Source organism: Patagioenas fasciata, chromosome 16 (assembly GCF_037038585.1).
Source record: "Patagioenas fasciata isolate bPatFas1 chromosome 16, bPatFas1.hap1, whole genome shotgun sequence".
NCBI lineage: Eukaryota > Metazoa > Chordata > Aves > Columbiformes > Columbidae > Patagioenas > Patagioenas fasciata.
In genome coordinates this window covers 7,875,086-7,947,174 of record NC_092535.1, presented here as the reverse complement: position 1 = coordinate 7,947,174, position 72,089 = coordinate 7,875,086, and the positions used below count along the sequence as shown (strand labels likewise).

Below are 72,089 nucleotides of genomic sequence, written 5' to 3'. Positions count from 1 at the left end.
TCAACAACCAGACCCCAGCTTATGTTATTTACATAAGTAGCACAGATAAAGCTATTAGAAACAAGACATCCAGAGAGAATGGGGAGCCATATGCTGCACATCATTTACATCAGAGCGTGCAGCAGCACAACCAATGCAATTAAACACAGATAAATAGGTAAGGCACATCCCTCTGTGGACCAAGGTAAGAGAGGATGTTATTTTAGAAGAAGTCCTTGTGATATTTCTGGTTGTCCAACTTTTCAAAAACCAAGGACCAAATCCCATGTGGGTGGAATTTTTACCCAAGAGGCCACATCCTTAACTAAATCACAGGCGACGAAGTGCACTGAGTGGCTCATAATGGGGTGGACTCCTTAGACACAAATGATAATGCCGCAATTCTGAAGCACACACTGGTTTCCACCTGCGGGTGTTGACAGAGTACATGGATGGGCAACCCCATAGACAGTGGCACTGCTCTGACAACCTCACTTCAACACACCCTTCTCGAAGGGGATGGCCCAAAGCTGTTGTCACAAGATGAGGCGGCCTCCAAAATGACCAGAACACCGCAGAAAGATTCCTTGAGAATATTACCCCAGCCCTTAAAAAGAAACATGTTTTCCATTAAACCCACAAAATATTCCCTGAGCCTCCATTACAAGCTGTTTAATCCCTTATTGGCCAACAGCATTTTAATGGGGATTAGTGTGAAGGAATGGACTGGGTGATCTCCCCTGTGCCTGAGGGTTTGTGCTTGCCATGCCACCCAAATTGCTGAAAGAGGAGCAGAAAGTTTCTACGCCTGAAGATGCACAACCCTGATTCTATCCTGAGTCAGGAGAGAGAAGCAGCTATGGTGTTCAAGATGGGTATCCATAGGAGGCAAGTTGGGTATGACTCAAACTTCCATCCAGGAGCTGTTTGGCCCTTGTTGTCTTCCACATTAGGTGTGATTCCGAGATCTCTGACGGCTGACAGCAAATCTCGCGGCACGTTTAATGGCACCCTGAAATGCCACTTCCCAGCTACTCCCTCCTGCCGCTACACAACAAGACCCCTGTTTTCCTAAGGTGTCCACGGCAGGGGTAATGTGCACTCTGCCCACCATCATCCCATGTTCACATGCAAAAAACAGACATCTGTCCCTGTCAGGGAACACTTACAGCCACTTTCCTGGGATCTGCAATGTTTAACAGGCTTAACCAGTGCTACATCTCCTAGGCACCTTCTCTCCCATGGGCTGACCCATATAAGCATCTAAGAGCATCGTACGGCTGCCAGGCGATGGTTTGCTCTGCTGACAGATGTCCCTTTGCCATATTTAAACTCTAATCCCGCAATTACCCATTAGGGAGGCTATTATACATGTACTGACACAACAAACCTGGGTGTAGATTGACGGTTTTCGTTAGTCCCTTCCTCTTTTTCCAAACCCAGGATATATTTCCAAGTTTCTCTAGACATAAGGTGCTGGAGTGGATTCAGCTCTGCGGTGATGACAGGATGTTATCTGCTCCTCTTTCATTGAACAGTTGGGCTGAGTGTTGCCTTCCTTATTACCGAGGGTAAAAAAAATGAGTCATTATTAATGGTTGCTGGCACGTGGGCAAAGTTCAAAGGTGTTGGGTGAGGGCCAAGTTCCACACATGCCCATGGCTGCATTGGCACAGACATGCTCTCGTGTGGGTTTCCCTGTAGCCATGGGAAATAGGAATGTAAATGCAAATTCTGCTATAGGAAACATGAATGTAGATGCAAATACTGCTATGGGAACAAAGCACTCCGGTGTGTAACACGGCTGATACAGCAGGACGTTTTAGTGAATCCCATTCTGTAAAAGTCCTCATCTGAAGGTGACGGCAGCCACCAAATGGAGGTGTTAAAGAGAACTGATGCATCAGATAAACTCCAGCTGTCGCCTCCAGTCAGTGCCTCTTCTCTTCCCCCTGTCTGGCCCTCTTCTCTTGGCTAATATCCCTAATGATTAAGATTGAAACCATTATTTTTTTATTTCATCTTTTGCTTTCAGCCTCAAAGGTTGATCTTGGTTTTCTTCCTTTTATTCTTTAAACAGTCTTATTTCTCAAAGAAGAGTCAACTGAAACCCAGGAAGTCAGCGGTTTGCTGCTTGACCTGTTTTTCTCTAGAAAGACTGTAAGACACCTTTTGGTTGTTATTCTGTATCCTCCAGGTAAACACTGCTCCAGACCTTATGCTCAGTACTTTCCTTTTTTTCTTCCAACCCCTGTTTAAAAGATCAATTTTGAAGCTTTTTTCCTTGCTGCAAGAAGTTGGATAACACAGGTCAGAGGACCCCAACCCAAAGTCTCTAAGGTCACACTTGGGTCACATCATTGTGTCTGAAACAGATTTAAAGGTGGTGATCTTTGCTATATTTTGTGGCCCCTTGTTCAAAAAATAATTGAACTTAATAGACTCTCTTTTTTGAATCATTCCATAGGGTGATTTTCTCAAAGCTCAGCCTTAGCCAGGGAAAAGTTGAGTCTGTTTGCAAAGAGAATCGTCGAAGAATTAAAGGGTGCTGCAGAAGCAGATGCTGATGGTTCAGGTTGCAAATACATTACCCACTAGGTCAGAGCTAAAACTAGTGTTCCTTGGTGGGTAATAAAGATTGCGCTGTGGCTTTTCTGAGCTGAGATGAAAATGTTTGTTTGAGATCCCTCCCAGGTACCAATTTTTTGCATGGCAGATACTAAAAGCATCCCTGGCTCAAGGAGCGTAAGGCACTCAGCCCTGCCTGTACACAACCCTGTTGTGATTGACTCAAACTGCTAAAATCGGTTCCCCTCTATGTAGAGGCAAAGTATTTAGGACCTTTTTGGGACACTTAATTTCACTTCAATAAAGCCAGATGCATAAAATGAAGTGTACGTGTGTATACAAGATCACAGGCTTTAAATGGACAAACATTCATTGCCGTGCTGATGAACTGGCCAAACAGGTGTAAATGTATTTCCATCCGTAGATACATCGAGAGATATATATCCATCACTATACCTTAGGATGTTAATTTGTACAGAGAAATAAGAATCTTTCAAATTAATTTCCACTCATGTCTCAGGAGCGCTGTAGAAAATTACCCAATGGTGAAGAGCGTCACTTACTAAAGTCTTATTCTGTCCAAGTAAGATGGTTGCTAAATTAACGTAAATATTCTACAGTATTTTGTTTTAAACAGTCCGCCATCAGTTTGAAATCTCATAAAGAGAAAGAAGCAATCAGAAAATATTGTAGAACTGATCCCTTGATTTTGTTGTTGTTGTCGTTTTTTCCAATAGTGACTATTTTGAAAATACACTCTGCTTACTTACATGAACAACACACAGAGTTAAAAGTGGCACATTATCTTTCCAATGACATATTTAGCCAGTTATTCAGGGTATAATGAAGCTGTGTAATGAAGTCAATGTCCTTGAAAGTTCTTCATCAATTTTTTTCTCATCTGTCAGCATATCCACTTGCCGACACAATATTAATTAAACACAACATTTCCTGGAGTGTTGAAGTGAAGTCCCATCACTGATAATGAACAGGTTTAGGAGAGTCACATCCCAACAAAATTACTTTTTAAACCAGCCTTATTAAGCAGAAAATTAGACCTAAATCACCCTACAACATCCTCATTAAAAGCCACTGATCCTTGGCTGCTTCTGTGTTCTAACATCTTTAATTAGCAAACTGCTAGTCTATCTGCCATGATAAATGCTATTAATCTTACCTTTCATTTGCTTTCTCTTAACCTATCGTTTGCCCACTTCAGGGAGACACACACATCCACCACAATTCATTTTATTGCGTCTAATGTCCTTGTAAGGATGAAAAATGCAGCAGTCACGGGTTAAACACGATGACTCTGCCCACCCTCACTCCATCACGGAATTTCAGGTTTTGTCGGTATCTTGGATGGCAGACTTACTGTCTTTGAGGGGAAATTAAGAGTATTTTCCAGTGTATCCACGTGGAATACTGTTGTCAAGCCTTGATAGTAAACCACAGTGCAACTGTGGATCGGTGTCCTCTCTGCTGCCCTGCTCACACCTGGAAAGAGTTACGGACATCAACTAAAAAATCTCCTGGGTGTCTGAAAACTCCACCTGGGGAAAAGAAATGCTTTAAAAACACAACTGCATTTCAGAATAGTGGTTACTAAATCTACAGCCTTTGAGTGGCCTTTACAAAGTGTGACAGCTTCACAGCTTCCTTAATATTTGTTCGCAGAAGCTCCAGAATATTTCAGGACAAATAACAGACTGCATTAAGCCACTTTCACATTACATTCATCAGATGTAAGCATATAATGTAGTGCCATAGTATGCATTTCAGAAATATATTGGTTTTTGCAGTGTTCCCAGGTGCAAAATGCCATCTTGAGTGTGCAGTGCGTTTTCCAGTTTGTAACTACGGAACTGGGACTTTTCACTAGGTTCGTGCTGGCTGGTTTTTTGCAGCGTCTGTGCATCATCTTCTTGCAGCAAATAACGTCAACACTTTCAGCTTCTTGGGTGTATGAATTTGACCTCACCCACTCAAGTATTTTGTGTGATAAATTCAGCTTGCATTACTCAGTAGGTCTTTTCAATTGGCCTCTGAAAGAGGCTCTGACCTGCATCAACGTGTCCCGATTGCAGACACTCTCCGCAACCTTCAGTTTTAAGAGCTGAACTCTGAGGTTTGTCAGCACAATTTACTCCATCTACCCCTATTCATTTATCTCTTTCATTGTTACTATCCCATATTATTTAGTGACCACACTCGCTTCCCACAGATAGAAACACTTTCCCTCGGCAGCTTTAATGAAAGCTGCTTTTAATTTAACATCGCCTGGGGTTATTCTTACTGCTGATGGGCTGCTCCTTATTTGGACCAGGTTATTCTAACTGCGAGGAAACTGCAACCTTTCAAGCTCTCGTTGGAAGTTCTGGTGCTAGGCTGTAATCCAGGGTTTCTCTCACTGTGTTTATGTGTCTGAAAGCTGGGATCTATTCTAAGCTACCTGTGTAGCTTCTGCAGACCATGGCAAGAGATGAGCATCCCCAGAAGGCAACGTGTCCACCTATTCTGCAGTGACAAGAATCAGCCTTGGGAAACCGTTATCTATTATTCCTCAGCATGGAGACAGCCCAGGCTTAATTAGTTGTCTGACTTTTAGATGTTAAGTACAATAATCTGACTCCCAGTGATTTTTTTTTTCACTCTGGAGCAGATGAGTCACGATTCGTATGCAAGAATCGTATTTGTGAAGCTGTGCTTTTCTAATGAAACCCTGCTCTCACCCCCAATATGTTTCCATTATCTTGCCATCAGGAAATCATTTTTTCTCCAGCACGCAAAGACACATGACATGCTCATTTACTCGCACACATGCAAAACCAGATTAACTACTCCATAAATTAGTTAAAAGATTTTCCCAGAGAAAATGAAGAGGAAAGACGTAATTTCTACTTCTTAACTCCTGAAAGAATGAAGATACTCTGCTCTGTTTGGGACTATCCAGACAGAGAATGGAAATCAAGATCACTGAACTGTGATGTCTGAGTTTATGTGAACAGAGGTTCCCCAGTCTATTCCAAGCTAGATTCTATTAAAGTGCGAAAGACGAGCGTTACTACTACAGTAGGACCTGGTGGGAGATACTCTCCTGCGGAGCATACCTGCCACATTCAGCAATGAGCAAAGACACCTTTTTGTCTGGGTTAAATTAAATATCTTCTGTGTCTTATCTGCTCACCTGGGTTGTCTCCTTCTGACCAGAGCACTCCTCGTGTCATTTCCTAGCATAGTCTTCAATGCTGTTGGGTGAAAATAATTATTTCCTTTCAGACAACTAAAATCATCCATTAAAAGTGTTTCCATCAGAAGTGTGTGTGATCAGCAATGCTGACATTACACAGAAAATCTTGGGAAGGGCCACAGAATAAAAATGAAGTGCTAGAAGTTGACTGTTCAAATACTGTTAATCACGAAAAGTGAATTTTATAAGACTGACACTTGTATCATTTTCAAATGAAAAGGCTCTCTGAGGTTAGGAGAGTGGTGCTGGTGCAAAATTAGTGTCACAAATGGACTAAGTCCATTGAATGAAAATCAAAGGTTGGGTATCAAACATGGAAGGGAATTACAGGTGTGTAAGTATTAATACAATCACATCAGGATGAGTGAGAGCAAACCAGGGCTGGTTCAAAACCAAAGGTGAGGCTAAAGGAGGGATGTGACTATATTAATAATAATAATAAAAAATCCCTGCTAGAGGTGCTTGTTTTTCTTGTAGAAAGAAAAACAAAGAGTTGTTCAGCCCGTGATAGCAGCTCCTACTTCCATCGTGTATCAGTCTTGGGTGTTTCCTGGGATTACCAGCTTCATGCAAGACCCTCTGAGGCAGGAGCCTGTGGCTCGAATAGAGACAGAGACACAGAGCAAGCAGCAAGGGACATCCCTGCAGTGACACTTGGCGTTACAGCCTTGTGCTCCCAGACAGCACTGGCATCTTGGCTGGAGCCTTTGCCATCTCCCCCATTTCAGGGCAAGAAGCGACGGGTGTTGGGACAGGAGCTCAGAGCAGCACAAAGCTGTGTTTTGCAACCAGGGAATGTTTTCTACAGCAAAACATTTTGTAAACTCTGGCCCAGATTCTCCCCTGTGACTCGACTGCACTCAGCACAAGACAAGGTTTGGAGAACAAAGGTGGCTTGAAGCCACCTCTCTGCTTCTCCACCTTGGAAGCAGCTGAGGACCGACTGGTCCCTGGGGAAGGTTCAAGTCGCCTTGGGCTATCTTAGCAGCAGGAGATGGCTAAAAAATACCCAAGATGTAGCTAAATCTCCTTTTCCATTGGCTGTTACTGCACCAGAAGGAACCAGGAGGTGACCTGGGTGACACGACGGCCACCATAGAGGTTCAGTCTTCTCAGGGACCCTGAGAGGGCAGAGTGAGCAAATGTCCGTGTGGATGCTGCTGAGGAGGCAGCGTCATGTGGGGTTTATTTCGGCAAGTAGCAAGCTGAGATCATCTGAATTCAGCTACGGGGAGCCACTCACTGGAGTCAGTGTGTGTCCATGGGCAAACCCCTTGATCTTTTCTGTGCCTCAGGGCAAGGCAACTGGAGGAGGGAGTCAAAAGCAACAGAATTGCACTAAAATGATTAGATGCCGCTTCCAAATTTGGTTTAACTCTAAAAACGAAACCAAGGAAATATCTACAGGCACACACAGACATGCAACACTCAGTGTTGCTGAGAACTCATTTTTCTCTGTTTGCAGGCTGAATCACAATCCCACTGAGGGCAAAAGCGGATAATTTGCAAGAAGGGAATTTCAACAAGCTGTCTGGTCCTAACAAGTGCACATAAGAGCTCAAAAAGGAAAGGAAAGTCTCCTGCCTGACAAGGGATTTTGGTTTTGCTTTTGATGCAATGTAAGATGGTCCCCAATCATCCGCGAAGGAAAGAAACAGTTAAGAAATAATGTTCTTTGCAGCACTTTATAACTCCCCTCAAAACAGTATTTGTGAACAAGCAAACACCTGAAAGGAGTCAGGTCCACAGGAATAAGCTGAAAATGTTGTACAATCTCCCAGTACCAAGATTATTCTATACAGTGCCACATTCAATTGCAAAAAGGCCCGTTAGGAGTAATAGAGCTCCTGTAACTAAAGTGTTTCCTGTCCTCAGATCTTCCAGCAAACTGATTGAGGCAAGAGAGGGAAAAAGCCAAGGGGAGAAAACTTGCTAGAAGTAAAATTGTATTTTCTTGGACATTGGGAAGGATGTAAAACTAACCCAGAGGCCTCCAAGTCAGCAGCCATTTTAACATTTTGCGAGAGATTTTCATCTTTTTCCCCTACAGCCTCAGTTGTGCTGTAAACACCGAGCGCACCCACTCTGGCTGTCAGCTGCGGAGTTTGCTTTACACTGAAGCTGCCAGGAGAGGAAAAATACTTGAGGTAATGTAATTCTCAAATTGGAGGCATAAGGATTTCTCCATGACATCTCTGTGAAGCACCCAATGCCTGACTTCCACTTTCAGCAAAACAATGAAAAGAGGGTGCATGCTTTTGGAAACCCGTAAAAGCAGAAATATGCTGGATTCTCTGTCGTTCTTCCTGCAAAGCTGCCAAAGGCAGAACATGAAACAAACACCCCGTTCCACCCCAAGACAACATTTTCTTTTTTTTTTTTTTTAAGGGTAAAATAAAATGCTGAAAAATATTATTCATGGGTTTCTCAGGTTGAAGAGGTCAAAGCAATTTTTTCAGTTGTTTTTATGCGATGACACTTTCTGTGCTATCATTAAATGGTGGTGTACAAAGTTTCACAAAAATATAATAAAAGCATTCCAGGAAAGCTACCAACAATTGATGGGAAAAAGACACATTGGGTAAATATGTTATAGAAATATTTGTTCATGCGGGCGCACGAAGCCATTGTGAATATGCATTAATATATCGTGCATGTGGATGTGCATTTTACACAGATAAACGTACCCACACGTACAACCACATTTATCAGCGTAACTTGATTATGAAAGTATTTTTGTCAATAATCAATTGACCATCATCTGCTTCAAGGCAAATACAAGCACAATAAATTCCTTACCGGTATCGCGGCAGAGGAAACGTTACTGCAGATTGGGGAAAAGTTCAGCACTAGTAAATTCTGATGAACACCATTACTGTGATTATGGTCTGTGCAAAGATCTGCCCGCCCCATTGTCATTTCTTGTACTACATCAAGCAAAGGCTGGTGGGGACCAAGTGCTGCTGTCGCCCAACTGTATGTGACCTTTTTTGGGTGACCGTGTTGCGGGGGGATTTTTCTGCTCCTCTGGGAAAATGTGAATAATAAAAAAAAGAAGTGTAGACTCTAGGATGTAACGTATGGTTTTAATAAGGGCAGAAATTAAATAGATGAGCTTTTTGTTTTTAAATGTCAGGGTTGCAACTTCCCTGTCATTTGCTGGAAAAAAGGGATGGGACTAAATACCTTGGGATGTGGCAAGTTTTAAGCCACATAATGATGGCGATAAAAATCTATAATGTCAGTTGCCTTGTGGCAATCAACAACCGTTTCACATTATGCTTGCATCTTAAGGTTTGCGGCCAAAAACCAGATTTGCCTCCGTCTCATTAAAATAACGAATGCAGTCCGAGTGGATCTGCAATGATTCACTGTACGTCACACTAAATCACGCCGCTTTTTGGAGCCAACTGACTATGGCCTCATTACTTTAGACAAAAGTGGGCTTGGAGGAAAAACTGGGGTGATGGTTTTTTGCTCGGCCATGTTTTTGCCTTTGAAATACTTAAGGCAAAAGAGCAGACAGTTTTTCCCATTGGTAGCTGTGGGAGGTTGGGTTATATTCATAGTACAATTTCGTACCGATAGCGTGAACACAGAAAACATGAGTGTTAGCAAAGGGAAATAGAAATTAAGCAAATGCAAATGGCATTAATGAAACAGATTTTAATGAACATGAATTACTGATGAAATTAAAGATTTAAAAATGAAAATTAGCATTAATTAATAATAAAAAGCACGTATTTTGACTGTTTAGCTAGGACAAGGAGTTTGACAACCAGCATGTTCTCCTCTGTTGTGTAAGATGTTACGTACTTGTGGTCTGTCTTCTGCAAGTTTTTGTTCTGCAAATCCCAATACCTCAAGTGTAGCTAAAGAATTAAAACCATTATTATTATTATTATTATTATTATTATTATTATTATTATTATTATTATTATTATTATCTGAAACGGCTTGGTTAAATATCTCTACAAAATAATTAATTTCAACTCTAATACTTCAGATTAACCTATTTGGCCTGAAGAAGATTTTGAGAATTATGCTTCAAACTGTTTAACATTTTGGGAATAAACACTGACACAGATTTTACTATTGTTAAATGCAGCTAAGAATATTCTAAAAATTTAACAAGGTGGTTTTAAAACTATATATTTATTAATACAAATAGAAATAAGAATTTGAGGTAACAGGTAAAAGAGTTAATGTAAATTTTGACTACAAAAAGATTACTAGAAGTTCATAGTGAAAATAATACTTTGAAACGTCTAAATGAATGGCAAAGATCTCAAATTTATTCTTTGTTTTGATAATTGTTTCTGTGTTCTCTTATACGCAAGTTTTATTGTAAAGAAAAAATACTTGATATTAAGCTATTTCTCTACAAAAAAATATGTAAATATTTCTAGATTGATAGCCAAATATTTTTTAATATACCCATTAGGTATTTTTTATTTCAAGTAGGAGAACAACTGTCTGAGAAGCACTCAGAGAATGACCGCTTTAAATGTTAGAAATGCCCAAATTTTTCATCTTCCTTTGAATAGAATGCCAAAGGAGATTAAAGACTAAAGACATATCACAAACAAATTTACATTATTAAAATTACTGTAATCAAGAGTCTTTTCCATCCTTAATCAGGATTAGTGAAAACAGAAAACCTCAACTTTTCTATTGTGCAATACTAGTCAAAATCCTATCAAATGACAGATAACAGAGTAAAAGCAGTTTGGAAAATTAAAAATATCGGTTGGTGTATTCTGGTATTCTTTCAAAGTATTTTTACCTATTTGAGGTCAGAGCTGTGATTTCTCTGCTGATAATTCACATGGCCAGCAACAAACATTGGCAAAAATAAACTCCAATACCACTGCAAAGTCTTATTTTCAGGAAACGCAATTGTGTGAAGAAATGCTATAGAAGGAGGAGAAAGTGCAATGTGGAATGCCTAGTTTTTTTTCTCCTAAACTGTAAGCTAAATAATCTGAATAGTAGAAAACTTGACTAAAAACCTGCTGTATGTGAGAACTCAGCCTTGCAAGACACTGAGCTGGCAAGAAGGTTTGGGCTGAAGAACCGCAAAAGCTTTTTAAGCGAGATCTTTATCCATCATGCCCACACTTTACGGTTATACTACAAAGGGAATACAGTGAAAGGATGAAGCTTGTACAGATATTTCTGGTCCTCTGAAGCCTCTTAGAGAAGGCAGCAGCATTATGCTGGTTTTTGAAACCACCTCTGTGCGCCGGAGCATCAGGCCCCATATCTCACCATCTCTAATATCACCAGAAATGCCACCATTTAGTAAAACAGCAGAAGGATCGGACCCTGTGCTCGCTTCACCCTTGCAAAATGTCGACTCCTATTTTAGAATGGAAATTATAGAAATATATACGTAAAGAATGATCCCGAAAAATAAACTGAGAACAACGATCAATCACCTCCTAAAGTCTCGAAAAAAAGCTCAGCAATGCTGCCATATTCAGATATTGTGACAGTCTGCCAGAAAATCAGCTATACACATCAAAGCATAAGAAAAACTGCATGATTCGTGTGTCTTCTTTCCAGGACCTCCAACTGATTTAACCTTTTACTGGTATCTAAAGTAGATAGCAGCCTCCTGGGTTCTCCATCTTCAAACCTGTTGCTTCCCGGTATTTGATTAAACAAGATTTTACCTTGCAAGCTCAAGCCTGCTAATGGTGAATGTTGACTGGTGTGGTGCAAATTGACAGCAGTTTCCAGCTCCCTGTTAGTAAAATGTTAGTTTTGGTTAGTGACTGGAATTATACAGCTTAAAAAAAGCAACAGGGAGTGGAGCTGCATCTGCTCTTTGTATCTTTTCTTAAAGATGCTTCATGCTGATCACTCTTGAAGTTTAAAGAAAAACTTAATAAGGTTAGAAAATAATATATTATCTTTAATTAAAAGTTGACATTGTGTTTTCTTCGAAGTATGAACATACCAGGATAACAAGTACATTAGAACACAAGATCTGTATTTTAGTTCCATCTGAGCATACACCATAAATCCTCCTTTGAGAAAAAGCGAGCACCATAACAAGAACATTTGAGCAGAAAAAAGGATCTTCGGCATTTTGAAGTCCTCCCTTCATATTGTCTGAAGCACCAACTAGAAGCAGACACTTAAAACATCACATGGACCACAAAATAAGCTTGCTTTTTTTCTTTTTTCGTATGCCAGACAAGGGGCAAAACAAATGAGAAGTTACAGGGTCTGATCCCCAGGACAACCACGCACATTTGCAAGGTGAGCACCGATGCTTCACACACACAAATGCAATAATCAGAGACTAGTTTATCCCCTGCCAACAGAAACATCTTTCCAAGGGTATTGGGCAGCGGTTTTAGCAGCAGCTCGGAACAAAGCGTAAATCACACCGGAATAGCCACCTCCTGGTGAGGGGAAACGCGAAGGTCTCAGGATGGATTTCAAGTCCCTATGAGAACAGTTAAAATCCTACAAGCCACTGGTGACCAGAAGCAACTCACTGGACTGAACTGTCAGATTAACTGAGAAGGCAACTTTGGTTTAGTTTCATGTTAATTTGTTTGTTGCAGGAAAAGTTATGATTCGACATCTTTTCACTTTAGAATTAAAAACCCATGTACTTTAAGGTTGATTTTAATAATGATTTACAAGTTCCTCTAGTACTGTTTTGATAAGTTCTACATTCCTGTTTTTAATATCTAGACTTGTAACAGGACTTAGATACTCAAGCTTAGGTATTTTTGCAATCAAAATTCTATTTAATGCAGGTTTTATCTTCTGTATTTGAGATTCCATGTTTAGCCTCCCAAGACTGTTTGATTCAAAGCGGGCTCTCAAAGACCTTTCTGAATATTTGAGGCACTCTCAGAAGGTGGATTTTTCGGGTTCTAGGTAGATACATAAATCACGTAAAGAATTAAACAATCACTGTACTCAAAACCATTGTTGCAAAAATAACTTCTCTCTATGACTATGAAGACTTTTTTAGACTCTGAAATTAGTGAGCCACTTTCTTTGCCATAATTACTTGAGAAAGAAGCAATTATAAATTCCATTATTATTAGTGTAAGTCTTTAACCAAAGCAAACTCACATTTAATATTAAGCTGTTAAATACTTCATTCTGCAGCTATTTTAGTTTTGGTGAAAAATTAACAGTTTAACTAATCTCCATTACAATATTTCCAACTGCTCAATCTTCTGTACTTTTAACCAGAAATAATAAGCATTTACCTATAAATCATAATTATCTTTTAAACTCTTTTTTTTTTTTTTTCAAAATATTATCTAGCAACAACTCAGGCTGCAACATTTTAAATGACCTTTGCTGATTTGCAGTTTTGTGTCATTTTTGCTTCAGGAGTGGTTTTGGTTGGCTTTCGCTTCATCGGAAGAAATAAAGATATAAAAATGGAAATGAGCAGGAACCAGTTTCAAGCATATGTCTTTATGAATGTGGCTTAATCACACACTTCGTTTTCCAAACACAAAAAGTCTTTTGGAAATGTATTAATTAAAATCAAGTGCCGCAGACAAGCAGCTTTAGAGGGATGGCAGTCCTTTTCAAATTAGCATAACACTAGCGACAGGCATGGAAATTGGTTTAATAACCCTAAATAGTTACACCCCACTCCTCACGCAAATGGGCACGGACAGCTCGGGCCCCTCAGGCTGCGGCTGTACCAGTTTGTGCGGTTGCTCTGACATTGGGTGGGTATTTCAATCTGAACAGAAATCACTGAATGCGCCTCAATTATTATTATTATATAATGACTAGTGAAGCGTGCGAGCCACCAAAGCATTAAACATCATAAACCAAAGTGAACCAACACGAGCAAGATCACAAACTTCGCAGCGAGGGACTCACTTTGTAACTTGTACTTACACAGTCAATACTTGGCAAGAGATTGTTAGTTGAGTTGTGATATTAAGTGGTCCAACCCCCCCGCCCTGCACAGGTCTAGGGTCAAGCTGTAGATACAAGAGAAAACTAAGTGAAAGGGATAAGCAGTCTTTAAGCAATTTCCTTCCCTGCCATGTTTTACAGGGTTGTCCTCAGAGCCAAACTTGGTGCCACAATAACCCCTTTCAAACATCACTTCCAGGGCACAGCATCCTCCAGAAAGTGTCAAAATACACAAGCTCAATCTCTGCCTACTTAACTCTAAGCATCAGGTAGAAACAACACTTCTGTGCGTGTTCACAATCCATGAGAAACTGGACAAAAAACCAAATCCCTGCTGATAAGGAGCCAAAGGTCCACAAGCTTTCCCCCATGTATTCCCATCCTTCAGCTAACTTGACAATGCTGCTCCTCCGCAGAGGATGGCTGTGGCCGTCCCCGCTTTACTTTACTTCAGCAGGGCTTTAGCTTTGACTGCCAGCTCGTTTTAGAGACATGTAGGACAGAGAAAGTTGTTATTTATGTCTTTTATTTATTATAAATACATATAAATATGTTACGTGACTTTGTTTTTTTTTTGCTTTGTTTATCATGATGAGCAACGACTTTAGAAAAAAATCATCTGGAAAACTTAACCAAGCTGAGAAACAGGCAAAAAGCAAGCATTAGCATACAATCACAGGTTCCTCTCAGTTCAAGAAGAGGTTATTTTTTTTTTCTTTTTCTTTTTAAGAAAAAAAAAAAGAGCGCATCTTATTTTGAAGCGTCTATTGTTTTATCAAGAGCATTGACCTTCCCCCCTCCCGTGAGCTGACCGAATGACATTTTCATTGGGATTTGCGGGTGCAGTCCAATCCCAGCAGGCTACACAGGACACCCCCCCAAAGATTCTGAAACATTGCATAGTTTTGCAGCTGGATTTTGCTCCCCCACTCCTTTCAAGCTATTTTTAGCACAGGTTGATCATGCCAAAGAAAACTCACTGAGATGTCCATCTCCAGATCCGTTTCCCTCCCTTTTTCTACAGTTTAGTTTAAAAACTGCTCAAAAACTTCATAGACGAGAGCAAGCAGAAACGCAACATTATGCTCACAGTTCACTAACCAGACAGGAAGGAAATAACTCTATAGATGAAGTTACATGTTGGGGTGGGGAGGGTTAACTAAAAGTGAAAAGTGGATGGTTTTGGGGTCCACATAAACTGCCAAGTATTTCCAAATGGGGTGCAGGGAGGGGAGAATTTAAGAGAAGCAAACGAAAAGAAAACCCAGACTTAACTGATGGTAGGAAGCCAGGGCTGATGGTAGTGGAAAGAAAAGTGCAAAGAAAGAAAGAAAAAAAAAAAAGAAATAAAAACCAAAAAGAAGCCAGAAGTCAAGGCTTGTCATTACAGTGTTTGCAGAGGGCGGAGGTGGCTCCTGTGAAGGCAGTGCATTTCTCGGGGCAGCCGGGCAAGGCTGCGCTGCCGAAGGGGTAGACGGCCGACTGTCCGAAGGGGTTGAGGGTGGCGGGCAGCGGGGTGCTCAGCGTCTGGCCCTGGTTCAGATAAGCCACCAGCCGCCGCATCTCCTCCAGAGCCTGCGCCTGCATGAGGATGTAGTTCTTGGCCAGGAGCAGGGTGGCGATTTTGGAGAGTTTCCTCACCGAGGGGCTGTGGGCGTAAGGAATAACGGAGCGCAGCCCGTCCAGGGCATCGTTCAGGTCGTGCATCCTCCGCCGCTCCCGCGCGTTGATGCTGAGCCGCAGCGAGCGCTGCTCCTTCGGCTTCTTGCCCAGGGCTCCCCCCTTCAGCTTGCCCTCCCGCTCGAAGCCCGCACCGCCCTTCACCCCGGCCTCGAAGCCGTCCTCCTCATCGCCGCTCTGCTCGCCGCTGCTCTCCGCCGACTTGCTCAGCGCCCCGGGGTGAAAGTCCGTCCCGCCGCCTCCCGGGTATGTCCCCCGCGGACCCTCGGTACCGCCGCGGACGGTCCCGTAGGCGAACGCCGAGGGCCCGTAGCCCGGGGCCAGCGCCAGGTACGTCTCGCCGCCCAGCGACTTGAGCTCGGCCATGGCCTTGGCGGGGAGAAGCCGCGCTCCGCCGCCTCAGCGCTGAGGATAATGATGATGATGAGGAGGAGGAGGAGGAGGAGGATGAAGAAGAGGAGGAGGCGGCCCCACTGCGCCCGGGCTGGGGGCGGGCAGTGAGCGCGGTACTGGCCCCGCCGCCGCTTATATCGGCGGAGAGGGACCCGGCGGGATTCCCCCGCCGCCCAATCAGCGGGGCGTGGGGGATATGGGGGAGCGGCTCTGCCCTCCCTCCGTGACCGGCTTCCCTCGCCCCCGGCTCCGCCACCGCAGCCCCGCGGCTCCCACGGCTCCCGACGGAGAAGTCCCAGGGTCCGACGGGACGACATGCACCTCTTGGTGGGCACCTGCGGGTGAAAGGAGACGCTGCCCGAGGAGCGGCAGGACAAAACAGGTCTGGAAAGTGAGCGGAGATGGACATGAATCGCTATTGAGCTTCTAGAACTCATATCCCTAGAGGGGGTTAAAAGATGGGGTGATGTGGTTCTTGGGGACATGGTTTAGTGCCAGAGTTAGGTTAATGGTTGGAGTCTATGATCTTGACAGTCTCTTTCAACCAAAACAATCCCATGATTTTGTATTTGCTGGCTGGGACAAGGCAGCAGAGGAGAAAATGAACAGCACAGCAACAAGAGTCTTTACCTCTACTTAATAGAAGTTGCCCCTGGATGCTGGAAGGGCAGGGAAAGCATTGTGACTTTGTAGTCCAGCCTCTGGCTTGCGGTGTATGAACTCTTTGGAAACATAAGAGGAGTTTCAGCTCTTAGCAGGTGACAGTGTTGAGCTCCAGGCCTGTGAATTTGCTTGTTTCTCTTTCTAAAATTAATGAGAAAAGGTGATGGTTGAACTGCTGCTTCATGCTGCCTCTCACCTTAGCCCTTGTCAGCCCCCAAACAAATAAAGAATTGATTAGGAAAGCAAATTATTTTTCTGGAGACTTTTCTAACATCACTCTCAGGAAAAACTGGAGAAGGGAACACTCCCCCCCACCACAGACACGGGACAATGAACCACTCATGGTACATGTTGTGATGGGAGGCAAAGGCATGCAAAGTCTTGACAGCTGTGGGCATGGCTTGCTGATCAGGGCCTTTGATTTAGGTGGGGATGACAGAGGAGGCACCTGTTGCACAGAGAGATTTCCAAGGCAAAGGCTCCATCTATTTCCATTTTCTTCAGAGATTCAATTTGCTCCTTCCTTCCATGTGTATCAAAAAGAAATTTGGTCCTTGGTGAATCAGTCCAGCTCTGAAGGGACCCTCTGTCCTTCCCAGTTGCGAGTACCAGTAATCGAATGCTAAGCTGAGAAAGGAAACAAACAGCTCCACACAACGGCCTGTAGCGTGTGAGAAAACAACACTGGGGGAGAATCCTTTCTGTGACCACTGGAGTGTCTGAACAACGGAGAAATCTCGTGGAGGATCCAAGGCAGACATTGGCAAAGATGAGAGCTGCAGAGGGAAGGATATTCAGGGTGCTTTGTCCTATATTCCTGCACTGAGATGACAGAGAGGACTTAGTCTTTAATTGCAATAGAAAGATGTCCTAGTCTTTTTTTTTTTTTCTTTTTTTTTCCTCCCTAGGCTTCTGAGACTGCTTCCTAGTACTGAGCTTTGGTATGAAGATAGTATAAGGGCATTCCAGACTTTCTCCAAGCATGGCATGTGCCTGGTCCAGGCCTCTTGAGTGCCTGATAGGAAAGATGGGATGAATCCTGTATCCTGATGTACAGATGCAAATAGGTGGATGTTGCCTACAGGCGGATGCAATCAGTTGATACAGATGTACCTGGTAGGCTATTTGCCGTAGCAAATGGTTTTGGCATTAAGGTGACATGAGGCTTTTCCCAGAATGTGTGTTGTTTTCATCAGGCCCTCTACAAGGCGTAGTTAGCTTGTCCTCTTCCCATCAGCTCCCTTTACGCAGCGCGCTAACGCGAAATGACGAGCTTGTCTCTCTTCCTTCTCCACATCAGAGTCAAGAGCGCCGAGATCTGCGGTGACACATGCACCCGTGGCTGGAGAGCTGCTGCCTGGCATGAGGCTGCTCCCTGCTCTGGAAATGTGTGTCTGGAAGGTCATGGTTCTGCATTTTGGAGCGGTGGAACACATTAAACTACCTGCTGTCCCAGCCTGGCCATCAGAGGATGTACAAGGTTTGAGCATTGTACTTTTTACTTACCTTCTCTTATCTCACCTCCAGTGTCTGAACATGTTACAATATCGTCATGTCTCTTTTTTTGCTGCCCTTATCAGGCTTATCAGACCATGAAGATCGATTACTGGTTTTAGTCACTTTATTGTTTTATGAGAATTGGACCACTTAACTACTCCTGGGACAGATCACTGTATATGTTCATGGAGACTTTCAAATATAGGTGAGCACAGCGTAACTTCTGCTCATCTCTGGAATCAGTCCTACATTTCAAATGGTAACAGACAAAGGGAGTGAGGCACTAAACAATTATCACTGGCATAAATCATTCCCATAAGAAAGATGATCAGGGATTGTTAAAAGCAGGACTGTCCCCTGCTAAAAATGATTTACCTTTTTTTCTAATGGGTTGAAATCTTGCAATGAGAAGGACTAGCGGTGTTATAATATTCTAGGAATTCTGTTTGTAAAGGCATGCTACAAGTAGCGCTGGCTTTTTAGATATGTCATATGCGTCTAACAAGGGTAATGCCAGGAGCAGCAGTGTGCTGGAAATTAGAAGTAAACACTTTTCACACAAGCTCTCTAGTGGTTTAATAAACAGAGGTGTTCTTCAAGGGTTGTTTCAACAGTGAAAGGCAGCTTGGGAGATATATCAACTACAAGAGAACAGAGCAGAAGGATTTGCTGCTTTATATGTAATTCCAAAATGCAAAGCTGAGAGAAATCCTGTATAAAACTGAAGTCAAAACAGATTCACTGTGCTACCAAAAACGCACATGGAAGAATTTGGTTTGGAATTCTTCCTCAAATTTCAACTATGAATTTGCATCTTTGAACCTATTCAACCTGGTTTCTCACTGCAAACTGAGAAATGGAATGTTCTGATTTGGGTTTTGACATCACAGACCAGAACAACAACCAAGGAAGAGAAATAAAAAAAGCAGAAGGGAGTGACTTACATGGAAAAACATGGCAGAAAAGATTATAAAATCTCTTCCAGGTGCCTTGGGGAAAAATGGACACATGCAATAGGAATTAAATTTGTCAGATACTGTAGAGTATTTGCCAGCTTAAAATGGGTTTTTCCTTGTACTGTTTTACATATTCACTACTTGGTATGAATATTTAATAATGAATAGCAGACTATTACCACTGCAATTATAACAGTTATTGTAACTGTGAGTTCCTCAAGGCAGGACACACGCCTTTAACACTCTTCCAAGCCACAAACATTTTATAAGTAATAGGCAGTGTCAATGATCTAATTACTGCATTCCCCACACCTACCTTCATAAATTCAAGGGGTTTGTGTTAGTTTGATGAGTGAAAACTGCCCAGGAAGAGAAACACTTGTTGGGGTTATTTCAGGACTACAGCTCTCAGCTGCAGCTTGGAGGTTGTAGCACCTGTTACTACAGGAAGAACTTGAATACAATTTATTTCAGTTTCAATGTGAAGAGAGGGAGAAAAGCATCAAAAGAAATACATCTCTTCTTCAATTTCAGTTTTACTTTTGTAGCCATGCACCTTAATAAAACAATGTCAGTGCCTTCTGCCTGCATGTCTAGAGGACTGGGATGGAGTAGGACTGAGCTATAAAGCACAAACCTTTACTCAGCGCCACATTACATGTCCCATGTAGACTAAAGACCTCATGGACCTATTTTTATAGAATCATAGAATCATTTTAGCTGGAAGAGACCCTCAGGATCATCGAGTCCGACCATAACCTAACTCTAGCACTAAACCATGTCCCTGAGAACCTCATCTAAACGCCTTTTAAACCCTTCCAGGGATGGTGACTCCACCACTGCCCTGGGCAGCCTGTTCCGATGCCTGACAGCCCTTTCTGTGTATATAAGAAAGTTAGTTGCAAATACTGCTGCATTCCTTTAAAAACTCTAGTTGCTTTGCTAGATAGCAGCATTTTCGACTGAGGAACCAATTCACAGACGAATTTTTTTTTCCCATCAGAAAAGAGGAGGAGGCAACCGTGAGAAATGCCGTCTCCATCCCCAGCAGCTAGATTTGGATATTAAAAGTCGAACAAAGGGAAAATGTCTTGAAAAGCTGAGAAGGAAAGAGTTTAAGAGAGATCACTATGCTCTGTTTTTCTGGTTTTGGTGAGGCGGGGGGGTCTGGCAGCCCCCCCGAGGAGCTGCAGCCCGGAGCGGTGGGCGCTGTGACGGTCCCAGGCTGACACCTACCGACCGGCCGCTCCGAGCCCCGCAGCTCAGCGGCTCCTCCTGCCCCGCTCGGCATCGCGGCACGGGGAGGCAAAGCGCCAAAAAATCAGAAATCACCCCCAAAACTAACAGGAACAATAGGACACATGTGCATTTACGAGTCTCGGGTTGTAATCCTGCAGTCTGTGTTTTGGGTCCCTGGCCTGTGAATGCAACCCTGTTGCTGCAGCAAGGCTGGCAGTTGCGGAATCATGAAATCATAAAATCCTGGAATAATATAATAATATAATCTTTTAGGTTGGAAAAGACCTTTAAGATCATCGAGTCCAACCATTAGCCCCACACTGCCAAGTCCACTTCAAAACCACATTCCTAAGCACCACCTCTACACATCTGTTTAACCCTTCCAGGGATGGTGACTCCAGCACTGCCCTGGGCAGCCTGTTCCTGTGCCCGACAGCCCTTTGGGGAAGAAATTGTTCCCAAGATCCAACCTCAACCTCTTGAGGCCGTTTCCTCTGGTTGTGGCGCTTGCTACTTGGGAGCAAAGCCCGACCCCCCTGGCTGCAAGGTCCTTTCAGGGAGTTCAGAGATCAGAAGGTCTCCCCTCAGCTCCTGTTCTCCAGCTGAACCCCCCAGGTCCCTCAGCCGCTCCCATCACACTTGTGCTCCAGCCCTCCACCAGCTCCATTCCCATCTCTGAATGTGTAGATCTGGACCAGCTCGAGGTCATGGCTGTTCCCTGGAAGCATGACAGGAGTGTAACAAGAACTGGAGCTGCTGAAGTGTTAGTGTTTCTGCTGACTTCTTGTCTGTCACTTGTCTATCACACAGCTGAGGCTCCCTCTCAAAAAATCCCCGAACGAGGTAGGAACATACCATTTTTATTTCAGGGAAGGAAGATCTTTTGGCTAAGGCACCTGCCTGAGAAATTAGGCAGATGTGTAGAGAGTCTGTGCTTATGATCCCCTCTGCCATAGTGGCTATCCTAATTACGTATTCATGATAAAATGAAAGATAGTGATAGATTCTTTTACTATCTGATCCTGCAAAACCCACAATTCCTACAGCTTGTAAAAGCACCCTAAGGAGTTTCAGTACAACAAAATGTTCAACATTGTGTTGCTTTTCTGATACAAGGATGAAGTGAGGCCTCCATCAGTAGCTGTCCCTTCCAGGACCTAGCAGGGTGCTTTCTGAAGGAGACTTTCCAGCAGGAAAGGAACTGAATTTCAGGCACCTTTGAAGGTTATTTTGAGGCAGATTCTCCAAAATAAGTTTGTTTAACTGGGATAGGTTTTGCTGTGCTTATGTCACTCAGTCATACTTTTTCCCCTTCACTAGGTGGCAGCAAGAAGATATGTATAAAGATTCACGGAATCTTTTTTTGATACAGCAAGAAGTTTTCAGCTGTTTTCCTGTTTGAATGGATGTATTTAGCAGCACTCCCCTCTCCCTCCCCCAAAACCCTCAACAACCAAACCAACCCTCACCCACTTGGTCAAAAGCACTGGCAGAAGTGCCTGACTCCTCTCTTTTCCAGGCAGGAGAGACGGACTGTGTAGCTGCCAGCTTGGGTGCCTGTTTCAGGATGGAAGGAGCGATGCTCTGGTCTGCAGGTCCCTCTGCTGGCAAAGCCCGGCTTTGCAGCACCCGAGCTCGGAGCCAAGCGGGGATGTGCGCCGCGAATGTAGGTGCGCGGTCGGGTTGGTGCAGGCTGGCAAACTTGGGCTTTTCTTTCTGCGCTCAAGCATAATAATAAGTCCCTGTTGTTAAATCCTCGACCCTTAGAGGCATTAAGGAAGGTGCAGAGGATTATTCTGCCAAATGACTTTCTAAGACAACGGCTGGTCCCACCGCGTGTGCCCGCTCGGCGCTTCCCCCTCCGCAGAACGGCCCTATACGCTACAGAGGGTGATGGGATGTGACAGATGGCCTTGAAGAAAAACTGCAATGGAAAGATGTTCCAGCGTGGGTCAGGGCTGACAGTGTGTGCAGGATGTGTCGGCTTTTACAGAAACTTATTCTGAACCCAGGCTTTCTAGCAGAAGGTTTTTAGAGTAGGGATTTGGGTTCAGAATAAAGTTTAGACTTCTCTCCCAAAGACAAATGCTCTGTTCTCTTTCCTGCCTTTCAGGAGGTTTCTGCTTCTCTGTGTGCTTTCAGTTCCCTGCTGCAAGGTGAATATCCCAACCTAACGAGTGTGGGAAAACTTGGCTGTTCCAATAAGACAGGGGAGCTGTTGAAAATGGATTAAGAAGGGATTGAATGTGTCTTGTGAGAGCCTGGCTATTGATTTCTAACCCTTCCATTCTGATGTTATTGCAGAAGTGATTTTCTTCTGCACTGTGTGGAGATTAAATATTAATAAATAGAAAATTAAAAAAAAAAAAACGGGGGGAGAAAAATACCAGATCCCAAGACATCCCACAGCACAATTAAAAAGCAAATGAAGGATTTCTAGAATGAAAAAGTTTGTTTCCTCGAGTTTTCTTGAGCTCAGAGTAGAAACATAAGAGATTTTGGTGAGATCACGTCTAATTCTGTTTAGCATTTTGTAGCAGAGGTGTTTGAGTTTTAGCCACATCCCATTGCAGTAGGTTGACTATAAAGACAGAATAAAAAGGATGGAGATTTACTTATATCCCATTCACCAGTGACCCATTTACTCACTGATGATGAAGTAAGGGGGAAGATGCAGGTCTGCTCTGGCCTCACTTACGCTGCATCTTGCAGTTAGATTCAGTTCCATTAGGTGACTATTTATTATTTAACACAGGAGATGGAAGACAAGGCACACCGAGATGATTTTTATGTCCTAGACGTTTCACTTGCCCAAACATTGCACAAGCTGCTACTTCCCATGAACTCTGGCTCCCAAGTGAAACCCATGTCCTTGGGTCTCTGAAGCAGGAGAGGAGCAGACAGGCAGATCTGGACTAATAATGTGCATGGGGTTTGCAAGGAAATCTGCTCTCCTATGAGAACAGCAGTTATTCTGCCCCTACCTCACTTCTCATTCTTTCTGTTCACAGGATACACATGGAAAATGCAAATGAAAGTTTGGAGGCACTTAATATGGAAGACCATTCTTTTCTAAGGGAGTTGTTACCATGAGATGGAGACTTGTTTGAGTCTCATCCAAAGGCTGCAGAAGTGTATGTGCATTTGCCTTGCATCACGCACATTCTCTCCCAACACTCAAAAAAGTTATTTATGTCGGTACATTGTCCAACAAATTCAGAGCATGGTTAGCGAGTGGAGAAAACAGAGGAAGAAAGAGGAAATAGCTCTGGGGTCCCATGAGTATAACCCAAGGCAGGATTTGCCCCACAGCTTTTCTCCACTCCCAGCAGTGTTGCTGGCTGATTTCCATTCTAATCCAACAGCTTTCAAGCTGCACAAGATGTATGATCAGTGTTTTACATCCCAAAGAAGCTCTTCTTTGACAGACTCATAGCTGGACATAACCTCATCTGTTCCTATCTCTATTAGTCTTCTTTTTTATGACCTCCCTTGAATTTAGTGGCCGTGCCTGGTTGTGGCTTTGCTGCTGTCAATTCTTCATGGTCTTAATGCTTAACCATTCGAGATCAGCTCATTGGCTTTGGATCTTGACTCCAAGTTACTCATTTCATGATGGTCCTGTAGCCTGTTCTTTGTTTCCTCCGCAAAGAAAGCCCAGGTGGGACTTTCAAATAGATGGACAAGCCTGTGGAGAGACAGCCCTTATTGGATGGTAGAAGTGCTGACCACTGGTAGAGGAGGGGGAAAATAATTCTTTCTCTGGATTTGGGGGAATTTTGGAGATAAATTTGTGCCAAACACATGGGCAAATGGAAACCTGGCCCCAGGCTTCAGGTTCTGCTGAAGGGCTGAGCAAATGAGGTTCCAAGCTTTAGTCTTTTACCAATTCACTGGGTGTCTGAGGTGGTGCAGGGCCTTGAAATCAGCGGGAGTCAGGAAGCCAAAGGCATGTGAAAACCTGGTTATAAAGTGCAAGAGCTTCTGTGGCTTAACAAGTGAGTGCCTGTCAGCAGAGCTGGAGAACATAATCATGTGCATTCTCAGCCTGTGCTGAAAATAAAACACCCTGAATTGGAGAGTGGTCCAAGAACACTCATATAGATGATTATTAGGGATCAGCTGATGGGTGGTGACGCTGGAAGTCACAGTCAATCAACTGCTTTCTGTTGTTCCTCCTGCTCTCAGCTGTGCCTCATCTTCAAAATAGCAGTGTTTGCAGTCCTGGGACCTGAGAGGATCAGACACAGGTGATTGTAAAGTGCTGATATTGTTGATAGTGCTAGAGTCCTATCAATGTTCTCAAGTGTTACCTGGTAAGACGGTACAATAATGGAAAAAAGTGAGCAAATGCCCTTCCTGGATGTATAAAAAGAGTGTGTGCAGATTATCCAGCACATCACACCTAGGTTTAGAAGCAACATACGGCATAATTTGGCAGACACCAGGCAATACTTAGTGACTACGCTGGCTATATATAATGGGATTATGGAGGGTGTGAGAAAGCAGCACCTCCTCCCATCTGCCCCCTTAAGGGACACAAATGCTTTGCTATAACACTGTTCCCCGAGAGCTAGAACTTTAGCAAATAAGGGACTTTATTAAGTTGTTAATAAGATTTCATTTTCTCACTAATGCTGTGGTGTTACATTATTAATTTAAAACTGTATTTAGCCTGACATGCTAAAGTGCTAGGCCTCATTATTAATGCATAAACCCATGCCTCTGTTGTTTAATTAAACACCATGATTATGAAGTTCTGATGTGGTTTAATGATAGCAGGCTGGAGTGGCAGTACATTCCTGTGCTCAGATCTCCCCCACTCCCCCCTCCTGCTACTTTCTCTTTTCATTTCCCTTTAAAAGCACAAATGCAGTTGTTGTTCTGCTGAACAAACACCGCAAGATAAATGATGCTGATCTTTCCAAGGTGACATGGAATTGTATTTTTATTTTCCTAAGCTTAGCTTCTTATTGACCAGAGATTTCTATCCTCCGTTTTCTAATGGCTCTGAAGGGAACTGTTTCTATTTCCCCAGAAAACAATGTAATCCTTGTTCCCAATAAAGTCAACAGGACTTTCCAATGGATTTCAATGGGGCAGAGTTTCATCTAAAGACAAGGAGAGACCTGGAGAAGAAGCCTAGACCATTTCTAAACAGTTGTTCCCTTGAAGACTGGAACTTGGTCAAGCGAAGATGATGTTGCATTGAATCACAGAAGAATTAATTAGATCTAGACCAGGATAGTAAATTCTGTGAACATTTCTTTGTTTCAGTTTCCCCACCAGCATCCTTCTGTGTTGGGCTCAAGTGTTTTGGAGTCATTGTTTCATGGGGCCCACAAGTTATTGCATTCTTTTTGGTGTGCTTTGCAGGACCAAGACTTTCTGGGTATTTCTGAGAGACTTTCTGCTGTATATTCCCTCTTTTGTCCCCTCAACGTTTGGCATCATCATCTTATTCCTCCCTGTTCCTTGAGATGATTCTTTCTGAATGGCAGCTTACCCAACCTGGCTTGCAGAGCTTCTTTATTGACTGGGAGTAAAATTAGACATATTATGTACTTTCCTGTTTAATAAGGATTTACACAGATCAGCCTTCTGTGCCTTTGTTTCTCTCCACACCTCGTGCCTGCTTGTCTGTTCAAACAGAAAGTTCCTGGCTTTGGAGGCTGACATCTCCCAAACCTTGGGGGTTGTCTCTCTCTTTTGAAGGAAAAGGGGGTTTTGCTGTGGCCTTCGTGGAACCAGAATTTTATCCCAAGCATTCTTAAGCGAGGGCAGAGACTCGTCTGGCTAGAGGAGAAGGACAAGGAACAAGTTGCATAACAAAGTGTGGGAACACTCATGGTTCTGGCTGTTTCTAGCAAGGCGGGTAAAGTCCCTTTTTATTGCCATCCAGGTGAATTCACAGCTGACAACTCATGCTTCACTCAGCAGAGCCCAAGTTCTGTTCTTAAATAGTCATTTAGTTGAAACACATCTTTGATTCTCTTCTATCTCTCGAAGAAAATTGTTCATTATAACCAAACTTCCTTCTAATTCTTGTGCTGAGAGTGCAAAGATCTGTTCTCTCCATGTGCAAATACAACAGAAATGTTAACAAGCTTAATTTCCTTTGGTAGATTCATTTTTTTTAAAGTATGTGTTCAGCAAAGAAACCTTTCTCTAACGAAGAGATGACCTTTTTGCATTTATGTAGTGCTTGTTGCTAGGATTTAGATCTTTGCTGAAAGCTGTTATTTCTCTTAAGTATAGGAGAAAGTGCATTTTCACCTCCATTTGGGTAAACTGTCATTTTCTACTGTTCACTGCTTTTCTCACCACAGACTAATAATTTGAGGTTCAGTGGGTTTTTTGAGAGAATGCATTCCAGGAGTGTGGTGGGGCCTGGGAAGTCCTCTGTGTTCGCTAGTGGGGGAGAAAAGGAAGAGGAGGGAGAAGGCTTCTGAAATATTTAAGGTTTCTGAGTACTGCAGTTGCTCAGCTTCTGCTGTCAAATCATATTCAATTTAGGAGGGTCCTGCAGGTATTTTATAATCGTATACAAAAAGCAGCCGGTGGGTAGCTGCAAAGCTATACAAGTATGCATAATATATTATTTTTTTAGTGGTAGCACTAGCATCCGTGGGAAGCCACTTTAGGTAGATTTAAGAGGATTCTGTCCAACCGGGATACTGATGAATAACAGAAATAATCTAATATTAATTTTTGTATAGCCGTGTTACTGGTGTTATTAGAATCCATACTGTTAACATGTGATGCAGTAGGAACTAAACCACTTCATGCGCAGTGGGCTGTAAGAGTGAAAGGGAGTGTTAGACACAGGTGTGTAGATCACTTCATGAGACACAGAAATTACTATCTCGCTCCTGAACCCTTTCCTGTATTAGTTTCTGTAGGTAATAAGAGACTAATAAAAACTGCAAGGAGCAATTTGACTAGTTCTCTCTCTTTTCCCTGCAAATTGAGCATGGGAAAATCCCTCAATTCCTTCTGTATTGGAAATGGATGAAGGGTGAAGACCCTTTCGAGTGGGGAAAAAGACCCAAAAACTTAAAACATGTGCAGCTGCAGTTGTCTTCAAATAGGAACATGCAGAGTAAAAATGTCCCCTAAGAACAGTTGTACTATTCTTGGTCAAAATTGCTCTTCCAACGCATGACTTCGTAAATTGTATATACTGTTTGCCAGTCTTATAGTGGTTTAGAAAGTGGAAGGCAATATGTCAAGCATTTGTAGTAGTGTAAAATAATTGAATTGAATGGATTGACATGGAATGGCACAAAATTGTGCTGCTTGGTGCAGGGTGCTCTGCATGCTGTGGTTTCCAAAAGGTCCATCAGACCAGCCATGTTAACAGCAATATTCCCTCTTTACATCCTCTTTCTCTGTCTCTCACACACTTGGAAGAATGAGAACAATCGACAGTTCCATTGCAATTGAAACAACTGAAATTAATCAAGTCCAAATCCCTCCTGTCCAAGAGACCATGAATTCAGCTGGATCAGAAGCCCTTGGTTAAGCAGCCCCTGAAAGTCTATCAGAAGTTTATTAGTATGGTAATTTATCTGGGTAAGCGCATAAAGATGCTAATTGAAATGTTTTTTATACATTATTTTTTTAAAGGCAGAAATGCTGCAGATTTTCTAGGAGGAAACTCGGAATTGTCACTTATATTTCATCATAATGTTATAATTTCATTATTTTCCTATGCTTCACTTTATTATTATTTTTTTTTTAATTTTAAACACAAAGAACAAAGAATTTGATACTCCAAAGATGTGGGGCTTGTGTCATGTCTGGTTCTGGTCTTGATGCACGGAGATAGATTGAATTAATCAAACTTCTTCACACTGCTATTTAATCGGGTTTACAATTAGCTGAGGGCTGCAGGTCTCTCGGGCCCATCGGCTTTGCGAGCAGAAGCTGTAATAGAGCAGCTCTGCAGCCGCACACTGGGAGTGCCTTGCAGACCAGATTGTCATAATGTGCCATGAAATTAAACCACGATGTTACTTGACAACAGAATTTCAATTTCTCCCTCCCCCTCTTTTTTTTCTCTTTAACAAAATCTCTACCTAGAGATAGTCTTCCCCCTTGAGTTGCACCCACCTGCTCTAAGCTACACAGCTGCCTTCAAAAGAGTTTCTGATACCATTAAACCAATCTGTGTTCCATTACAGTCATTCTGATATTCTTCCCTGTCTGCTTTCAATGGCAGATTATTTTGCTGTGAGGAGCTAATAAGCGTGCAGCTCTTAACTTGTTTCAATTCTTACCCAAATGTATTGATTTCGTCTCTCCCTCTCTTCTGACAACACAGAAAGTTTGTGCTGGTGACTGCTCTCCCCAAACCTGCCTGCACAGTTGTGTCAAACCTGCTCAGTCCCACTTCCATTCAGATAAATTAACAGTGGAGAACTCTGAATACTTTTTCCTTCCATCACCTCTCATGTGCCCAGAAGCAGTGTGGGTGCTCCGTTAGGAAATGGGATTTATAATTCCCCCTCCCACAAGCAAGTCAAGATCTTGCCAACACCACCACCCCCACCAATTAATTATCTGGGTGTTGGTGATTTTGTGTAGTTCAGGAAACCTGTTGTAGGAAGAGCTGAAAAGAGCATCAGGAACCCAGAAGGGCTGGAAGGAAAGAGGTGAGGATCAGGTTAGGTTGGTGATGTAGGATGTTATTCCCTCCTTGAACTGACCTGGAGTCTAACCTAATTCCATGTACGCCTTAGAAGTCAATGAGTTGATGATGAAGTGTTCCCTGTAATTATAAAAGTTTGGGCACATGTTCCTTATGGTGAGATTTGACTGTGGAACTGATGACATGGGTTGGTTTCTGTGGTTTCATTGGTTTTCCATGACTTCTCTAGGTCTGGGAAGTCACCAGACCCACTGGTGGCCAGGTCTTTCAATTTGCAACAATGGATTCTGCTCATTAGCTCTGTGTTTTTTCCCACCTCTGAATTTAAAAAAAGTGGTTAGGTTCCAACTCTTCTAGTATCAGATACTGAATCAAAAACCAAATCATATCCACAGAATAACACCTGTAGGTAGGTGACAGAGGTGAGATTCATGCAGAACAGACATAATTACATCTTCTGCATTCACTTTAACTGTATCTGCTGCCTGAAATGGCACAGAGTTACAATTCTGAGAGTGATTTGGACATGTTTAATCAGAATAGCTTCCATTTAGTTATCAAACATGGGAGTAAAATGAGCTTTGTTTATGAAAAGCCACAAACTCTGTGAACATCTCTCCCCCATTGCTCTCCATTCTTCTTTCCTTCCTGCCTGGTGCTGAGCATCTCCCAAGGATTAAGTGATTATTCAGGAAATCAATTCTGCTCCTGTTGAAGGTGATTACTTCCCCCATGCTGAAACTCACAAAAGCACAATCAGGTACACAAGCAAGGTAGTTTTAAGCATTTGTATCTTAGACAGGTTAGCCTGCAAACACCTGTAGTTTTCCTGGCTGATAGCAACCATTAATGGGCATAGGGGGTAAGGAAAAAAATCAGTGAACTTTAAAAAGCAAAATGAAAAGAGCACATTTTTCTGATTGAGAAAAATTAAGCCTAATGAACTGAGATGAAATAATTCCCTCAATTTGCTTGGACGTTTTAAATTAGAAGGAGAGTGTAACCTCTGCTTGCAAATTACTGTAAACATTTCAATCACTCTCTAATTCATGGTAAAAAGGAGGATAGGCTGGACCATGGAACACTAATCAAAGATCATTTCTGGGAAGTCAGACTCTTTGTTTTCCCTTATTTTTGGGTCAGAGTGTCTAGGGCTTTACAGAACGTATATATATATATATTTATGAATATATGTGAATATTTATGAAGAGCTTGCTAGTGACAGACCAGGCTGGCCCTGCAGGCCCAAAGGAATTAATGTAAATTCCAGTCAACCATGAAAACCCACTAGAATTGAACTGTATTTCAGCATGGAGGATAAAGCACATCAAAGAGCAGAATTTCTATAAGATAATTACACACAATGCAACTCTAATCACAGAAAGACTGTGGATATTGCTGATAAAGCGTAATAAATCTTTTATGACTATGCCTTGTTCTGCTGAATCAGCTTTCTGTTTCTATTGCACTAAACTTCAAATTCTTGCTCTTATTTATTTATTTACAATTTAAAAAAACCACATCAACTAACAATTTACTGCAGCTTCTGTGAAAGGTTTGGGCTTACTTGTGTTTTTGTTTTTGCACCTATTGAAAGGCAGTTAGATGAACAACAGCAAAATATTCGTCTCTCCTGCCTGGCAAGTCTGCAGAAATAATTTGTCTAAAACTGAGAACCTGTATTTTAAGAAATTGGAATAATTTCAGTTTTGACAGGTCAAAGTGTTCAAAATTCAGGCTCCCTCTCCATATTCCATAGCCGCATGAATTAATCTCACCGACTTACAGGATGGTTGAAGTGGCAGAGACCTCTGGAGATCATCTAGTCCACCCTCCCTGCTCGGGCAAGGCCACCTGGTCCTCAGGACTGTGTCCACTCACGTTTGGAACATCTCGAAGGATGGAGACTCCACAATCCTCCTGGGCAAATCCTTTCAGTAGTGACCACCCAGCTTCCCCCAGCTGCTCTCTCCTTACATGTGGGTGTAAGCCTGAGAGGTGAGGAAGCTTTGAGCAGCACTAACCTGTGCCAGGGATAAGACCTGATGCTGATGACACCCCATTTCTAGCAGGAGGGGAACTGAAGACCCAGAGTCTGTGGTCACTGACTCTTTCTTGACTGTTCTTGGGGACTCCTTGTGTCTCACGGTGGGTCTTGTATATCAAAACATCACCTGAGCACCAGCAGACACCTTTATGGAAGGTGTCCTTACTGTTTCTTAACCAAGAAGCAAAAGTTTTGCTTTCTTCATGTGAGCCTTGCCCTTCATTCGTCTTTCTGCCATATGGGCAGCAGAAGGTCTCTGCTTGTGACAGAGTGAAAGAATTTTACATATGGTTTAATTACAGTAAATTAGCAGCAAAGGGGACAGCTGAATCCCACTCATGGGTTCAGTGAGCGTCTGCCCAGGATCCCAGTGCTCTGCCACATGTCACAGCAACACTTTGCTCCACCCCAGAGGACAACTGTTCTGAAAAGTCCATCTTTTGGTGCCCCTCTGTGCTGGGAACCTTTCTCGAAGTGACAGCATGGGAAATGTCTGGCTTCTCAGCCTGGTGTCTCCACTTTGTGCTCTGGGAGGAGATGAAGAGGAATTTGACAGCAGGATCAATATTTCCTAACTCCAGATTCATATCCTCTTCTGATTCAGAACTTGGAGGTTGATGTCCACTCTGGCTGTTGTCTTCATAAAATCTACGATGAGTTTGAACATGAACTGATCCATCCTCTGGCAAGTAGCTTGGTATTATTTTCCACATCTATTGTGCTCTTGTCATCCCTTCAACAAGTACATGTTACTAAAGTTATACTGAAGACTTTCCACAGCCCTTGTGAGTGCACCATCACTTCAGAGCCTCATTTATATGAGTAGCATCACCCAGGTTGTCACCCAATGGGAAGTGCTTTTGTGTGCAATCCCTCAAGCAGACATGAAAGCCCATGTCAGGACAATGGAGGGTTGCAGAGGATGTTCTTCCTTTGCCTGATTTACATCATATCTTTGAAAGCGTGTCCCTCCTGTGACAGTCTGAAGCGAATAAACAAAGTTCCATGGGAAATGGTATGCAGTGTTCAAACACTTGGCTGAACTTTAATGTTCTGTAAGTTGTAGGGAAATGACTACAAAAACCTTGGAAGAGCAAAGGAAGAGAGTTAGCTCAAGGCAAGGTGATATTCCCTCATTAAAATCTATTTGTACAAAGTTAAGACGTCAAAGAGATTTCACTTGTTCCAAGAGGGTATGAAAGCCCATGTTATTAGTGATCAGAAGGGACTTGGGAGTCCTATTTGCCAAAGAGGAGGGTGTAGTGAAAGAAAGGAAAAGAAAAGAAAAGGTATTTGAGCGTGCAATGTTATCTGTGAATAATACTGAATTCAGCTGCCTTAAAACAACAACTTGTGTTGCCCAAGTATGGATCACAGAAAATATTTTTAAGGAAAAATCTTCTAAATATGGGCTGAGATTCTGCACGAAGTTTTTCAAGCCATCCTGCTGCACAGAGACACCCGTGGTTCAGTTCCACGGGAAAACGACCTTGTATCATTTCACCCATTGTCACAGAGGGTGAATGAGTTTGCTAAAGACCAGATTTCTAATTCTTAGATTACCCAGATGTATCATGTGTGGATGGTGTCTGCCCCAGAACTATGGTGTCACAGGCAGGGTTAGAATGAGATATTTAACATTAAACCTGGTACTTCTTTTCATATTTTCATAGCTCGGTGATGACAGCATCAGGTGTTTTTACAATCCAAGGACCAAACACTCAGATGCGAATCATTTTGTGGTCGATGGGGGTTTGGCCCTTTAGATGCAGGTGTTTGGCAGAATCAGCATTTGCATCTGTACTCAAAGTTGCCCGAGCAGAGATGTGCCAAGGAGAGCCATGTGGTCAGCCTGCCCTTAACTGCTGGTGAGCAGAGGGGAAAATGAGCCTGGGCCTTCCATTCTGCACTTCACGGTGTATTAGCCATCTGCAACAGCAGGAAAAACTACTAAAAATACCAGTCTGAAGTACTAATAATCCTGCCTCCAGGAAAAAGAGCTTTGGCTGGTGGTGGGGCATGCAAGCGAGCCAGACTTCAGCAGCATTCCTGGGCATTGTGTGTCAGCGGTGACCCTTTTTTGTACTTTTTCCAAGTGCTGGACTCCTCGACAGGACCTGCAGTGGGACCCACTTGGGAAACTCATCCCCTGCTCCAGGTGGAGCAGCTGTGTTGCAGCAGGGAGCAGCACAGACAAAACCAGAATTAGCAAAGCTGAGCTTACAAGTCCCTGGGGCCCTGCCAGAGCCTGGGTTGCTCTGTGAGTGGTAACTGCTGCTGATGTGCACTGTGCTCATTGCATGTGCTTTTTTGTTTTCCCCGAGAAATCAGCAGAAATCCCCTATCTCTGTCTGGGCTGGCCTGTCCAGCTGTTTTGATGGCTTTTTTATCACCAGCAGCCATGTGAAGAATGAGCACATTAGAAGGTAAGCCTCTCTTTTTGTGCTGATAGTGGCCGAGGCCCTCCCCCATTTTCGCATTAACGGCGAGTGGCGACGTGGCCACGGGCTGATTGCATTTACTAACGTTAATCACCAAGGGGCCGGGCGAGGCGAATAAGTGAACTATATTTTATTCAGTTTGACAGAAGGACGAGTCGAATGGAAATTATTTTTATCTCTGGTTGTGACCGACCTAAATTAATGCTACCTCTGGTGCTGAAAGGCTCAGGAGAGCAGATGTCTGTATTTTGTGTGTTCTCCTTGATGGGATATGGTTGTACCAAACCACAAATCAGTGTGTTAACTTAGGGACAAGGCTGAGCTGTGTTCCCAGTTGCATGGGCTGCCTTTCCTGCCTTGAATCTTGCATTTCCTTCTTGGGAAAGCATCTTGCATTTGCTTCTTGCGTTAGCATCTTGCATCTTGAACTAGCATCTTGCATTAGCATCTTGCATATGCTTTTCAGAAAAAGAAATGCTGTGCTGACAATAGGTAGGGTGAAAACAGAGCAGTCACTGGAAGGAGAGAGGATGGAAGAGGCTTTAATGAAATCTATCTGGCAAATGAAAGAGAGATGGGAAGGAGAGCAAACGGGGAAGCCAATGTGCTAATTGGCAGCGGGTGGTGAGCAGTGCCACCCACACAGCTACGGGCGGGATGCTGGAGCTGAGGCAGGCGGCACTGCAAGCACATTTCCATTTCTTTATTCTTTATATCATGCTCCTCTTCTCATTCCAAGGTCTGATCAGGTCTGACTATCGTCACCCCTTTTTGCTGTAAAGACGCCTATTAATGTTGACAGGTTCGGCGGCTGGGGGATGTGGTATTAGTGCTGACAAATGCTGGTAATTTGCAAGCAATGTTTTCCCTCTAGCACCAGTGGGAAATCACCTAACCCTTGCCAATAATTCTCAACATAACTCACAAAACCTCATCTTCGATCATTATGAGGAGCAGCATTTCTGAAAATTAGCAGCTTCTTCTTGAATCCGTCCATGCCAGACTCTACAGAGGAGGTGATGTTCATCACTGTGTGAGGCCCACTGTAATATTAAGGATTCTCTTACAAGATCTTTTTACCATATGCTCTCAGATACTAAACTTACTTGATTATACTTTCAGATTTTTTTTTACGACCTGTCACATCACTTGACTTTAACTACTCTTTTAGCTGTTGCTATTTTATATATACATATACATATATATATATATATATATATATAATTTTTTAATCATAATTTGCTTAACATCCCCATGGAGAACACTTGTGTATGTTTATGCTTTAAACCAACACTGATTAATCAATAACTGGTGGACTGGTGTAAGTGTAATTGTCACAGATCTGAAAGTGGCAGTGGGGAAAGGGAGCTGAGAATCTGACCCACTGTCCGTACACTGAAACGTAAGTAACAGATTTTCAGAACAGCTGAGCTTAGAGCAGATTCTTTGGAGAATACATTGAGCCTTCGGCCACTTAAGTCTTTGGCAAATCTCACCTTAATTTTTCATCTGAGAATATATGAAGAAATGACACTGATGATAGGAAATATCCCGGCAACTGTGCTGAGCTGAGGAACCTCCCGAGTTCAAATACAGCCTGATCTTATTTTGCAGAAGCTGTAGCCAAACAATGCTGATAGCAACTGTCTTTAAAGTGAAATTAAAATGTAATGAGAGTGGGAGGCAGGGACAAGCTCGCATGGACCATCTGAGCTGTTGCAATTCTAGAATTCATCAGTGCCGCTGAAAGCAGAGAGCGGCTGTTGTGTTATTGATGCAGGGGGAGAACGAGGTTATTGCATTATTGACATACAGGAGGTGGAGAAAGATTACCCTGTTAGCAGCGGTACAAGAAGCGAGATTATCCAAATGCAATAAGCCATTGTTACAGCAATGACATTTTTCCACACCTCCTCCCCCCTTCCCATCCCATCCTTTCCACCTCCCTCCTGCATAATATTAAAGGTCAGTAATATCCAGACAGATGGCTGGGGGGTTTATGGAGAGGGTCTGCTTTCTTTGGTCATTTTTCTGAAATGGTGATTGTGCTCAGGAAAAAAAAAAAATAAAGAAAAAAGCATTTGGGTTTTCTGACTGGGATTAACTCATCCGAACACTATACCAGGCAAGAGAGAATTTGGGTTAGGAGATTGTTCCTTTTGCTGACATCTGCGTTACTCTGTATGACAGCTCTGAGAGGCACAGCTGCATCTCAGGCACTAGAATAACCAGGGAATAAGTGTCACTGCATTTCGGCTCTTTATTCCACAAATAAATTTACTTTATATGAAAGGGGGCTGGTAAACTTTTTGAGGAGGGTCTCTGCAAGACATTGATCCTCAAAGGACTCTGATCCCTCATTGAGAGAGTATTTATCTCTCAGGTTCACTTTTTTTGCTCTCAAATGAAACCTGTCTTCTCTGAATATTTCAGTTCCCTGGATTTAGTTCTGTTTTCATCTGGAACTGCTTGTTTGCTCTGAGACCTGGTTTCCTAATACTAAACCATAATTGAGTTAAATCATTACCCACTGCAGAGAAAGTGACTCACTGTGTAAAATATCCTCCCCAGAAAACGCATCAAGCTGTGTTCATGGGTCAGATCTGCAGTTCTGAGAAGTTTATTTCAAGATTCCCTGTCGATGGATGTGAGTTTTGGAGCTGGCCTGAAGTGATCAGCTCATATACTCTTGGATTTAATTGGGTTACAGGGGTGACTTCTGATCCCTGATCCCCAGGGAAGGAGCCGCCAAGATTGCTGTGTCTGCAGCAATCTCATCTGTCCCTGGTCACAGGCAGGGAGAGAAGAATGGGGGCTTAATCAGACGCACAATCTGAAAATGTCACATTATTATTTATGAAGTGTTTAATAATCACACCACAATCATGTGACGCAGTGAGGTGGAAAACAAAAATGTATTTTTTTTCTAATAATATATTTGAATTGTGTTATTTTGGGAGGAAAAAAAAAGTGAATTATTTCTTCTAATTTGAAGAATACAGTTTGTGCTAGTCTTGCGACAATGCCTCATTTAGGCGTGGATCAGAAGTCGTGCACAGCTGGGGCAGTCTCCAATTGGGCTCAGCCTGACGTGCCCTCCTGCTCCTGCATCTCTCTCTTGCTGCTGTGAAATTCTGCAAAGTGTGGTCCATTCCGAGCACCGCAGCCCGGGCGCTGGGCTGGTTCAGACACACCGAGAACCCCAACCCTGGCCCTGGCTGTGAATGCTAACAATAATCTAGAGCTTTTAGATAAAACTATTGCATAATGGCATTTTCAGCTGGGATAAAGAGGCAGCTTTACCATGAAAAACATTTACTTGACTGTCCTGGGGTGGCTGGAGAGCAAACCATGTTTGGATAGAAGTGGGTCTGGAAACCGGACTGGTCCAGGGAGCATTTCTGCTGTGAGCACGTATTTGTGTGATGCTGGAGAATGGATCTTGTCTCATAAGGAAGGCGAGCAGGCCACTGTGCTTACTGAGGGAGAAAAAGGAATATATAGTGTTTCTTTTCAGGCAGAAATTAATCTGAGAAAAATGAGCTGGTGCAATTTGTAATTATTAGATGTGTGTCTGGTTTTGCCTGTATGTTTCACTTCAAATCTTTTCCGTCTTGCTGCCTTTCCCTTTGTGACCAGGGAATTATTTTGTAGAAGAGCTTAAGCTTTAAAATATAAACCCTTATCTTCTCTCACTTTTTTGTATCTTTCCTTTCCAGACTGGCCTTTTGTTTACCGATATCTTGCTTCATTTTCACATTTTCAGGTCACGGCTCTAATTTGGAGCAGTGTCCTCCAAAGAGCTGAGCTGTTCCGTGTCCTGTTGCAGGGAAGGGGGTGCAGAGCAGGTTATTCCTCTGAGACTGGTGCCTCTTGGTGCCTCCTGCTTTGTGTGCGCCGACGAGATCAGCAGTCGCAGCTGAGAGGATGGCAGAGCCCAGGCATGTAGAGCTCAGGAGCTCAGGAATCTGTGCTCCCTCTGTTGGCTGCCTGGCTCTGGAGCAACGGAGCAAAAAAAAGGAAGGTTATTAGGTTATGTCAGGCAGAAACAGCTTCTCTACTTCTAATTGCCTGGTGACCAGTAAGCTAATTTTGGAGGGTAGCGTCAAAATAAAAGGCCTATTGCTTCAAGAATTTGACTAACCAGCAGCTTCCGAATTCGGTGTCTTGTGGATAACGCTGAGAATTAGATCTTAATTCATTTAAATGCTTGAATTTGGGGTGTGTGTTTGTGTGGGAGAGGCAGTGAGAAGCTGAGGGCTATGGACTCAGATCTGTGTAAATCCGAGCGGTTTGAGGATGCTCCAGCACATCCCTGGGGTGAAGAGCCCTCATGGTGCCTGGTAGCCAGAGACGTCCCCAAATTTGCCATCTGTGTTTTGGTCCAGGTTATGGAGAATGTTATACATTCTTGTCCTTGGCATGTGCCTCTGTGGCCATGCCATCAGCTCATCCACAGCTTGTGTCCACAGACACTTGCAGCAGAAACGGGTCTGCCAAGGTCCCAAGACCTGGGACTCTTGTCCACACCTGCATCTCCCACCCCACGGACATGGAAGTGAAATACAGACACATATTTCATATCGCTTCCCATGTATCATATCATCTCTGCCGATTAATGCAGTGCAATCAACAGTTTAATATGTTACTAGTAAATGCGTTAATTATATTATTCCTTTCTGACACTGCAATCACTAGATTTTTATGCTTTGATGCTGAATCTACTAAAACTTTAAATTAGAGTAATTAAATAATTAGCTGTAATATGTGTCAAGCCAACAAAACGATTGCTGTTTTATTATTTTGTGGTGACAACGTTGCTTCTGTTTGTGTTCAGGCAGCCAGGCCTTGCAAGGGAGTACACAGGCAGGAATACCCTCTTACTTGAGAGCTGGAGATCTCAGCCAGAGTTGGTTTTGACCAGGGAAAGTAATTCGTATTGTCTTGAGCTCCAAAACCAGCTCTCCATGTTTTTCTGACTTCTGTTTCTTTGTCTTTTAAGACATACTTCACCAACACTTTCTCCTTAAGAATTATTTCCACTTTTTTCCGAAGCTCTCCTGTCCCTAATGGCTTTTCCCTCTCCATTTAACCTTACACTTCAGTGCACTTGTTTAGTCTTTTATCTTTGGTTCAGGGTTCTGGCTGTTCTTTGTATGCTTTTTTTTTTTTTTAATTTAGATATATTAGCTGCCCAACACATCCCTGTGACAACTGGAAAAAGAAATATCCCCTTTTCTGCCTGAGGAGCTCCTGTTGGGGAAAATGGGTTGGGTGAGTTTTCACAATGTGGCACCAGCAACCTGAAATATATGAAACTGGACAGCCCTGCAAGAGAAATACATCTATCAATGTCACCTTGTGGTATGCTCAGAAATCAAATATCAAATTTAGATGAGCAGCCAAGATTGCCCGCACAGAATTGGGCTCGTCTTCTCTTTTATTTTACTCCTTTACCTCTTCTCCCACTCCCTCTGGTTCTCCCTCACTATCCCATTTATTCGTGTAAACACTTGGGCCTGAGCAGTTCACAAAGTGCTTGGGAAATCAGTGGTTGCAGAAATTGCTGCCAACTAGATTTTATAATTCCTCTGGAGATCATTGAGATTTTTAAGTTGACATCTGAGCAAGATCCTATTATTGAGGATGCTGAGTTCTAATGGAGCCTTTGTTTGTTAGTTTGTTTTAATACCAACTGTTTTCTTACAAGAACAGGATTTCCCCCTGGCACCAAGCTGTATGTTATTCTGGACTTTTTAGGTGAGAAAGGGGATAGTTCCCCAGCCCCTCCACAGCACTTTGGCACTGCAAACCATGGTCAGAGGCAAAATGAGAGTGTCCTCATTTACCAAAAGCCACTGGAGTGGTGTCCAAAAGCATTTTGCCTTGTTTTTCCAGTAAAGTGCCCCTCGTGCAACCCCTTGGCACGTGGATGTTGGCATCTCACTGTGATTAACGCCCGCAGAGAGGCAGGGCCCTGGGCTGGGGACCCTCCTGTTTGACACGTTCTGTCCCTCCTGCTCGGCACGTTCTGTCCCTCCCGCACGACATGTTCTCTTCTCAGCAGCTCCTCCAAAAAAACCTGTGAGCAGCAGCGACGTGTTTTACAGCCCCACAGGGTGTGAGGAGAAGTGACAAGATTTTCCTATAAATACGACTCTAATCACAGAAATGTGTAAACCCCTTAGGAGGGATCCAGGTGAACTTCACACTCACTGATAGGTTTTTGTTGTTGTTTCATTTTCTTGCCACTTTTTTTGTTTCTATTTTTTTACATGGTGGTAAGTCCTGGGCTGCATCTTACCTCTTTTTCTTGTAGACAGCTTAGGCTATGTCCCCAGAAACACAAAAAGGATTTAAATTAAATACTTCACAGCAATGCAGCACTTTGCAGCCTTGAATTGACTATTAATCCTCACACACTCTCTCTTGGCCAGCAATGTGAAAACAGGCTGTCTCCTCTAAACTAAGTAGAAAACAGAGCGAAAGAACCAAGTTACCTTTGCCCAATAGCACCACTGACTTTAGTGGGCTTATATCGGGGGTTAATTTAGTTTAGAGAGAGTCTGTTTGTGAAAAATAAGCCTCCAATTTTCCTCTCATCCTATCTGCACTTTTATTTGTTGGGTACCAGTGCAGTAATGACACCCATGCCCCTGACAGAATGTAAAACTGCCAAGCCTTTTGCTGTTGCTATTTTTCTAGCAATAGGAACACTATATATGTTCCTTGTGATACATTTCAAGCATTTTACATCTGGCATCACTGGTCCCTGAAATGCTGCGTGATGGGATATGAATTTTTTTAGCATCCCCAGGGAAAATTTGTTCTCTCGCTCGTTTTAACTTCTTGTTTAAATGTAAAAAGGAGTGTTAGGGAGTAATCTTGCAAAGCAAGAAGGACGTTTAAGACAGAAGAGAGTAATTGTTGAGCAGGCAAATTTTTCACAAGAAGCACTATTTTTAAATGTTAGAATTTTGAACACAGACATTCAAGTGGATTTTTAGCAAAATTGGGGGAAACCCAAAAATAAGACTGTAACAGTAATTAAGACACTTTACTACTAACTCCTTAGGTGTTTGATGGGCTTGGCTCTTACACAGCCAAAGCTGGGTATCGTTGCAGTGGGAGGTCTGTAAAGTCACTTACACCAGGTGGAAGTTTGATGATATCTAAGTTAAATTGGTGCCTTTTAGGGCTTGTTACAATAGCTCTACCTTGCAGGCCATTATAGAGCAGCCCACGTGCAAACCAGTGGGAGCTATTGTCCGTCACCTCCGGTGCTATTTATATGGGTAATTTAATTTAACACCAGCAGGAGGCTTCCAAATAACCCTTCCCAGCATGGAAAGAAAAATAACCTCTAGTGCTTATTCATACAATATTTTTGGCCTATGGGACTGACCAGATTTGGGAGGGGATGCGAGTTGTTCTGTTTGGAGGAGAACTGAAGCCAGTTATGGCCCTACCTTTGTTCTGTTTAATTTAAGGGATTTTGTAACTCTCTCAGAGCTGGCTCACCAGGGCTCATCATGTTCCTGCTACTTCTCTCACCTAGCACTTGCATTTGCTTTATTATATTAAACTGGGCAGATCACATCTGCCTTTATGACCAAGCCTCTCTGCTGGATTTTTTTGGACCATTACACAAATCAGTGATGGCCCTATAAACCATTATAGTGACCCAGGAGCAGTGTGTGTGGCTCCTTGGAGGCAGGGACATGATAGCAGAGGGCTGGAAAACTCCAAAAATCATCCCTAGGCTTGCTGTGCCAGCCTGTGTTTTGGGTGATGGTCTCTCTTGTTTTGGCTGTCATGACATTAAGCCTCAGTGGAAAAGCAACTGCAACTGCCAGTTTCACAGAGGTTGTGACCCACCCATCACAATATGGTATATGTCTGCGTAGAGGGAGGATTTATAGGCTTGTGGAAAGATGCCACATGCTTACTAGCCGGTGAATAGAAATAAGAGAGCACTAATTAGGTCTGTGATGTTGGCAGATGGATCCATGTGTCAGGAGAAGAAAGCACTGTGCTATACAGAAATTCGGCCATTTTTCAAGTGTATTCATCAATATATGTAAACCGGGAAGAGGAGTTATTCCATATTCGAGGAACACAACACATATTTTGGTGCCAGGCTCCTATGAAAGATGCAACCTTCTGAACCGAGCTGTTTCTGAATACATCATTTAACTTATCTCCCGGTGCAGCTGTCTTGTGTGATTCCAAATGTCACCAAGTTTGGGGGTGTTTCTGAAAGGAAATATCCTCAGTATTTCTTCGCTTGCTTATATTAATTGATCCAGAGAGAGAATGAGTGGATACAAATGGCTTCATTTGGCACGCGGGATATATTGATTCTGGTATTTTATCTTGTAAGTTGTTATTAGCTGGAGCAAAAGTTTTCTGGGCTGAGTATCAGGTTTATTTAGTGCCTTTGCTTCTCTGGGGGAAGCTGATGGCCTTGCCTGTGAATCTGGTGGCTCAGGTGAGTGTGTAATACTCTGAATTTTTGTGCTGGTATTAGTCCTTGCCTTATGTTTCCTTCCAGCACCAAATGCTCCTTTATTTTGGCTCCCCCCAAACAAGGCAACAAGAAGAGCTAGTTGTCTGCCTCAGCTCCACCGCCCTGGCTGCTGCATCTCAAACCCCAGCATTTTTCTTGTGCATTAACTGCGTCACATGGAAACAGGCTCTGTTGCATCCTGCCAGATGCTGCTGCCCTTTTACTAAAACTCTGCAGTAACTGAGCTCTGCAAATCCTGGCGGCATCCTCACCTCTTCACCCCTCACTCAGGGTGCTGATCACCAAAGAAACATGTTCAGCTTTTTTGGGAGCTGTGTTTAATTATTGCACTCAATTAGTCACTTCCCCCTACCCCCACACTTTATTTATATATATATATATATATATTTTTTTTTTTCCATGAGTCATGAAAAGGTTGTAGCCAAAAGCTTTAGAAATGACAGATGATTCACAGATAACCCCCTCTCCTGTTTTGTACTCCTAAGAACTTTGGGAACCAGAAACCAAGGTAATTTTTGGACTAATGCAACTGCTCATGCTGGGCCATAGGAATAAATCACCTGGCTTCTCCCTTCTTCTTCCCTCCGGTGACTTTGGCACCTTCACGTTATGATTAACATAGGCATGGCAGGTAATATTAAGCACATTGGAAGGTTTCCATGAGCCAAAGGCTATTGGGGGCCATTTTACGGGCTGGAACGAAGGTTGTTAGGGAAAATGTGGGCATTGTCATTTCATAAAATGCATGAAGAGCTGGTTCTAGAGGAAGACACACACCCCTCCTTCGAGAGGAGACCTTGGACAGGCAACGCTGTATTTTCTCCTTTTTCTGCCTAAGTTCTTGAGCCATTGCAGAAAATAGGAACATTTGGGTCCTATCAGTGTAACAATTAATATTAGCTTCACAGTTTACTTATCTTCACACTAACCCTTTAATATACCCAGTCATTTTCTAACAGATGGGAAACAGGTATAGAGGAAACCTAAGCCCAAGGTCATAGGGGAAGGTTGTGGCAGAGCCAGAGCTGAGTCCAAGTTTGCAGATCCTGAGCCAGATCCCCAGTGATCGGGTGACATCCTCACCAAGCAAGCGATGGGAGATCACACCCTGAGAGCTGAGCTGTGTCCTGGACTATCCTCAGCCTCATCTGCTGACAGAAAAGGTCTCAAATTGCTGCTGAGGGCTGAGACTGATCTGCCCTGATGGACGCTGCAGCTTAACTAAGGGCTGGGGTCTCAGCAGGAACAAGAGCATCTCTGACAGACAGGATCTGGCCTTGTGCAGCAGCATCTATGCTGGAGAGAGCCGAAGGAGCTGCTCATCTTGCAGAATGCATGCATGTATATAAATATAAGTATGTATAACCTGCCTCCCAGTGCAGCTGGGGAGATCCAGCGCGGTGCCAGGGGCTGGACAGGGTTTTGAGCCCACCTCACTCACACTCGCCGTGTTCCCCAGCAATACTTGTTTATACAGCAGCTCCATGGTAATTTTTGTTTAGTGGCTTTTTGCAGTGAGGTGCAACAAAGTGCTTGTACAACCATGGGGTGGGGAAGGGTGGACACCCGCTCACCAGCCTGGAAACATGGGCAGGAGGTGGATGGGCTCTCCTGGGTTCTCCAGCATCTCCTCTGGGAGCCCCCAGACCCAAGGGATGACATTTGCAAATCTGCTGGGCTATTTTAAACAAGGCCATCTTTTTTTTCTTTCTTTCTTTCTGTGAAACACATGCTCGAGTTGTTCCTTATTCTAGAGGGTAACTGCTAATTAGTTTTGTGTACAGCATAAGCCTTCGCTCCACATGGTATATTTTGCGTCGGCAAAGGATCCCTATCAGGGACTTTATCTGTTTGCTGTCCTCCCCCGGTATTCAGGAGAGAAATGGAGTGTCCATCACCAGCTCTGCCTTTCCTCTCTTATCACTTCTCTCTTAAAAAATGAAATTACAGATCCTGTGTGGTTGAAGCGGGGGGTTTTGGAGGAGGGGATCAGCACCAAGCCCTGCTCACCTTTCCACGAAGGCTGCGTGGCTGCTGGAGGAGCCCACGGGTGGGTCCTGGGACCCTCTGCCACATGGGGGTTGCACATGTGTGGGAGGAACACAGTGCATGGCCCATTTGAAGTCTCTATAAATATTCAATTCCCCTTGACGCAACGGGCAACCCAGCACAGCAGCCCCTCATGCTCTTGCATGCCAATAATTTGCAGATTAAAACTCGCTCCAATGTGCATCTCCACAACGGGCCCTGCCTTATCTGGAATGGGCCTGTGGAACTATTGTGCTGATAATCTGGGGATTAAGAGACTTTAATAAAAAGCTTTGACATGACAGGTCATAGCCGCTCTGGAAAGAAAATAATCAAATCTGTTATTCCTGAATGGCTTAATCCTGTGTGAGGTGGGATCCTCTCTCTCCAAGGATGCTGGGGGATTCCGAGGTGCTCAGCACCTTGTTCTGGAGCTCATGGTTCCCCCAGGACAGGGCTAATTGCCTTATGAGTTTGCTGTTCTGAGTGTGCCACATACAGCCAACCTGAAGGGACTCTGATGTCTTTTTGGAGCTTTTCTTAAAACTCATCACCCCAGGGCTGCTGCTGCCCTTAACCCTTGACCCCATCCAATCCATCCATCCATCCATGCTTCTGAACTGGCTGCGATGTTGCCCACGATCCAGCCCAACCACGGTCCTTGCTCTGCTCCCAGTACATTTCATGGACGATCCCAGTTCATTTCAGGGAGGATTTCCAGTTCAGCCGCGCTCCTGGACCCCACACCGAGCGTACCCCCATGTACATTAATTACATTTGGGTTTCTTGTGAAAATACAATGCTGCAGCAATCCTCATCCAGCACTTGTCTCTAAACAAACTGTTCATATTTTGAGTGTCTTTCATGAGCCTGAGACTAATTAATTAAAGGTTTATGAAAAACAATTAGGTTTTGATAGGGATCACCTTCTCTTGAGTCCCACGTCTGCACAGAAAAAAGAGAGGGGTTAGAAAGGCTCAGGTTGAAATTTAGAACTGCAGTGAATAAGAGAATACACAAATCCCACATGGATTGGGGAAATTAGGACATTTGGTGCCAGATTGTCTGACTAATTAGATTTCTATCAAGTCCTGAGGGACTGGCTGATGCAGCATTTTAATTTAAAGCTGCAGCAGCAGCAGCAGCAGCAGCAGCTTATTTCCTTCTTCTCATGTGCTTTATCAAACTGTGTTTTCAACATTCAACTATTTTCCTTTTTAACGTTGCACCTCTGCAAGGATCAGACCTTGTTCTGCGTTTCGCAGCATGGCTCTGCCATTCACTCTTGGGTTTGGTTTGAATGGGAAAACAGCTCTCTGCTTGAAAAAGGATTTTCCCCTGACCATGAGGCTTGGCATTCCTGGGCAGACATGTGGGATACACTTATATGGGAAAAAACGGAGGTGCCTCCGAGTTACCCACTACACCAGCTTGTCTTTATAATTCAAAGCATCTTCAAAAACTGGTGTATTGCACAGGAAAGTAGACCGAAGAGAATAGTCCCTATCCCTGTAAAGCCATGCTTTTCTCTGAACCTGCTATCTAAGTATTTTACTGGGCATCAAGAGTGTAGCTTTGCGTTTCAGATCAAATGCAGGCAAGTTCTTGGAGTTAGTTCATTTCTGTCCTGAGCCTCCTGAAATTAAGATCGATGCTTAAATGGTTCCTCCCTGCAGGGAGGATAGAATGGCACCTCTTTCAATTATATTAATTTAAAATATGGTGATGCAATTCTTCCGCATCCAGATACAGGCTGGAAAACAGAGCAGCTTGGTGGCAAAGCTGTGGGATGGGGACAAGTCTGAGGTCCCTGTCCCTGAACCTTGTTGATAGTTCAGGTACCAAATTTAGAGCAAGAGTCTAAGTTTTAAGTCCCTGAAGTTACAGGGGCTGAATTCGAGCTTAATGTGTATGGAGCAATGCACAAATTGGTTCAGAACTGGAAAATTGTCGCGTTCCTGCTTAGCAGGTACCAAAATTTTAGTGTTAATTGCTCCAAAATTAGTTAGTATTATTGAAATAGAGTAAGTGGAGTTTTTTTAAAGCTGTTTCTTACGTGACAGTACAAGATTGCAAATATTACTATGCCCTATTTAATGAAAAATTATTATGCTATTATTGCTATTTTATATGATGAATACATAATTAAAAGGGTCTATAGAATCATTTCTTCTCCCATTTTGCTCTACTTCTTCTAGATTATTTTATCAAAAAAAAAAAAAGATAATGGAATTATATCTTATGCTTCAATGAAACTGAAAACTATTATTCCTCTTGATAACCAAATCCAGCAAAGCCAACCATTTCAGTGAATATTAAACTTAAAAAGTACATTTCAGATGTATTATGAATCTGCTGCTAAGTCTTTGACTCATTGCTTTGTGAAGAGAAGTTCGGCAGCGGAGGGAGCTAAAATGAAACAAGAGCCTCTAAAACGCTGAATTTCCCAGCTTTCATTGATTGAAAGCAGGCCTATAACATTATTGAAATGGTTTCACATAACCTCATTTTCCCATTATTATTTTGTTGTGCTTTTTTTGGGGAAGGTTATACAATACTTATTTACTCCTGTCAGTGAAGCCCAGATGCTAAAAACGATTTAACCCCAGCGTGTTTCAGCCAAATGCATCATGCAGGAGGCAACAGGAGCTTGGCCAGGACTACCAGCCCTGTTTGTGGTCCGGTCATGACAATTTACAGCATGTGTGTTGAAGAGGGAAAAGGCCACTTATTCCTGTAAAAACATTAAATTCCCAAGTGATGGATGAGATCCCACTGAACTAGGTAATAAAGAAACAGAGAACAAAAAGGACATTTCTCGCCCCAAAGTGCCCAGAGATGCTGGGCTTCGAAAGTTGCCGTAAGCATCATGATAAAAGCAGATGAGTTTGAGCTCCTGGGAAAGGATCACTTTTATTCTGTGATCTACGGTGTCTGGAAAAAGTAAAGGTCTCTCACTGTCTCACTCAGATTTGTGGACCTATGAAGTGCTCCTAAAATTTTGTACTGGTGCTTTTTCACCCTTGAAATGTCGGATCAGATAGAAAATGCAGAATCATGATTATAAAACACACTTTCAGGAAACCGCTTCTGGAGATGGTTTTTTCCCTCGTTCGCTCCCCTCCTGTTTCTCTCTACACCCAATATAAAAATATAACAAATTTCCAGCATATTTGGATTAATTAGGAAATAATTTTCTTTTTTCTCCTTTTCCTGAAAGAAAAACAAAGAATGAAACAAGCCACCATTTTGCATCAAAGATCCGGTTTAATTTCCCTTTGTTTTAAAACCCATTTTATTTCAAATTAAGTTGAGGCACATCCAGAGAAGAATTTCTCTCATCGGAAGGTAGTCATCACAAATGGGAAGGAGGGACATGCAGTTTGTGTTCACAGGTTGAGATGTCTACATTTTCAATGGCTAAAGGTACAGAGAGGAAACCCCCCACTGGAGGTCTGAAATTAGAAAAGAAAAAGGTATTGGTTTGAAAATTATCAAAATGAGATCATTCTGACGTTTCCTAAAACCAATTCCTTCTTGTAACTCTGCATTATACCTGTGAAAAACTGTCTGTGGCTCCAGCAGAACTAATGCAGGTTCTAAAATAAGCTCGTTATCTGAAAATGCATTTATTTTGATTTGCAATGTACATATTGTGATAACGTCCTGAGTGACCATGATAAATGTTGTTTGTATCATCCTGTGAATCACAATACGATGAACAACTTGAGGATTTCTTCCCAACATAGAATAATAAGTCTAACCAGATTTTTTGAAGAAAAAGCCAAGAAGTCTTGTTTCAGTGATTTCTAAAACCAGTTTTGTTTCTAATTCAAACATTTCCAGGATTAACCTCTCCTGATTTTGAGCTGGATGAGTAATGTGGGACGATTCCAGGAGGAAGGGACAGGAATTACAGGTACACAGCATCATTTCGGCATCTCTCTCATGTTACCCATCCTCTGGCTGTAGTGTCAGGACATGATGCGTTTTCCCTGCAAGCACTATCCAGTACTATCTGAGGTGTCTTCTTTCATGTTATTTAAGCATAAAGCACTGGTAAAAACATGTCCAAAAGCACGATTTGGCGAAAGAACAAGAAAATCAGAACCTACTCCACATCCAGCTCCTCTGCATCCGACAGTCTGTGTCCAGCACTGCCCATGAGCAGAAAATTGTGCAACACAAGGGAGCAGGAGCTCAGAGAAAGTTGTTTTTCCAACCCACTCCTGCCTTGGTTTTCTCCAGTCTGGAGAAGTTACATTATTTTCAAGAGATCACCTATAATATAAGCAGCTGTGAAAAACAATTGCTCTGTAGTAGGTGCATGATCTAACAAATCAGTTGAAATGTTCTTATATGAAAGGAAGAGGATAACTTATTATATTAGTTTTCCAGCCATTGAGATTGAATGTTTCACATTCTATTGGCCTGAGCAATTAGCTAAAAAATGGGGGACTTCAATATTATTTTGTGTCTTCGATTCACTCCACAGAATATTTTAAAAAAAATTAAAAAATAACGTTTTGCTGAAAGTAGCAGAACTCTACCAGGAGAAACCGGCTTCTGCCTCTGCAGCTTTGAGCCTCTTCTAGGGAATAAACAGCCCAAAACATCCTTCTTGCTGCTCTGGGTACCAGGGTTTGCTCACTGGCACATCTGGCACATCCTCTATGGCTTTCCCTTCAGAGCCTCTGGACTTTTCTGCCTAATAATAGCAAACCCCAGAGCTTGTATTTTTGTAGCCCACACCTTGCTAAGCCTCAGCTGAAAGCCGCAGGATGAATCTGTGCTTTGGATTAGGGCTGCGATCATTTTGTCTAACCCAAAGGAGCTCGAGTATCTTTTACCTGCCTTAAATGAAAGGTAACAACTATTTCCACATCTTTGCTGCTCCCTTACTTGTTCCACCAGCCCACAGAGAGAACATACGTGATTTATTTTAACACAGGAGCCTAAAGCACTTAGAACCCAGACCTTGGTTCTAGCATTTATGCCCTGCTCTGTAATAAAGAATGGATTACACCAGAGGAGTATTTTCAAAAGAAAGTGAAAAAAAAAAAGCTGAAAAGCTATGTATTTGTGCTTTGGACACAAAATGTAACAAACTACCATGCGCCTCTGTCCGGTCTGATGCAGATGGAAATCCCATCAGAGATTTAAGTCCATGGGCACTTGACCAGCTACCCCCAGTCAACACATCTCACTTGCCTGGGAAGTGAAGGGAAATCTATTTTGTTTGTAATAAAGCTGATTATCATAGATAAATGTATCTAATTAGTCTCATTTGCTGACACACAAGCCTTTAATTGCAAGTTGAATAATTAGACATATCTGCATATGCAAATGAATAGGGTTATACTATGTCACTCTTAACATGATTTCTCTGGAGACAAATAGCTCTCTATATTTCAGGAGAGAATATGATATATTAATTTACGTAGACAAATAACTTTATTTAGAATGAGTCACTCTCCTGTTTGTTTATATAAAGCAATAAGAGAAGAAATAGAAGAGATTTTTATGTGGAAGGAAACAGCTGGAAGATACTAATTTATGAGGGGGAAATCCTTGTAAACTATAATGCTTCTGTGCAGTGAGTGATGGGAACAAGGAACGTTCCCTCAGTAGAAATTCCCGGTGGGGCTGGACATCCCTGCACAGCAGGGTTGGGAGCTGTGGCAGAGGGTCGCAGCATCACCCGAACCATCGCTCCCGCACATCCATCCACGCCAACCACCTCCCATCCTGCTGGCATTTCTGCATCATAATCCTCCCCCTCTCCCCTTCCTCTTCTCTCTGCTAGCGGATCCATGACGTGATGCTGAAATTGCTTGGCCTGTTGTTTTCCCAACCAGATGGCCGCTGCAGCGCCAGCAATGGGCTGCAATTTTGGGCGAGTGCATGGCGGGAATCGTAATCAGGACGGGTGGAGGGGACTAGGGGTAAGGAGGAACGGGGGGGAGCCGTTCGCCCCCCCACCCCGACTCCCCCCCCCCGGCATCCCCCCCCCCCCCCCCCCACCGTTGCCGTGGCAACCGCGACCCGGGCCGGCTGCAGTGCGCAGATGGCGCCAGCAGGGGGCAGCACAGGCACGGGCCTGCCCGGGGCGGCGGGAGGGGAGGGGGCGGTTTGGGGGCTGAGTGCGGGCGGCGTGAGGGCAGCGTGCGAGCTGAGGGCAGGCAGCACGCAGGCTGCGCACAGGCTGATTGCAGGCAGGGTGCAAGCTGTGCACAGGCTGATTGCAGGCTGGGTGCAGGCTGACTGCAGGCAGAGTGCAGGCTCTGCACAGGCTGATTGCAGGCATGGTGCAGGCAGTGTGCAAGTGGTGTGCAAGCAGCGTGTGAGCTATGCACAGGCTGACTGCAGGCTGACTGCAGGCTGTGCACAGGCTGACTGCAGGCTGTGCACAGGCTGATTGCAGGCAGGGTGCAGGCAGCATGCAATACACCCCACCCACCCCACCCATCACACCCACCACACCCATCACACCCACGTCCCACACCAGACTGAAGCCTCTTCCTCAACAACCAGCACCCCTTCTTGGCTCTCTAGTGCAGGGAAACACTGTTCCTGGAGCAAGCCTGCATAGGGCAAGGGGTGAGTTTTCCCTTTGCACCTGCATCCCACCCATGTCAGCTGCAGGTGGAGGGTGGTTTGCCCCACGGTGGGAGCAGCCCCGTGTCACTACATGCCGTAGTTGTGGCAGCAGAAGGACTGTCACTGGTCATGGGCCACAGTCCCCTTTGTTATCCACGCAGCGACACAGGGGTCATGGACAGGATTCCCATTCAAACCTCATCTCCCTATGATGGAGCCTAAATGCTCTTCAAGATCTCTGATTCATTGGCTTGACAGGAGCCAGTGATGCAACCTGCTTCTCATAATTTCTTAGCTTCCTCATCTATCCTCATTTTAAACTTTTAATTCAAGCATTATAACCTTAATTGAGGCTTAAGCACATCCATCGTGACTCAGCTGGGGAAGCTCACAGATCGGTGTTCCCCTGGTCCGTTCCTCTGCCCAGCTAAGGGAACAGTCACTTCTGCTCTCAGCCCCACTCAAACATAAAACCACTGTGAGATGTCCATGGATAAACTGGACGTTGGTAAACTCTCACTTTACTAGTCAAACACAGCTATGAGCTAAGGAAAATTGTGGTAAACATTTACCATCTTAGTACAGACTAGTAAAACACGTTTAATGTTGTATAAAGTATTTCTTTAATCCAACTGATACAGGCTTTGCAATGCGAGAAAGATGTGAAAAACGGCTGATAAGGCACCCAGACCTCTGTGGTAGGTTTTCTAAGGAAACTGACAGATAGTCTCACTAAGATGCTGTGTTGTGCCACAAAGTTTTAGGACTCCCACAACCAAACCCCTTCTTTGTGAAGACTTTTGTTTTGCGCTGGCACAGCAGAGATGGAGGAATCTGCATAAGGGTGATTTGGGGGAAAAAAATAATGGAATACAGCTTGGATGAAATAACAGCTGAGTGGGATTTGGTGAGTGGCAGCTCTGAAGGGAAACCTGCCCTAGACAGGAGCTGTGCTGTTCTGTAAGGGGCATTTCCCTGAAAACTGATGAGGCCTCTAATTCACACACAGAAACATCCCTCTGTGAGATGTGGGGTTTTTATCACTTCTTGACTCAGTGCCTACAGCTTGTCCCTCATCCCCCGGCCTGCAGGAGGGTGACAAGTGGCCATCAGAGCTGCCCCTGGGAGCTGGTGCCTGGTCCTGGCCACCATAACACTGCAATGTGAATTGCGTGGAGCAACCCACCCCAAGGCTCTATCAAAGTTGCGTTAATTTGCCTCAATGATCAGGTCAAGATGAGCCTTCTCACCATTATTGTTATAGAATATTTCTAGACAGCAGCATCTAGGAGCTGCATCCAGCCCTGGTCTGTTCCGTACAATCAAATTCTCTTGCTGCACCAACGAGTTTTTGATGTAAAAACATCTCCATGTGACTGACCCCTTCCTTTGCTCCAGAAATGTGTGCTGTGCATGGATGTTTGCTGGGAACCACCCGGCCTTTCCCCCCATGATTTGGCAGTAGGGGCATCTTGGGGTGCCCCAGCTCCCACCAAGCCCTATTGCTAAGTCCACCTGACAGCAAACTCTTCTGTCTATGTTTGACTGATGCAATTGTACTGGTGTGTCCCTGTAGCCCTTCCTGGGAGAGCTCAGTCCCGTGCTCATGCTTTTCTAATGACACCTTGAATCCTTACAAGCTTTCCTTCTGTGTGTATGTGTGTGTACGTATCTGTATTTCTGCGTACACACACCCAAATACAGTATTTTTTTGGAAAGACGATGTCACAGTGTCATGATGCTTTGCTAAAACCCATCAAGTTGTCATTCCCGTTAATGCCTTCTTAATCCCAGAGACTTGGTGAAGAGCGATCAGACCGCGCTCTTGGCTTCAAAAAAGCTGAGGGGCTCTTTTCCCTAATTCATGGTTTTATTCTTCCTATCTGGGTGCAGCATTTTGATGCAGGTTGCAGCTCAGCATCGCCCCTTGTTATTCTCTCTAACAGTTTCTTTGCCTTGCGACAACACGGAGCTTTCACAGCACAAACAAGTCAAAGGAATAGATGAATTTCCTCAGCTATAAAAGAAGTAAAGCAGATGATTGAATGAAGTTTCCTTTCCTCGCCTGGTTCAGCAGCTCTGTCTTGCTGTATTACATTTCCTGACTTCTGGTCCCAGCAACTCTCTTACCCAGACTAAGAACCCCCCAAGGGCTGAAATGCTGTTGGGTTTTCTCCACCATTGAAAACTCGACCTTTTCACATAGGGCTAAATACTGCTCTCATTTCCCTGGGTTAATCTGGAGTAAATCCCCGGGATTAAGTGGATTTAACCCTGCGCTGTCTGAGCAGCTCGGTGCAGCCCTGACCACTGGTGTTGCCCAGGGTTTACTGGGCTTCATGTCCTTGCCAGGAGCTACGGGTTGGGTAAAGTGACGCGCCCAGAAAAGACCAATAAATCATCCCGTGCTCCACAGGCAACTGCTGGTCAGCCACCTCCTGGTGAACAGCTGGAGGGGATCCATCCGCAATCACAGAATCATTTTGGTTGGAAGAGACCCTCAAGGTCATTGAGTCCAACCGTTAACCCAGCCCTGGCACTAACCCATGGCACTGAGAACGTAATCTACACTTTTTTTAAACCCCTTCAGGGATGGTGACTCCGCCACTGCCCTGGGCAGCCTGTTCCAATGCCCAACAGCCCTTTCTGGGAAGAAACTGTTCCTAATATCCAATCTAAACCTCCTCTGGAGGTTCACAGATCCTCGCAGAGGCTTTTCTGCTCTCCCAAGGGTGGGGACACAGGGTTTTGTTCTACGGTTTTCTCTTTGGATCCTGGGTGAAATATTCAGGCCCTTTGGCCAAAGCCAGGCTGAAGAGCCCATGTGAGGAAGGTGCCCGTAGGTTTTTCTACCTGCTGGGTGTTTTCTTGGCCTGATGTGCAAGAGGGGAGGTTCTGCCCCCACAGGACCTGGGCGAGCAGCTCATCCTGCGCCTGATTCTGCATTCTCCTGAGACCCTTTTCATCCCCACCATCACATGAGGATACTCCCTTCTTGCTCCCCAAATCCCCCTTCATCCCCTGCGCCGCTGTTGCCCCTCCACCGGCTGCCTGGCAAAGGATCCTGATGGAAAAAGAGAGCAGCAAACCCCAAAGACGTGTCATTGTGCGAAGTGCTTTCAAACCTTGCAGGATGTCACTGTGTCACAATTTCAGTTCATTAGGCGGCGCAGGGAAGACGCTGTGACTTCAAAGCGCTCCTTTTCCCTATAGAAACGGGAGCAGCTCTTTTGATCTCAGCCCCCAGTATCCCCCCCAGATTAATATTTACTTGTACAACCCAAACCTACGGGGGATCCTGCGCTTGATTCTGCCATATGTTCTGGGGCGGTTTTCGTTGCTTCCCTGGTTTTCTTTGGGAGGTGGTTTGTCGGCGGGGGGAGGAGCAAGCAGTAATTTTTATACGTTTATTTATTTCCCTGCTACCCTCTGCTCGTCGGGCACAGCAGGGGAGGGCACCCAACCTTATTTCGTGTCAACCAGTCACTTTGAAGCTTGCCACAATCAAACGCTTTTATTTTGGGGGAACCCAGCCAGCTGTTTGTTTGCTTCCCTGCTTTATATTGATTCAAGGAGATAATCTCCCTGGCCCCACGTGCTTAATCTGCGAGCTGCTAATGTTGCATGAGATATTGAAATGGTCCCATCTCCCCTGGACTGCTGGGGTATTTATAGCTTAATGCAGAGGTTTACAGCGTAACGCTTATTTTCAGAGCTGCAGAGGATTCATACGTGCGTCTAATAGCACAAACTGCTGTTGACTTTAGTGGGGATATTGTAACTCTAATTCAGTGCCAAAAGGTGACTGTATACTTTATATTGTAGGAATATCCTGATATATTTTTTTCCTATCGAACTGTTAGGATTTCTAACATGAGTGTTCAGCCTCTGTCTGCATCCGAGCAAGGGATGCTCCCCGAGATGCTGAAACGTGGGGCATGAGCTCAGGGTGGGGGAAAACTTGGCACAAGTGTGAAGCCCCGACTTCTGCAGGCAGAAAGCGGGACGATGTCTGGAAACCAATTAGAGCAGGATCTGATTCTCACTGCGTTTGCATCTGACAAAATGGAGTGGAAATGAATTCAATTCAGAGACATCTAATTTCATGAGAGACTCTCTAAGAATAATTCCGCCGCAGATGCTTAAAGTGATTTCGACATGAAAAGCAGGAAAGACAGAGAAGATGATAGAAAATGACTATGGAATTTATACCTTTCCCTCCTTCCTTCCAGCCCTGCACATCCCGCGCGTGTCCTGGCATGAAAGCTGCAGAAAACCGCAGTGCAAATGACACAATTTCCTCTATGTTTTTATTGCCCTGAAACAAAGAGATGACCACTGAAGGTGTCTATAGCCACCTGTCCTAGACCCACAGGGACCAGTCCAAAGGGAAAATCTGTCGGTTTTTTCATAAAGAAGTTTTTAAGCAACATTTTAAAGTACTGCTTACAGGGTGAGAAAAGGCAATATTTAAACCACATGCATTACATATCAGTCATTCACACCATCCTGGGGAGCTCTAGATGATACTTCTGCGCCCTGTGTCGTGTTTGGGAAGCCACATCTCAAATGCCCTGACACAGCGACTGTCGCTGATAAGAACACATGACCACTATTCTATTTTTTCTTTTCCTTTTTACTGCTTTTTTCCTTTCTGCTGTTTAGGGGCTTTAAACAGCCTTGATTTTCTGTGGCTGACAACACACCCCATATGCTATTTATCTTGTCAGAACTCTCTCCCTCTGCCCTCAGCTCCCATTTTGTTCTCATTAATAGTGATTATGAAAAATGGGGCTAAATACTTACTTTCATATGATTTATCCAAATGTTGAACTGTGTAATTGGAGAAGCTAAGACATTATCCCTTCAGAATCTGTCAAGACTCAATTTCTGCATTTGATTTAATTTTTAGACTCATGACCCATAACAGTACATATATTTATTGCCTTTATGGTGGCTTGGCTGAACAATATATCTATCAGTCAGAATGGGGAAGCTGCATATTATTTATAAGAATTTAAATAGTCAGTGTTTTTTAAGAACACTTGTCCTTAGCATGCAGTTATTAACACAAGGCCCCTAGATACAACAAAATTGAAAGTCAGCTGGATGGAATGCCCTTATAATGAAGATATTTAATAACTGGCATCAGACTCTGATTTTCCTTTCGGTGACAGAAGTGACGCACGAGCAAAGGCGCTTTGCGCTGCAGGATCCAGCGCCTTCCTCCCCTTCCACTTGCCACTAGGAATTGCTCATCTATAAAAGGTGCATTGGTACATGGCCATATAAAATTCGGTCCTGCCTTTCTGAGCTGTGCAAGCAGACACGCACAGTGTTTATGGGAGCGCCTGGCGCTGCCTCGCGGTTATTTTGTGCATCCCTCTCCCCGTTTCTAATCCATCATTTCTCTGCCTGCTTTTGCAAACCACTTTTGCGTGGCTTTGGCCCTGATGGCCAGCTGAATGCAAATGCTGATCTGTGGCCAAGTGTCTTGATCGTATAGATTGTCAACATGCAACTCGGATCGAAACTGAGATTCCTCTCAGCTTCCAAACCGGGTTTGCTGGGGTAAGAGAGACAGAGCAAAGTAACAAAGCAAAACAACAAAACGTGGCTGAAACTCAAACCCACCATCGCATCCACAGCGCCGACAGCACCAAATCAACACTAACATAGTGTTGAAATTGTTAATAAAACAAGTAATCAAGCTGCTAATATCTGCAAGCACCATTTTGGAAAAAAAATGATAATAGAGCAACCATCAGGGAGTATAGTTAATGTATAAAACAATTACTGTAGTCAGATGCTTAAATAAGAGCCATAGTGGTAACAAATGCGTTACTGTACAGAGGGGTGGATTACAGTACACATCGTGTTCTATTTGTGATGCCAGAATGGAAAAGAATAGCTCTAAGATGAAGCCGATGCATTTATCACCGATATTTGTCCAGTAGCCTTTTCCTTTGGCATGAAACCTGCCAGCACGTGTGCACGCATCTATATGTGCACATGGATACAGCTTTAACTTAGTATTCTTCGTTGTAGAAACGAATATAATTATTTAACGCACACTCATTTACTGCCAGCTAACTCGTGTCGGTGGTCCTCTTGCTTTTAAATATAAATACAATGCCAGTCAGGACACCTTTCTTTTAAGTAGACCTTTGGAAAAAAAGCTTCCCATTGCCATTTTGATAGGGATCTAACCACTAATCTTTTATTTTGCAGCCAGCCCTGAGACTTCGGGCATGGCTCTTCCCTCCTTGTGAGACTCTTGCAGGGAACAATAAGAATATTGATTATTTTATTTTTTAGACTCATAATACCACAATGGTTCTTTTTCGCCCTCCTTATTTTCTCTAATGTTTGGTGGGTTTGTGCAGCTTTAATTGCTACAAAGCTCTCCTTTTTTTCTGTTGTTAGTGCTAAATCCGTAACCTGCTCTCTGCCGCACGGCAGCGGTTAGAACTTCTCATTGTTTCTTTAATCCCAATTCCTCTGTTGTGCATCTTCCTCTGCAAGGAGGAAAAAAAAACCAGCCTGGAGAACCCCAAAGCACAGAGAAAAAACCATCATGAGCATAAAGAAAAGGGCTGGAACATGCTGCTTAAACACTTATGGAGCAGGAGCGTGTTTGCTGGGAAAGGGTTGCTAAGAAGGAGTTTTGCTGGCTTCAGTTTAAGGCTGTGTGTGAGAGCGGAAGTACCTAAAATAGCTTAACTGAAGTGCGTTGGGTTTGTTCTAAAAGATTTCTGTCTGTTCAGCCATTCAACCTGCTTGGGAGAAAAAGAGAATTATTGGCACTGATAATTTTTTAATCAAACCTCACCCTTTAGAAATCTCAGATTTCTATCAATGAAATACTTTTCCCTGTAGTGAACTCAGCTCAATTTTTTAATGTGTACAAGATATTGTAGTTGTTTCCCCACCTTCAATTTCAAAAAGTTTAAAACTAAAAAAATTAAAGTATCAGCTTTACTAACCACGTTATCTCTCGGGTTTTGATTTTATGCCGTATTCTGCATATTAGTAGAACTCAGAGACAGCAAAACTACTCTATACCCCCATTAAAAACCATGGAGGTGATGATCTACTGCCCAGTTCCTTCTGGTTGTATTATAGACCCAGCAACAACAAAAACCATACCTCAGGTTATCTAACATTTCGCATTAAAACTCAGCTTTAGGTTGTTTAATATTTTGAACTCCTTTTAACCTGAAGTTTAAGCACAAACAATAGACTCCTTTCTCAGAATAAGATCAATGAAAATCAGAAAGCTCTGTCCAATAAATAACTATTTTTGGAGCAGAGTGCACTTGCTGGGTAATTTCCCTGCACATCGGGATTTGCAAAGGGCCATGTGCTGTTTCCCATTGACTTCCCTGAACTTAGCCTTTATCCATTCCTCTGGTTCCTGTGGGAAATATCTTTAATACTGGAAATCTGGAGGTTAACTAGCTACAAACGGTATTTAGTTATTAAAAGCATTGGCCAAAGGGTCCCAGCCCTTCCTGGGCAGCATCACCAGCTCCATCGCTGGCATTAGAGATGCAGGAAACCTCAGCCCCTCATCCCAGTGTCCTTCACTACGGCCAGCACATTGCATTTGCTATTACTAATTTTTCTTTTTTTTAATTATATCGCTTGTCTTTTTTTATGGTCAGACAGTCAACTGTCAGCATCAATTACGAGACTTAATATTGACATCCTCTTAAAAGAGGTTTAAATATTAAAGCGAAAAGGGACTTGCTCTGGGCTTCATCCCTTTGTGGTGTTCGTCAATAAAAACCTTAACTTGCAAAACAGTTGTCACAGCGATTTTTTGTGTCTTGCGCTGACGTGATGCCCGAGTGGCAAACGTTGCTGGAATTTTTCAAATGAGCAAACTGCACTTATTAATTACGCTAATAATCCTGACTCGAGATAGCTGCTCCGAGGAAGACAATAGCTGAAACTTGCTCCTTGTAAAAGGGGCAGTGGAGCTGTCGCCTTTGTTGTATTTAAAGGCTCTATGCAGGAAAAAAAAAATCTTCCTTCACTTCTTGGGAAAAAGCCATTCACACATATAAACCAGAAACCTCAATATGCACATCTTTATTTTTAACCACCATGCCATGTATTGATTTTTCCCTGCAATTATGCAGCGCTGTATTTATTTGCATCAGTGCTCTGCTGTGCCATATATTAAACCTGCCTTCCTCCAGCGGCGGCTCTTTAGAAAAATGCTTCTGATTTCCCCTCAGACTATGAGGTCAATAGGCCATAACTTATGATTTTGAACCTATAGCCAGGCCTAATTTATGGATCAGTTCTGGTTTCTTGTGTTTAACTCTTGCTGGGAGAGGGTTTCATCAGAGAGATGCGCAGTCATTGTGCACAGCTGAGATCCAGGCTTTGGGGCGAGAGAGGCGTATGGGCTGTCGTAAGCTCAATGCAATGCTACAGATAATTCAGATCTGCTTCTCTACGAATTATGTATAGTTCTTCTGAAAAATGTTTGTATTTCCTAATATAGCTCTGGACTATCTCAGTAAAGCAAGGGAAATCTTACGAGAAAGTCACTTCTCACGTATCAGAAATTAATTTTCATTTGCTAAGCACAGAATGCGTTTAGTTCTCAAATTTTGTTTATCGGACTATTATTGACAAAGTATGGATTAACTTTTCTCAGTCTCCAACAACTTTGGCAATATTTGCCATGGACAAAAGGTTAAGGTTTTACATGACAGCATGTAAACATTAAAGAAAAATATTCTCCTGATCTCCAGCTAGATCACAGCTTGCATTGCCCATGGTCTGGTGCAAAGGGGGTTGTGCAAAGGGATATTTCAGCAGATTTTGGATCAGATGCAGAGCAAGCTCTGGGTATAAACGGCTGCGGAGGCCGTGGGGACAGCGCAGGGTGCAGAAGCAAGCGTCAGGCCCTGGCGGGCTGGGGCTGTGGCACGCCGCTCGCATCAGCGCCTTTTTGACTTCACCGCCTCAGCAGCTCTTGGGAGCGATCCCCTTGTGCTTTACATCACCAAAACCATCTGCTAGAGTTGTGCCTTGAATCGCCTGGTCCTCTAGAGGCAGCAGGGAGAAGAAAAGGCAAAGTGAAATTCTTCCATGGAAAGAAGTTATTTTATTATTTTTTTTTTTAAATTAACCCCTTCCAGCCTGAATAACATTTTTACAACCTCAACCCAGTTCAGGCAGAGGCTGGACTGGCTCCATCCTTCAGGAACTCACGCGGTGATATCGGGTGCCCTGAGGTTCGCAGGTGCCTGGAGGGTACGTTGCACTTGCCAGGGAACAAATAAACAGCAGTGTCAAAAGCTCCCGATGAGGTTCGGATGTGAACCAGTGCCAGGTGCTGCCCTCAGCAGTGCCGCAGTGCTGGGCTGTGTCAGCACCGGAGCTTTTGCCATGAAAACCTCCCGTTCAGCCCTTCCCGGGCTGCCCGCAATGCTGCAGGGGTGGCTGCACATGTAACGAGTGCATTAGTGCTCGTGCCCACTCACATCAGGCTCTGACCCCCCCCATAGCACCCACACACCACGAGGTGCGTTGGAGATGAACCCTCAGCCTTTAATTCCGGATTTATGGCTGCTACTGATCATAAGGTAACCTTTTGCCATCACAGTGTCTGAATGCAACTTTGGGGATTAATAAATGGGAAAAGTCGGGACCTTAACTGTCAGGAATATAGTAGATGTGCCCGGCACTAAAACCAACAGCCGTAAACCATGGAGGATTCCGCTTCACCTAAAGAAAAAACAGCTACTTGGTGTATAGGGTTAATAACATTGAGCCAACTCCGCGGAAAACCTCCGCGTAGCAGGATCGCAAGGAGTTAAAATGCAGCAAACCTCCTCATGCATTTTATGTCACAGCTCCCCCTTTTTCTGTCTGTGTGTGTGTGTGACCAAGCCAAGTTCTTTTTTAGCTCTACCCTTTTGAAAACTGCTGGTTACAGATAAATTAAAATGCCAGAACTGAAATTGCCCACGTTAGCCCCTAAGGGAGGCTGCACTGTCATCTTTCATTAGATGCTGATAGACCAAAAGCCCAAGGCAAAGTGAAAGCTGGTTCCTAAGAAAGGGCTGGGAGCCAGGAGCTGCATCTCTCTGCTGTAATCTTGCATCTCTGTCCTTTTAAGTTTAAGCTGAGCAATGCTTTCTTGGACATGTCTGTTTTCATACTGCAAATTTCAGTCTTAAAATCAACAGCAAATGTGAACAGGGTATTCCACGGAGTCCTGAATTGTCAAGACAAGCCAATGCATTTTCTCAGAGCAATCTGATGGTTTTGTCTGGTGTCAGCCCTTACATCCTCCTGTGCAGATGATGTGTTTGGACGGTTTAATAAAGAGCTGTTTAGAAATGTGACTGTTATTCTTAAAAAAAAAAAAATAAAAAGGTCATATAATCTCTCAGTAAAAAAGGTGGGATTTTCCCTTCTTCCATCAACTTGAAGGAGGGATGGTGGCTTGGTGGGTTTTGCAAAGTGCGACACAGAGGTGAAATGGTCTAGGCTAAGAAAAGAAAAAAAAAAAAAAGCCTAAAATTACGCCTGCACAAGGAGCTTAATAAACCATAAAGGCCAGTGGCCTTCCAGCATCCTTTCACTTTGTGTTTGAATTAGAGATGTGCTCTGACTTAGAAAAACGGGGCTGGTCCTTGGAGCGCTCAGGCACTTGGTGGTGCGGAAGAAGCCTCCAAAAGGAGCAAAACCCCAGATGCGATTCTCTACAGGCAGCTCTTGTGCCCAAGGGATAAACTCTTCCTTGAGTCCTCAGGAGTGGTGAAGGGGTGAGGGAGAGGAGGCTCTCGGGCACCATCTCTGTGTCACCTTAACCCTACAAAATCCTGCTGAGGAAATCAAGCTGGAAAATGATACTGGGCTGCCTGGTTATGGTAATATTTGGATGGACAACCACCATGAAGTTTGGTAGCAGGTGGCTGCGCATGGCGTTTTTTAAGGCATGCAAAAATGTTGAAAGCCCGGAGAAGCCAGCCCAATTGTTTTTGCTCATTTATTACTCTGGGCAGTGAAATAATTTACTCCATTTCCATCCACTTTCTTCTACTTGTATTGAGTTACGATGGGGAAAGGAACCGTCTTAGATGTCTCTTACTTTCTTGGAGTCAGCAAGGCTTTAGTTTTCAAACGATTGTATCTCTGTGCTCCTAATCTCAGTGGTTTTTTCCTTTTTTTTCCTAGCTGCTCCTGAATTAGCTTTTATTCTGTGTATACAACACAAAGCAAACAACTGCACAGCAAAGTCCGTGGCGCTTTTCTCTCTGTGGTAGGTAGGACCACTTGGCTGCATGACACCCGCAATTGATTGAGTCTATGAAACCATCACACAAAGTAAAGAGAACTGGAAAATATATTGTTCCAAAAGTTATTGGGCAAGGCTGTGGGGAATTAGTTTTCATTGCACTACAAGTCCAGAGGAGGCAATAATAATAAGCTGCACTTAGCAGAAGTAAATACCTGTGGTAACTCCATATAGGTGCACGAGGCTGGGACTGCTGCACCGGGTCAGCCCTTGTGTGCTTTACACCTTGAGATCACAAGGTAAGGGGAGACATTTTGGCTTTTTTTCTGGGAAGTTTCTGCTGTATCTTAGCACTTCATTGGAAGGCATTGTGGTAGGGGCAGTATGAGTGGTATTAGCAAGGACAAACATTCCTGTGATGCAATAACTTGGCATTTTGGCTGTAGATTTTCTTTCACTGCATCCCCAAGGCTTGCTTCAAATGCGCAATCAGGAAGGTACTTCCATCATCTTCTCTGAACTGCATTGCCACTGCTCTGCCTTCCCAATTTAACTCCTTCTCACTTTTAAAGTAAATTTATGCTTGTATGCTGCAGTTTAATTTTCAGTTACCCTGCCTGTTACCAAAGGCTGCTCATCTGGGATAAAGCAGAGGTTTAACCTCACGTGTGTGATCCAAATATAATCAGAAGAGTGAAAAGAAACAGATCAGACTTTGGTTCTCGTTTCTTCTGATTCTGTGGATGATTTTTGCAGACCATGATTCATTGGGAGGGGTGGCAAAGGGTTTGCGAGCACCCAGCAAGGCTTCACGATGCTGCATCGCCTTGCCTGGCTTTTCCAGCCCTCTGGCATCCACGCTACCTTGAATAGACACAAAAAACCCCCAACCAAGCATCCAAAGCTTTCCAAAAGGAGCCTGGGAACAGCTGCCAGGCAGCACTGGTGTCTGACCTGGTGCAAATCGAGGTGGTTTCTCCCACTGGTTGTGCAGAGACAGGGGCTCTGAAAAAGCTGCTTTGACCACAGAGCAAAGGTCGCGGCAGCAGAAGCTGCTGGGTTGCAAGAAGGACATATTCAGTCTAAAATCAGAAAGCCATTTAGTTTCCTGACTTACAAAAGAGGATAATCACACTCCCTTTACATGAGTATCATGCCGTTTAATTAGCAAATGATTAATTTGTTAATGATTTCCCTGGCATGGAAAGCGCTACTGAACAGCTTCTTTTCCCAGCCATGTAAATCAGCAGCAGAAGGGAGGGACATCTGCACCTTCCCACTCCCCGTCCCTCTGCTGCTCTGCCCAGATCTACTCACTTGGGAGACGCAGTGACTGAAACGCAGCTCTGGGAACTGGCTCCTGCAGCAATTCAGCGTTAAGGCGTGTGAGATTTCTGTGAAGCCGAGCCATGTCATTGCCCTCTCTGAATCAAAAAGTGGGAAGGTGTTTCCTTAGAGCTGGACAAGAGCTGGGAACTGAGTTTCAGCTCTTCTGGTGTCCGCCACTGCGCCTTCCTCAGAGCCACCTGCACAATGTACATGTTTGCATGGTGAACTTAAACATAAAACACAGTGTTCCGCTCTGTAAACACTCAAATGTCCCAAATTCTGTTTTATGCATGATTTCAGCAAATAAGATTATCAGTGAAAAGAGAAGGAAGCAGAAATGAATTGCAGCTTTGCTTAAGAAAAGGGAAAGAGACCCATTTAAGCCAATTTCTCCAATCAAGAAGAAAGGCTGTTTGAAAAACAGATCAAAACAAGCCTAGTTTCCTTGCAAAGGGAGTCGATCAGAACAGCAGTTTCCATAAAAAGGGTTCAAGAGGGCCTGCGAGGATGCTGGGGCTGGTTCCCCAGCCTGGTTCACACCTCCGTAGCACACGCTACAACGTCCCCATCCCCTGCTGCGGTTGGTTCTGCACCTTCCTCCGGCTCCCAAGGTGTTAGTTTGCCACAGAGACGGAAGAAAAGCTCCAGAAAGGTTTCCCTTTTCTCTGACCCTACTTCAAATGTTCCCTGACCAAGCTGAATCTGCTCCCTGGCCTATGGGAGCATCCCAGGTTTCAGGCAGCTCGGTGGTAGCAAAGAAACAGCTCAATCCTGTCCTCTGCCCTGGGTCCTGCCCTTTTAATTCTTTTGAGCAGTTTATCTGCCTTTCCTTATCTCAATCCTTTCCTTCTTCATGATGCCCTTCTTACCCTAACCCTCCTGCCATCCTTTCCCCCCTGCCCCTCCCCATTCAGCCTCCCTGGGGAGGGGCTGCCCCTTTTATAGGTTTTTTGCCTGAAGCCACATGACTCCCAAGCAAGTGATTTTTTAAAGGGTCTTGACTTTAAAAAGGCTCTATTTTTGGAACTCAGTGGTGAAGTATAACTCTGTCATCAGCCTTGTGACACTGGGAAAAAACCCGCTACAAGTGTGAGCAGAGCTGGACCCCTTGGATTTTGAGTGGCTTCATATTCCTTAGGAAAGCTTAACACACAAATACACTGCCTGTTATGTGCAGAGCCATGAATTCAGCTCTCTGCAAGCTGGTGAGGTTGGCTTAAAAATAATGAGGTTTAAAAATAGAGTAAAATACATTTTGGGCAACTTTCATGTGCTCCTTGGCTTTGGAGTGGTTTTCAGTTTGGCTCAGGGGACCACTTCAATCCCATTTCCAAGTTCTTCTCTGTACCCTGGAGGGCCAGACATCTACTTGAAGAAGTGAAATCAAATCTGAAATTGCCAGAAACACCACAAAAATACTGATGTTTTTTAAACCAAACAAAATCTTCACTCCAAATGGAAGCCCAGTCCAGCCTGACAACAAAAATCGCAAGTTGGCAGCACAGCCCTCCTAGCGAGGCATCCTTGCTGATTAGCGCTGCTGCCTCATTAACATGCATACTGTAATCTCATTTGCTCCAGGATTGCTTTGATGTTAATTCCAGCGTTTTGGTGCAGTGTGGTGCTGCACTTTATGTTGCCAGGCTAGCATCCCTCTCTTCTGCAGCCCGAGCCCCTTCTTTCTCTGGATTCTGCCTTTGCTGCAGCCCCTAAAGCACCAGCCACCTTCACCCTCCCACCTTGCAGCCTGGCCCCATGCTGCTTATGCTCTACTTTCTATATAATTTTCTCTCTAATTTTTCACGCATCCTTTTATATTTTTTTTTTCAAGCTATATGCACCATTTCCCCAAGCCCCATGTGTTCAACCATGAGGGTTGTCTAATTTGGGGAGGACAAACCTCGATGCATACTACCCTGTGAGTTTGCTATATGGCTCATGAGCAAACCTGCTCAGCCCTGCTCCTGCATCCCGGCCAGGATGTGCTGCCTCACTTCCTTGTGACAGCGGGGATAGCTTTAGTGTGGAGAAGATGGACAGACAGCATCCTTGCAAGGATGCTCACAGGGACCTGGTCTCTCCAAACACTGCTGTCATTACTGGGAGCTGAGGTATCCTAAGCCAGATGTGTGGACGGGGTCGGCTGGAGCTGGGGATGCCACAGAGAGGTTTTGTTCAAAGCAAGATGGGGACTTCACCTCCCCACAAAATCAATCACTTCAATATTTCTCAAAAGTGTCTTCCAGATATCCTGGGTGTTTACGATCCCGAGGGCCCAGAGCTACCTCAAAACATGGGCAGGCCAGAAAAGCGAGTCTGCTTTATTGTCTGGGAGATCAATGACTTTAATAATTAGCATCTTACTTACACATGATTTCTATACTCAATTTGAATCTTAATTAGAGATGGGGAGGAGGATTAAGAAACTGTGACGTAGCACAATGCTGTGCATTTCTCCTGTCCTCTTGGGGGGGACCCTCAGCAGGACCTGTGACAAACCCGCTGCAGCATCAAGGACCTCACGCTGCTGGTCCCTGGGGAGCGCTCGGTTCCCCTGGGGAGGACACCAGTGCTGGAGGGTCCCACAGCCAAGTCCCCTCCAACCCAAAGCCCAGCTCCAGCCTGTGGAGACAGGGGCTGGCCAAAGGGTCACGCACCTACAGTGCCACCCCATGCGTGTCCCCAGCTCACAGGTGCCACCTGTCACCAACACCTTCTGCTAAAGGGAGAATTGACCAGCTTTGGGGCCACCTGTCCTGGCAGGACAGGTTGCAGGGGACACGGAGCAGTTCTGGATGCAGCTGAGGCCAAGGATGCTGTTCGGACCCGGCCCTTGCAGCTGTAAAAATCTGATGGAATTTAAGGACCAAGAAAGGGATGGAGGGGCTGTCAGCACAGGCAGCAGCTTTAAACCGCTCAGCCTACATGTCTTTACACAGGGACATGTATTAAAAAAATGCAGAGCATTTGAAGCCCACCATTTTAATTAAACTGATTTAACATCTGAGCTTGCGAGGGGCGCGGGGCTGGCAAACACAAAGGAGCTGCACAATCACTTTGGCTCCATTGTTGACGGGCTTTTGCTCTCTGTTTGTACAATAACCTATTGAACTTTTCCAGACTGTAATTCAATACAGAATAGATCCTTGCAGGAGGCTTTTTTGGCAGGGAGCACTGAAGGCCTTGAATCAATTTCACTTTTCCAGCGTGGCTGTTTAATGTATTGATACCAGCTGGAAAAAAAAAAAAAAAAAAGAAAAAAAAAAAAGAAAATAAAAAGGAATCAATGTTACTTTTATTTGTCCTGAGCTGAAGCCTTTTGGGTCCATTCTTTGTGACACTGATACCATGCAGCGGGTGGCTATTGTCCCACCTTCGCCAGGAAAAGCAAAGACTGTTAATGTGAAACAAGGCTGCTTTTTTTTTTTTTTCCTCTTCTCGATAATACTTGCCCATTTTGCAAAGGTTTAAAACCTTTTATAGGGACAAAAAAGTCCAGCAATTGCACTGCTGCATAGCTTAGCTGGTTATTCTAGTGATACTGAGACAATACTGTGTAACGCCTGGGAACTTGGATTTGCAATCAGTGCTTGGGATCTGGCATTGCCCCGTCGCTTGGGCACAACCTGGAGCTGAGCTCAGCATCACTCCAGACAGGGCTCTTCAGGTCCAATTTGAGGACCTGATTTGAAACCAACTCATATTCAGGCAGCACAGCTGGATATGTCCCTGCGAGGGACTTGCGCAGCATCCCCAGCGGGACACCCGCATCCTCCCTGTCCTGGGCAGGAGCACGGGTACCTCTGGGCAGCTTCCCAGCAATTTCAAGAGGAGCAAAAGTGTCGTTCTGGCTGTGGCCAAGCCTGGGGTGGGCTCGGAGACATAGTCCAGCCCATCACTACCCTTCCGCATGGAAGGATGAGGAGTGGGAAGGGGCTGGGGGATGTCCACAGTTTGGGACCACGGCAGGAGAGCGCAGGCTGCGGAGCAGGGGATGCACGTGTGGCACCAGAAACATTCCCAAAAGACAAGGCTGTTAATTGTTACTTAAGCAATTAAGCTGTTTCCAGATTGCCTGGGGTGAAGCAGCGGCAGTGGAAAGTGTCTTACTGCCAGAGCGAGAAGTGGCAGCATCGGGGCCCCTCTTTGCTGGGAAACTTGCTGGGGGTGTGAATGAAAGCTGTGGGCTGCCCCGCAGCTGCTTGCGTGACATGTAAACGTGAAGCAAGTGGGAGAGAAACCAGAGAAACCAGCCAAAATTGAGCAAAAAAATCCCTCTTGGGTTGAGCCAAACTCCCAGAAAAAACACGGAGGAGGATTAGGATGGGTCAGACCTACCCAGGCATCCTAGGGTACCTTTCCCAGCCCCAAAAGAGAGCATTTCCCCCAACCCAGCCCTGCTGAATACAGAGGGTTTAGCCTCCATCCTATGTGATACGTATGTACATGCACCGACATTATACAATATATATGAACGCGCACGCATAGAGACAGAGGATGTGCTTGGTGACAACTGCCAGTTTTCCTACAGAAAGGAAAATCTGGATTTCACAAACCCCTAAGTGATGTAAAAGCACAAATCCTGCTGACTTACACTCCTGGAGTATTTTTCTGTTAGAATTTGCCCCAAATGAAGAGGAGGCTGATACTGCAGCAGTTAATTACAGGAAACAGGACAACTGTTTGACTGGAGTTTCACTTGCTGAGGATCTGCCCTGAAGATTAAATTTTGGCTTTAAAAAGCATCTGCTTGAGGGCTGGACAGAGCTTTCTGCCCAGCTGCTTACCAGGGAGACAGAGGGTAAAATCATGCCTAAAATAAATATATGTATGGATGCATTACAAAGTGGCTGTGTCTCCCTATGTAATCAGAAATCAAAGCCATCCGATATTACCGTAGTGAGTCCTGCCAAAGGGAACTGGGAAACAACGTCACTGCTTATAAAGTGGTGCTGCAGTGTAAATCTAATCTTCATTTGGGGCAATTTCTGAAAGACAAAGGAAAATCCACCTGACGAGGTGTTAGTGAACCGTACAAAGCGTCAGCAAACCAAAGCGCCACATCTGGAAATTTGGCTGGGAAAGGGGAAATAAATGGCAAGGGAGCGGCCGATGAGGTGACCCGCACCTTGGAGGAGCCGTCACAGGGCAGGATGGGGCTGGTGGGGATTAATTCCCAGGAGCATCGTCCATCCATGCAGCCCCCTCCCTGCCACACACACTTGTACTGCCTGACCCTCAGCGTCCCCTTCCCCCCCCTCCACTTATAAATCAGAGCAGAATTAATTCAGGCGCCGCGTTTTATTTGATAAACGTCAAAATATGTAAATACCGGGCTCTCTTCCTACAGTCGCTAAAACAAATGGAAAACACATTTATTAGCATAGAGATGAGTTTAATCAAATCAGCGGCGAGTACAAATTAGCCACAGGAAACGTAATGAGCTGGGAATTAATTAGCAGCATAATGGTAATAACTTTGCCTGCTGATTACCTTGCGGCCATGGCTCTCCCCCAGGGCTTTCCATGGGTTCTCCAACAGCTGATCTTTTCTGTTGCAGGAGCCCCTGAACTGGAACAGCACGGCCGGCAGCTCCTGTGCAACAGACTGGAGGAGGGAGGGAGAGAGGGAGGAAAAAAAAAGCCATGTGAGAGATCCGCTGCCTTTACCTTCCCAAGCCACCAGCCTGTTTCTTTACCTATTGCTCTCCTGGTTTGTCCTGCCAGGCTGAGCGTCCCCATGTCCCTATGTGGCTCCGGTGCGGTGCATGGGGACACTGCCCTCACGGGTTGGGTGGGACATGTGGGTCACCTTCATCGACTAAATATTGCCTCCATGGCACATTTCGGAGCTGTAACACCAGCCATCCTGCACCCCTGGGTTATTTCAGTGCTTTGAGCACCATGCTGCAAGAGGGTGATGTTGGATCTGATTTGCCCAAAAACAAATACCCAGGTGGTTTTGGATAGAGGGTGAAGTCGCCTTGGGAAGGGCAGGAGCGGGATGACCCCCGGAGACTCAGCTGGCTGTTTCTGAGGAGCTGATGTTGCATGAGAAAGGGACAATTGATGCTCCAGGGGCTTTGTAAAGTGCTGGGCTTGTAAATTAACTGTGTGACACCAACAGTGATGGAGAACAGCGGGGGGCAGGGGCTGGATGGAGGAAAGGGGCAGTTTCTCTTCTTGATTTATTTGTATTCCTTCTGCAGTGCCTCTCTTCAAACACCTGAGCAGTCCAAAATAACTTGAGCAGAGCCTTCCAGTACCGGAGCTAAAAGCACTTCATAAACCTTAATGAATCAAGCTGTGCAACAGCCCTGCGAGGAATTATTACTCCCAATGGTGCAGAAGGTTAAGGGAAAAACGCTCACGTTTGGGGGTCTCCATTTAGATGCTCCAGTCCATCCTTGTGCACCTTCACACAGCAGCCTCCCATTCAAGTGACTGAGTCAAACCTTGAGAAGTTAAAAGAAAAAAAAAAGCTAAGTTAAAAAATAAGCGAGGCCATGCACTGAGGTGCTTTAGCAGGGGCTTGCGGGGGAATTAACTGAGCATCTAAGTTTAAAATGTAATTCAAAGTGATTTCTGGAAATGGTATGGATGCTAAAAAGTGGGAGTCCTGCTTCCAGATCACTGGTACCTGCAGAGTTTCCTCTCTGCTTGGGATAGTTGGCTCCACTTTGCAGAAATTCTGCATGAAATGGAAGGGGGGACAATAAAACGAAGGCCCAATGATGACGAAGACATGGTGATTTTTTTGATTTATTTTTTCCAAGTGAGATGGTGTCAGTTTGGACTGGTGTATCCCCCAGTCCTCCGGGCTGTCAGTGGTACCTAATAAATCAGGCTGGTGAATCCAAGATGTGATGCTAACTGTATCACTCTGAACCGTGCCTCAACCATGCCGGTTCCTTGGGCCATCTGGGTTTGGGCAGACATTTGATCGGAGCTGTCAAGAGCTGGTGGACTGAGACTGATGCAAACAAGAAAGAAGTCAACACTTTAAAAATATATATGGGTTTTGGAGGGGAAGGGGCGGAGGTTCTTTTGTTTATTGGAGACAAAAGAGAGACAGGATTTTTGCATTTTATAGTGCCCTCTGTGCTTAGAGATCTTAGTAAAACCCGTATCGGACCTTTGAACGCAAAAATAAGCAAGTAGGTATATAAATTCTTGCTTAAACACCCAAGATAAAGTTTTAAAAGTCCTCAGTATTGCCCTGTTTTCTTTTTTTTCCCCCAGGTATTTCTGGGGTATTCACCATTGCCTTTTGTTCAAGCAACATTGGGTCATTGATCCTACCAGCATTTCTCTAAAGGATCTGATCAAACCTGCCACCTTCATCAGCAGTGACGGCAACGCCTCACCTCAGCAAGCTGGTTGGTAGAAGAATTTGACATCTTTGACAGTTGTCCCTGAAAAACCTCACAAGTCCCTCCAAACCACGAGTCAGAGGAGAGAAAATCAGCCCTGCTGCTCTTCAGATCAGACCTGCTTTCGTGCAGGGGCTGAAATGCCTATTTTTGAGTCCCCAAACATGGCAATAAACTGAAATTTGTGTGACTTTGGTTAAATATGCTTAGTTTTTTATGCCTTTTAATGCCTCTGATTTTTCTTTTTATCCCCAAGGGAGCTTGTACAAGTTGACATGCTAGGTCAAACCATGACTTGGAGTTGAAGAATCCTGTATTTTACAGGGTTTTTCAAAAAGACGGACCCCGTTTCAAAGCAATTTCAATTTGAAATTAAGTCCATCTTTTTGAAACACCTGGTACTGTCATGGATAAATAATATTTCACCCAGAGGAAAATGGGAGAACACAAGGTCAGTAGCCTAAAGCTGAGCCTGAAGACGAGGTGGAAGTTGTCGGCTTGTGCTCCAGCCTCCCGTGCAGCCCGTGTTTCGTGTTTCCTTCTGAAGGGTTTTTATTCTTCAAAGTGCCACTTTCCTTTGCTACCTGCAGACAAATAGGTTGCTGTAAGATGCGTGCCACGAGCTGATTTTTGATTCATGAGAGCCTGAACCAACACTGATCATCAGAGAATCGACAGTGATCATAAAATATGAAAGGTTTTTAAGAAGGAGTCTACATCATATTGAGCTCTGCAGCAGTTTTATTTTGCTTCAGAGCCGGAGGGGCCAAATGCAACTCTGGTTTATTAATGAAAATGTGAAAGGGAAAACAGTGAAAGCAGAATTTGCCCCTGTATATTCAAGGCTACCTAGTTCTTCAGAAGCTTTTAGGAAATCTACCACTTTAAGCATAAACACAATACAATTTTGTTCTCATGCAATTTTCTTGCCAGTGCTTTTTCTTAAAAATCTGTACGGCTGTCATATAAAATATGCCTGGGTTTGTTCTAATTTAGATTACGCATATTTGTCCTCAGTGAATGATTGATTAAGTGCTCTGATCTTGACTGCTATGTTAGCAGCAGGGTATCTGCGCAAGAGGATTGGAAATCTCATTGGTTAGATGGTAGAGATGAAATCTTAGCTGTTAGAGATCTGGTTTTCTTTTTCACAGCCAAGGCAAATGCTGTCTTGTTCGCAATAATAAACATGTTTTGTACTGCGTTCCAGGACAGTGCTGAGCCTGACTTTGTTTTTGCGTGGAGGGGCTTTCAGCTGTCACAATACGGTGGCACCAAACTCTTAATGTCACCGATATTACTGTAAAGAGGGGATCTCGGAGTTCACTAGATCAGTTGTGATTTACACTGATGGAACCACAAACAAAATGTGTCTCACTGACATCTGTGGAGCTGCTCTGATAAAAACAGCGTAGAAGAAAAACTAGGGGAAAACGGATATATTTGTGCAACTGAGCTCATTCAAAGCATCAAGCACGGTTTAGCGGGACTGCCCAACAGGGAAAAGCTTCTTCAGGGGTTACTTACCCTGTCAATCTCCCTTTAACATCACTGAACCTGAGCTGTGTGCCAATATATTGCTACCCACAGGAGCTGGGAGATATTTTCTTGCTTATTTGTATAATCTTCTCTCCCATACTTCTTACAGGAAATTATGTCAAGCTATGTTTTGTCATAT

General features: G+C 44.0%; 1 protein-coding gene and 1 long non-coding RNA gene across 2 annotated transcripts; one reads left to right on the top strand and one right to left on the bottom strand.

The window, feature by feature from the left end:
• Positions 1-11,696: 11,696 nt before the first annotated feature.
• Positions 11,697-15,962, bottom strand: BHLHE23 (basic helix-loop-helix family member e23). The gene has a single exon (XM_071815564.1). It carries the CDS (start codon positions 15,758-15,760, stop codon positions 15,086-15,088), a length of 675 nt encoding a protein of 224 aa, XP_071671665.1. The 5' UTR covers positions 15,761-15,962; the 3' UTR covers positions 11,697-15,085.
• A 17,206-nt stretch (positions 15,963-33,168) lies between these two features.
• On the top strand, positions 33,169-61,778 carry LOC139829199 (uncharacterized). The gene is made up of 3 exons (XR_011741551.1): positions 33,169-33,268; positions 47,688-47,760; positions 61,650-61,778. It is a non-coding gene; the product is annotated as an uncharacterized lncRNA (long non-coding RNA).
• Positions 61,779-72,089: the final 10,311 nt, after the last annotated feature.

Coding starts and splice junctions, on each gene's coding strand:
- BHLHE23 (XM_071815564.1), bottom strand. CDS start 15,760: ATGGCCGAGCTCAAGTCGCTGGGCGGCGAGACGTACCTGGCGCTGGCC.